We start from the raw sequence: 70,887 nt of genomic DNA, 5'->3' as shown, positions 1-70,887 counted from the left end.
AAAGAGGGCCCCATTCGAAGTGCTCACCCCAAGGCCCAGGATCACAACTTTCGTTGCCCCAACACCTTCTCGCAACACCAAAGCAGTCCCCTGGGATTATCAATCTGGTGAAAGAGACAAAGGGAAAGGAAGAGTAGTCGTGGAAGCCGTTGCCACGAATAACTAGGTCTGGACGGTGCTATGCCCCCGAAGAGATAGCACGAGGGGCGTCAAGCAAGGAAAATGGCCCGAAGAAGGCCGTTACAGAAGCTGAAGTCGAAGAATTCTGGAGAAAAATGCCAACGAAGGAGTATTCTGTTGTAGAACAATTGAAGAAAACGCCAGCTCAGATTTCCTTATTCGCATTATTGATGAGTTCTGAAGCTCATAGGAGCGCTCTAGTGAAAATACTGAACGAAGCCTACGTTCCGGCCGAGACTTCCAGTGAGAAATTATCGGCTATGGTAGGGGAGATCCTTGAGGCCCACCGGGTCTCTTTTCATAACGACGAGTTGCCACCTGAAGGTTTGGGGCATAACAAAGCATTGAACATCACCATCAAATGCAGGGATAAGTTCATCTCCAAAGTATTGGTCGACGGAGGCTCTGCTGTGAATATATGTCCTGTTGCCACTCTACGAGCATTAGGGATAGACGTCGGGAAACTCCGTGACAGTCAAGTCAGTGTCAAAGGATTTGACGGAGCCCAAAGAGATGTTGTTGGAGAGATCGATTTGTTTCTGGAGATTGGGCCTGTGGAGTTCATTGTGAAGTTCCAAGTGATGGACATATCTACTTGTTACAACCTGCTGATCGGGAGACCATGGATCCACATGGCTGGCGCGATTCCTTCCACTTTGCATCAGAGCCTGAAGTTTGTGTGGAATCACCAAGAAATAGTGATCCACGGAGAAGGCAACAATTCTTTATACCCGGGATGTTCAATTCCTCCTATTCAAAGTATGGAAAGGCTAGACGGATCGGTTTTTCATATTAAGGAGAATGTGTGCACTGCTCAAGCGAAAAGAATGGAATTGCCACAAGTACTTATGATGGTGGCGTGGGAGATGCTGAAGAATGGCTTCCGACCCGGTCAAGGCCTTGGTCCGAACTTGAATGGAATTGTGGAACCAATTCAACTGCCCGGTCATAAGCATACTTTCGGTCTCGGATATGAGCCCACCCCCGAAGAGATTGCTTCGGCTAGTCTCAAAAGAAGAAGTGACATTCCCTTGCCAAAGCCTGTTCCTTGCCTGAATCAGTCATTTCTTAAGGCTTCCGCTGCCCAAGCACCAGAGGAAACGCTTGAAGACAAACTCCTGGAAAGTTTTAAACACTTATTCATCACCGAAGAAGAAACTGAATGCAGTATGGTTTCGGATGGGTATTCTGAAGACCCGACTATCCGGGATGCAGAGCCAGGATGTCGTTTGAACAATTGGATTTGTAACCCGCCCCCGTTTCTCCGGGAGTCTTGGTAGACTAATTGTATTCAGCATTTGATGAAACAGACACGATTTGAAATTGAGGCCTGAATCGTGTCTATGCTTTTGTTATTTTTGCCTCTAAACTTTGAAGTTCAAATGCAATTTTCAAGCCATGCTTTTATTTATATTTCTTCCATCTTTGCTTAATTAATTTTCTTTTATTTTTCAGCAATCGAATTAACAAATCTGCCAATACTGTGAATGTGACACATAATGAAACAAGCAAGCCCATAGGAAATGCCGAGCAAGATTCTGAAGAAGATGAAGGGGATATGCAACCCGAGGGATTAACTAAGGATTTCGAGTATTTTGAAAATAAGCCGAAACCAAATTTGGATGAAACGGAAATTATAAATTTGAGTAATTCAAAAATCATTATGGAAGTGAGAATCAGTGTCCATTTGACCCCGTCGCAGAGAGAAGAATTGATCAAACTCCTGAAGGAATATATAGATGTGTTCGCTTGGTCTTACGATGATATGCCCGGATTGAGCACTGACATTGTTTCGCATAAGTTGTCTCTTGATCCATCCTGTCCTCCGATAAAGCAAAAGAAAAGAAACATTAAATCAGACTTGAGCTTAAAAATCAAGGAAGAGATCTCCAAGCAGTTTGATGCCAAGGTCATTCGAACTACGATGTACCCCACTTGGCTAGCCAATATCGTTCCCGTGCCAAAGAAGGATGGCAAGGTTAGGGTATGCGTAGATTATCGGGATCTCAACAGAGCCAGTCCGAAAGATGACTTTCCCCTTCCAAATATCCATATGCTCATTGATAATTATGCAAAGCATGAGTTGCAGTCTTTCGTTGACTGCTACGCGGGATATCACCAAATCCTGATGGACGAGGAAGATGCAGAGAAAACAGCATTCATCACACCTTGGGGGGTGTATTATTATCGGGTGATGCCTTTCGGGCTCAAAAACGCAGGGGCCACGTACATGAGAGCCATGACCACCATCTTCCATGATATGATCCATAAAGAGATTGAAGTCTATGTGGATGATATCATCATCAAGTCGCGAAAGAGCTCAGACCATCTGACGGATTTGAGAAAGTTCTTCGACAGGTTGAGGCGATACAATCTGAAGTTGAACCCCGCAAAATGTGCATTCGGTGTTCCTGCAGGGAAGTTGTTGGGTTTTATTGTGAGCAGAAGGGGCATAGAGTTAGACCCCTCGAAGATAAAGGCCATTCAGGAGTTGCCTGCCCCAAAGAGTCGGAAAGATGTGATGAGTTTCCTCGGGCGTCTCAACTACATCAATCGATTTATAGCGCAATCAACGGTGATATGCGAACCAATAATTAAGTTATTGAGGAAGGACGCTCCTACCAAATGGACTGAAGATTGCCAAAGAGCCTTTGACAAAATCAAAGAATATTTATCTAGCCCACCTGTTTTGGTGCCTCCAGAAGCTGGAAGACCTTTGCTATTGTATTTGTCCGTATCGGAGAACGCGTTTGGATGTGTATTAGGTCAACATGACAAAACAGGAAGGAAAGAGCGAGCAATATATTACTTGAGCAAAAAGTTCACACCTTACGAGGCACGGTATACGTTATTGGAACGCACCTGTTGTGCTTTGACTTGGGTTGCACAGAAGTTGAGACATTATTTGTCTGCATATACTACTTACCTCATCTCAAGGATGGACCCACTCAAGTACATCTTCCAGAAGCCTATGCCTACGGGGAAGCTAGCTAAGTGGCAAATGTTGTTGAGCGAGTTTGATATTGTGTACGTTACTCAAAAGGCTGTCAAAGGGCAGGCGATAGCTGATCATCTTGCAGAAAATCCTGTGGGCGAGGAATACATACCCCTTAAAACCTATTTCCCGGATGAAGAAGTGTTGTTCATCGGGGAAGATATCGCAGAAGAGTACCCAGGGTGGAGACTGTTTTTCGATGGGGCGGCAAATGCTAAAGGGGTCGGCATTGGAGCAGTTTTGATTTCAGAGTCAGGACAGCACTATCCCATTTCAGCCAAAATCTAGTTCCCGTGTACCAATAATATGGCAGAATATGAGGCTTGTATTCTTGGCCTCAGAATGGCCGCTGATATGCATATACAGGAACTTTTGGTTATAGGAGATTCAGACTTACTGGTTCATCAAGTGCGAGGCGAATGGACCACTAAGAACGGGAAAATACTGCCATACTTGCATTGCGTGAAAGATTTTTGTAAGAGATTCATCAGGGTGGAATTCAAACACGTTCCAAGGACACAGAACGAGTTCGCTGATGCTTTGGCCACTCTGTCCTCTATGATTCAGCACCCGGACAAGAATCGCATAGATCCTATCAAGATAAATGTGCACGATCAACAGGCATATTGCTTCTATGTGGACGAAGAGCCTGATGGAGAACCTTGGTACTATGACATTAACAAATATCTTAAGACAGGAGACTATCCGGAAGGCATAACCAGTGTTCAGAAGAAAACGTTTCAGAGATTAGCAAACCATTTCTTCCTAAGTGGAGAAATCCTGTATAGGAGGACTCCGGATTTAGGATTATTAAGATGTGTTGATGCTAAAGAAGCGGCTCGGTTGATTGAAGAAGTGCATGGCGGTACATGTGGGCCTCATATGAATGGCTTTAATCTGGCCAAGAAAATCCTTCGCGCAGGCTATTTCTGGATGACTATGGAATCAGATTGTATCCGTTTTGTGCAGAAATGTCATCGATGTCAGATTCATGGTGATTTGATTCGGGTTCCGCCAAATGAATTAAATGTGACAAGTTCTCCGTGGCCTTTCGCAGCTTGGGGTATGGATGTCATTGGTCCTATCGAGCCAGCCGCGTCGAATGGACACAGGTTCATTTTGGTAGCCATTGATTATTTCACAAAGTGGGTGGAAGCATCTTCGCACAAGTCGGTAACAAAGAAAGTGGTAGCAGATTTCGTTCGGAGCAACATTATTTGCCGATTCGGAATCCCAGAGTCAATTATAACAGATAATGGAGCTAATCTTAACAGTGATCTAATGCGGGAGATTTGCGAGACATTTAAGATTACTCATCGCAATTCCACTCCTTATCGCCCTCAGATGAATGGGGCAGTCGAAGCAGCGAACAAAAACATCAAAAGAATACTGAGGAAGATGATCGATAATTACAGGCATTGGCACGAAAAACTGCCGTTAGCTCTCCTCGGTTATCGCACTACTGTGAGAACTTCAACGGGGGCAGCACCTTATCTTTTGGTCTATGGGACAGAGGCGGTGTTACCTGCTGAGGTAGAAATACCATCTTTGAGAATCATCCAAGAAGCTGAGTTAAGTGACGCTAAGTGGATGCAGAATCGATACGAACAATTGATGCTCATTGACGGAAAGAGATTGAATGCCGTTTGTCATGGACAGCTTTATCAGAACAGAATGGCCAAAGCTTTGAACAAGAAGGTAAGACCGAGGCAATTCAAAACAGGGCAATTGGTACTGAAACGCATATTCCCATGTCAAGATGAAGCCAAAGGAAAATTTGCACCTAACTGGCAGGGACCTTATATGGTTCATCGGGTATTGACTGGAGGAGCATTAATCCTAGCAGAAATGGATGGCGAAATTTGGCCGAAAGCTATCAATGCAGATGCCGTCAAGAGATATTATATTTAGAAACCTTCTTTTATTTGCATGAAATATTCTTCAACACTTTTCCATGTAATAGCACTACTCTCCCGTAGCGGGACGCATGACAAACCTATATCGGGTTAGGTCTTTAAGATAGAATTTCTCTCAAATTTTATTTTTTCTTGTATTATGAACTACGCCTGACCTGATTCCCATGGGGGATACGTAGGCGGCCCGCATAGGCCTCGGTCACATTCTCACAAAACCTCAATATCCTTTTTGTATTTTGAACTACGCTCGACCTGATTCCCCTAGTGGGATACGTAGGCAGCCTATGTAGGCTCGGTCTCGCCATTTTGAAAAGATCAACATCCCTTGCACCAGAAACTGGGACAATTTTTTTTAAAAAGGGATCACCGTAAGACAACATCGACAGACTCGGGAGAATATTGTTCGACAGAGTCTTCGGGCAGAAGAAAACTTCGGAAAAGGGGCATTCGCTTTGTTTCACAATGTGTCACAGTTCCGAGTTCAGCAAAATTATTTATCACCATACATATAGTTTACTATGTCTATTTTTTTTCGAAATAATGTGATTCTAATCAGACTGTTTACTAGTCGGCCAAGACTTAAAATGAGCGGAGGTTACAAGTTCATACGAAGCTGGAGGCACGAAGCGCAAGAGCCAGATCCCCAAGTCAACGCGAATCAACCCCCTCCCCAAACTTACAAATTTTCTTTGGATGCAGGTTGCCAAGTTGCAGGAGCGAAATAGGCACGACCTTGAAATGATGGCGCGTCAGACGGTTTGAGCATTCCTCTATCAATTATGTCTTCAAATATAAATAACTTTCGGCGATCACCATAAGCTAATCTTGCAAATTATTTTTCATCAAATATATATCAACGCACAAATATTTTGTATTGCTTTCGAATACATTGCTTTTATTTTTTGCCACTGCGTGTGCTTACAGCCGCATTGCACTGCACCTGCATTAATCACCGTTTTTCATATGATGCATGGGCTGCGCACCGCCCTTCGCATCGCTTTCATATTTACTGGGCCATGCACCGCCCTTTTAAATTTCAGCATAAGGCCATGCACCGCCTTTCATATGATGCATGAGCTGCGCACCGCTCTTCGCATCGCTTTCACATATTTACTGGGCCATGCACCGCCCTTTTAAATTTCTGCATAAGGCCATGCACCGCCTTTCATATGATGCATGGGCTGCGCACCGCCCTTTGCATCGCTTTCATATTTACTGGGCCATGCACCGCCCTTTTAAATTTCTGCATAAGGCCATGCACCGCCTTTCATATGATGCATGGGCTGCGCACCGCCCTTTGCATCGCTTTCATATTTACTGGGCCATGCACCGCCCTTTTAAATTTCAGCATAAGGCCATGCACCGCCTTTCATATGATGCATGAGCTGCGCACCGCCCTTTGCGTCGCTTTCATATATTTACTGGGCCATGCACCGCCCTTTTAAATTTCTGCATAAGGCCATGCACCGCCTTTCATATGATGCATGGGCTGCGCACCGCCCTTTGCATCGTTTTCATATTTACTGGGCCATGCACCGCCCTTTTAAATTTCTGCATAAGGCCATGCACCGCCTTTCATATGATGCATGAGCTGCGCACCGCTCTTCGCATCGTTTTCATATTTACTGGGCCATGCACCGCCCTTTTAAATTTCTGCATAAGGCCATGCACCGCCTTTCATATGATGCATGAGCTGCGCACCGCTCTTCGCATCGCTTTCACATATTTACTGGGCCATGCACCGCCCTTTTAAATTTCTGCATAAGGCCATGCACCGCCTTTCATATGATGCATGGGCTGCGCACCGCCCTTTGCATCGCTTTCATATTTACTGGGCCATGCACCGCCCTTTTAAATTTCAGCATAAGGCCATGCACCGCCTTTCATATGATGCATGAGCTGCGCACCGCTCTTCGCATCGCTTTCACATATTTACTGGGCCATGCACCGCCCTTTTAAATTTCTGCATAAGGCCATGCACCGCCTTTCATATGATGCATGGGCTGCGCACCGCCCTTCGCATCGCTTTCATATTTACTGGGCCATGCACCGCCCTTTTAAATTTCTGCCTAAGGCCATGCACCGCCTTTCATATGATGCATGAGCTGCGCACCGCTCTTCGCATCGCTTTTATATTGCCTGGGCCATGCACCGCCCTTTTAAATTTCTGCATAAGGCCATGCACCGCCTTTCATATGATGCATGAGCTGCGCACCGCTCTTCGCATCGCTTTCATATTGCCTGGGCCATGCACCGCCCTTTTAAATTTCAGCATAAAGCCTTGCACAGCCTTTCATATGATGCATGGGCTGCGCACCGCCCTTCGCATCGCTTTCATACATTACATGGGCCATGCACCGCCCTTTTAAATTTCAGCATGGGCTGCGCACCGCCCTTTGCATCGCTTTCATCTATTATATGGGCCATGCACCGCCCTTTGTAAATTTCTGCATGGGCTGCGCACCGCCCTTAGCACCGCCTTTCATACATTATATGGGCCATGCACCGCCCTTTCAAATTAAAGCATAAGGACATTGCACCGCATTTGCGTCGCTATATTTCAATATTTATTCTTACTGACTATTTTCAGCTAGTTTTTAGTTTCGCAGGAGCTTTAGCGCAACGTGGAACTATTTCTTCGGCAGCGAACTGGGGCAATACGTTGGGAAGGACAAGCAGACTTCTCGACAAGGGTCAAAGATCTACCTCGAACACTCGGCTCCAAATTCGAATTTCCCGTTCACATTCCAGCACAATCAATTTTCAGGGTTCTATCACGATACCCAGTGTCATCATAATTCGACACTGGGACAATATTTTTTGCAAAGATTCACATCAAATCGTGAGTTGCCAGTCATAGGTGTCGTAGTCTTCCCAGAACTACACACGGCCTGATTCTCGTGCAACCCGAGATATGTAGGCGATTCAGAGACCAGAGTTCGGCCGTAATTTTCTTTACCCTTAGTCCTCCACAATCCTTTAGCCGGGACAAAATAGGCTACTAAGTCAACGTCTTTGCCCGAAAATTCTTTCATCATTACCAGGCAAAGAGGGACAAGTTGTTGACACCCAATTTTGTCCCGCCTCTCCCCCGAAATACCTATTTATACCTCTAGTATTTTGAGAAATTAAAAAATATGCATTTTAATTTTACTGTAATTATTAGTCTTTTATTAACGCCCCGTTTTATTATTCCACTGCAGTTATTATTATTATTATTATTATTATTATTATTATTATTCTTAAAATTATCATTTATTACTAATTGTCATTAATTATTATTATTCTTGTTATTTCCATTATCATTATTATTATTATTATTGATTACTAATCATTGTTATGAGCGTTATCTTTGTTATTAATTATTAATCATCATTATCATCGTTATGATTAATTATTATCATTGCTTTATCAATAATTGTTATTTATTATTATTATTATCATCATTATTATTTCTTATCCTTATTATCATTATTGTTTTATTATTACCACTATTATTGTTATTATTATTAATTTATTATTATCAATAATTGTTATTTATTATTATTAATTATTATCATCTTTATTATTATTATTAATTATTATCATTATTCTTATTGTTATTTTTTGTTATTAATTATCAATATTTGTTATCTACTATTATTATTATATATATTATTATTTTTTATCACCATTATCATCAGCATTATCATTATTACCATTATCATTATTGTTATCATTATTAGCAGTATTACTACCGCTATTTATTTGCTGCTATTATTTAGTATTATTGAAACTTGCATTTCTCAACGTTCTACCAACTTCCGCATACACATCGCATTTATTTCGCACATTTAAATGATAGCGTTTGTTATTAAATATTATTGCACGGTCATTGCAACATCATATAATTTTATTATCCGGATCTTTTATAATTACATATTTCCGTATTAGGTGATATTCTGGCACCCTTAATACATCGTTAATTAAAATGGGTCTCTTATTTCAAATTTAGAAGCCAAACTATTTCTTGCACTCGGTCCGTATTTTGATTTATCGGACCCCGAATCAAAGTCCAATTAGCTCCTAAATATTTTGGGCTAGCCCATATTTTTTATCTCAAATTTTAGACCAGCCCATGTTTTTAATTCCCTAGCCCATTCTCTTAATACCCGGTCCAAAAAATCAACCCAGTCCATAAATGAACCGGGTCCAACCCGCATCAGCTTCAACATAAGGGAAACCCTAGGGTTTCCCTTCATTCTCCGCCGCTTCCTCCTTCTCCCTTTCCCTTCATTCTCCGCCGCTTCCTCCTTCTCCCTTTCCCGCCCCTATCCGCCGCTCCTCTCTCTCCTTCCCTTTCTTCCTTCTTCTCCGCTCCCCACCATGCCCTGTCCCCCACTTAGCCCTGTTCCCCGCTCTTCTCTCTCTCCCGCTCCTCCCTTTTTCTTCAACACAAAAAAAAAGAGCAAAACCCTATAAAGAGGGGCGAGTTGAATCATTTGAGGACAGGTTGGGAAAGCCCCCCAAAAGAGATATACAGATCTTGAACCCCGAAATTTCTTGAAAAGAACAAGTTTTTTTTTTTCCATTGGCGAAATCCCCTGCAAAGTGCATTTTTTTAGCTGTCATAATATTACCTAATATCGATTAGAAAATACCGAACATTTTGATTGATTCTCTGTTGGCCGTTTCGAATCTGAGAAGACATCGACTTAGGATTCGGTGGTGTTTCGAGGTAAGATCGAAACCCCGCACCCATTTCGCTGCACACGAAATAGGTCAGTCGTCTTATTTCTTTTTTCATATATATATTTGTACGAAATTTGGCTGAAGTTGTGTTTTAATGTGTGTTGTGGATGCGCTGTTTATTTATGTTAATTGCTTTCGTGTTTCGACGTTACGAGATTAAGTACATAGTAGAACCCAGTTGATCATCGATTCAAATCGACATCCTATGTTCATTTCTTTCTGTTAAAATTTACCCTTCTGTTTTCACGAAGAAAAAGTAAATTTCTTTCCTCGTGTTTTAAAGTCCAACATTCCTGTGTGTTTATAAGAGCAATAGTCTAGATTTTAATTGGTTAAGGTTATATGTAATAAGTTAATTAGGTTATGTACGATTTGTTTCATTCTCGGCATGCATTTGATTCAGCCAAATTATGTTCAGTTTATAACATATGCTTATCTTGGTTTAGTTTGATGATGTGAATCATCTACAGGGCAGTCAACTTTAACAATATTATGTATAACTTTGTATCGATTTCAAATCCTTGATAAGTGGCTCGGCTTAAAAAAAACATGATGCTTAGCTTAATCTTGAATTTGATTTATGTGGAAGGGTGAAAGGTTGCGCCAATAGATTTTCCTGAAACCTGAATATTGCGTACGATCAGCATTGTCCATCTTATTAAAATGTGTTCATGCGGTTTGGTATTGAGATTAAACTATTACTGCGTGTCTCCCGATTCGAGCTAAAACTCTCTAAATTTCCTTTCGCGTGACTTTACATGTTAAAATACGTGATAAGATGTCTTTTCCAGTGGAAATAGTATAGGTATGGTGTGTGATCTTGAGAGTAAATGTTCGAGATGTTTAAATAAGATCACTGTCAAGATGGTTTGTAAGGATCTGTCATTGCATAAGGATGTCTCTCAGATATTTAGATGGCTGGGATCTTATCTTTATTTGTCTCAATGTAGTTGAGAGTTTGTTTAACTCAAGTTAGAGGTCTGGTATTAGGTCTGATTGTTTGACACCTGCATTTTGGCATCATATGGGGACTGTCTGAAATAATTGGAATAAGATTATATTCTAGTTTTCAAACCACAGATTCTGGGTTGGCCTAAATATATGCAAAGGTTTGATTATTGCTGAATTGAATGAAGAATACATACTAGTTATTGAATTATATATTAAGAGGTTGGGAAACAATTCATTATGCTATGTAGACCCCCTTGTAGGAATAATAAAATACAAGATATAGGAAATGAAACCTAATCTTTCTATACACATATAAGACATGCAAGCTTGAGCTTCTGGAAACAGTAATCTCATTTTTCCTCTCACACATCCCTGAAGATCTCACTGTAACAGTTTTTCTTTATTTTCCTTGAAAGTGATTGTAAAGCTATTTGTTGCCTACATAGGAGGAATCCCGACATATCCTATGAGCTAAAAAAAATTTCAGCAAACTGTTTCAACTTGGTGGGAAATTTGTTCTTTATTTGAATTGATGTGGGTGTGCAGAGGAGGTGTTTTAGCTAGAAGATGTCTTCCTTAACTAAAAGGATTTGAAATAGCGGTCTTATTTATGCTCACATTGAGGATATTGAAATACAGTCTATTAACAAACTAAGTATGAAAGGTGATTTTGGTTAAATGCTTGACTCATCTACACCTAGAGCAGTTCCATTTGTGATATCTGTATCCTAAATAAAAATCAGAATCCGTTATCAACATATAGTTATAGCAGAATGCATTAGTTAGGTGTACGAATGATTTTGAGATCTGTTGCAATCTTCTTTATGCCTATTGTTAATGCGTGTATTTAGAAGTCTAACATTCATGTGTGTTTATATTGCTTTATTTAATAGTTACGTACGTTTCTAATCCTTATTACATTTCTCTTTACATGTACACATCCGAGCAAATGGAGTCTCGATTCGGGATTCATTTTCCTCCGCATTCGGTTGGGCTAGAAGCCCAACATGGCTTCCTCTCGTGTCCAGTTGACCCATAAAAAAAAATATACTTTCTGGGCCAAGGCCCAATAGCAAACAGATAACAGCAGCAGCCCCGTAGCCATTCAAATGAAATTTTGGACTGAAGTCCAACAACAATCCGATCATAGCAGCTTTGAAAATGGGCTGAGCTCACTTAAATTATCTCTGACTCTATTTATTTCGCGCATATTAATTTGTATTATTCAACTAACTCTCTGTTTGTTCCGTTTTATTAGTTTAGATAAATCCTAGTCAATTAGTAGGTTTAGTTAGTAATGGGTAGTTAGTTTAGGGAAAAGAACTAAAATATTTTGCAAATATCTTTTAAGGTTATCTAAATTATGCATACGTTTAGCCGAATATAGTTAATAACATAATTTTGGTTTATACTTCTAAAATGCAAGGTCAATTAATATCTCATTGTTTAATTGTTTCAAATATTTTATGAAAGCGTTGCACAAAAAATCGCAGTTTCGTCCACTCATATGCAAGTCATCTTTTGCAAGTTTCTTTTTTTTATTGTTATTTTAAAATAGCCTTATTATTTAAAACCTTAGCAACATTTATAAATTTTATTTGAAATTTTCCTGTTATGCAAATTATCATATTTTTCCTACAAATTTCATTCTAAAAGGTATCTCATTTAAAACTTTAGCGATATTTATAAATTTTATAGCATTGGAAGTCCCCTTTGATGCAAATTATTATATTGATCTATAAGTTTATTAGCATGTTTATTTAGAGCCTTACCAACATTTATAAACTTTTATTTCGAATAGCATTTTAAAACCTCCTCCTATACAAATTATTAGTCCTATTTTTATAGCCTTATTATTTGAAGTCTCTATAAATCTTATTATAAATAGCATTTAAAATATTCTTTCACACAAATTATCATATCTTTCTGCAAGCCTTATCTTTTAAAAGGGATAACACTATTATGCTCATTTGAAGTTTAAACAGCATTTATAAGTCTTAGCATTTCCTTTTAGGAAAGTTATTATATTTCTCTACAAACTATTTCAAGCGGCGTTATTATACTTTCCTTGGAAACCTTAGTAATATGTGCAAGCTATTTTTCTCAAAATTCAAATACTATATTCAAATCTGGATTAATTAACCTAAGTTTGGTCGGATAACCGTAAGTTAACGGATTCTAAAGGATGCCTAATCCCTTCCCTTTAGGATAATATAGAACCCTTACCTAGAATCATCCTGGTTAAGCAGACTATTAACGGAGGTTTAGGTTTAACTTTACCTTAGTTAGTATCTAGGTGTCCTAATTCACCGTTAAATTAATTAGGTGGCGACTCCTTAAAACAAAGCAATATAGGAATCTCCAATATGTTGTACTCCGCTTCAACCCGGGTTAAATGGGGTATAACAGGTAGTCGTTGTTTCGATCTATATTCTATTGCCCTTTGTTTCTTGCTACTATATGTGGTTTCTTGTACTTCGATTATCTTATTTATCTGTGGTAGCTACTGTTCCCTTTTTTTCAGACTGCTTTATTCTGACTTATTCGCTTTCTTTAGTTTCATTTGCATTCTGCTTTGAACTGCTTGTGCTTCTCTAACTTTTCTCGTTGTGATTTCTCTTGAGCCGAGGGTCTTTCGGAAACAGCCTCCCTGTCTTCCGAGATAGGGGTATGGTCTGCGTACACTTTACCCTCTCCAAACCTCACATTATGGGATTTCACTGGGTATGTTGTTGTTGTTGTTTAATGCCACCAATTTAAGAGCAGATGAAACAAAGTTAGGCAGAACATGTAATCTATCAAAATGAAAGCAACAATATGATTGTTTACGTGGCATCAAACAATCTAAGACACAATGGAATTGGTTATGAGTATGTGAAGTACCTGGCAGCCCACGAGTCAGAAGCAGATGAAGAAAAGCAAATCTCTAAAATTTTGCTTCGAATTTTTAAGGGTATTTTCGCCCGGGGTTAATTTTTCTACACCAATAAATAGTCCATAAACACATTTTTGAGGGGACTTTTGACCGAGGAGGCATTGGAGGCGCGTAGAAGAGGATTTGACGGCCGAATTCGTTACTTTCCATCACGATTCAATTCAATACGGAAGTTTGGATTAATTGTCGGTTGTAATGTTTTCTACTTCTATATCTTCTATGTTCTTTTATTCTATAATGGAGTAGTTTCTTATGGGTTTTGATAGACATGATGTAATGATTGACGTTTTTAGATTCGATTCATGTTTTATTGCTTGAATTCGTTAACACGGGTTTTGAATTAAATTGCAGAGTTATTTACTATTTTATTTAATCGAAAGAGGAATAGTTTGGTGAATATCTTTGCATTATTTTGTTTGGTTTTAATTGGTGGTTCTTCTAAGTAATCGAAAGAGCTTCTTAAATTATTGGTTGAACCAAGAGACGAAAATATTCGAGAGACATTTTCCTTGAGACTGAACCCTTAACGTTTTCTTGCATATGTTCACATGCTTTTCATCAGTCTTGAATTCATGGATAGTAGTTTTATTTGATTATTGAGATATTTTTGGATGCTTTAATCGGAAGAGAAAGTGTTTTATGAATTATCTTAATATAAATTGATTTAGCTCATGATTGAATGCTTTTATCGAGTAATCGGAAGACACTCTTGAATAATTTATCTTGGGTTATTAGCTGACGATATTCGTGAGAAGTCGTCTGAAGATCTAATTTTTGAACATTCTCAAGGCTTGCATTAGTTTAATTTGTGAAATCTGTATAAATAATTGGAAGATGTTTATCAGATTCTATAGTAAACTAATTACTTATTGAATTCAAGAGACTCAATAAAATTTAGAGGAGAATGATAAAACGAATCGAAGCTAATTGCTAAAATCTTGCATCTATCTTGTCTACTACCGTTACTTCTCATATTAATAGTAACCTTTGATTTCATTGTCAATTGTCTTTAATTACGTTGTAGTCGATAATCGTGGTTTATAACCACAACAAACTCAACTTTTTATTTCCTGAATAATACCGAGCAAGGTTCCATTTGAGTAATTATTTGTACCAATTCCTGTGGAGACAATCTTAAACTATACTATCTTTGACTAGCGAAGCGCTTAATTTATATTGTGTTTTGCGCTTCCGATACCGCTTCTATCTCTCTCTCTCTCTCTTTTCATCGACATCCACGCGCATTACAGATCATTTTATATACAATTTTTTTGAACAAACAAACAAACAAACCCTAGCAATCAAAATCTCTCCCCCCACCACCCCCCCCCCCCCCCCAAAAAAAAACTGACGAATTTTACACTATAAACATATATAACTTAGACCTAAATATGATAATTGATTAAACTAGATTCTCTGCACGTTCGTTGCACGTGGATTTCAATTTTAATATAACTTTGTTTAAAAGACTCTTGACTCATTTTAAAAAAAATTAGAATATATATTCTCAAATTTGAGTTTTTCAATTTTATTAATTTGGGCACGTTCCATAAAGAGAAAAATATTTTGATGAAATTTTATGTAAAAGATTATATACACCATGACTCGATATACACGTGCAATGTGTGTGCCAAAAACTACCACTACTATATAACTTAAATATGTATAATAAAACCAAAGCAAATACATATACCAAGTACAGATAAGCACCGTAACTAGGCAGAATGACACACAGTATCAGAATATGATTGTAGAATAATTCCACAAATTATGATCTGTTTTAGTCGAACCACAAGACTACCACTCAAAATAATTTAATTAATATAAAACCAATCAATAAAAACAAAAATAATGGTGCTCTTGTAATATAACAAAAATCAAAAGAAAATTTAGATTCAATAAAACTCCAAAGATTCCATCTTCTTTTCCTTCAAGAAAATTTTGAAGTTAGAAAAGTTGTACCAGTCGCTTTTATACCCTTAGGGGTCGTTTGGTTCAAAAACAAATTATGCTGGGATAAGTTTTACTGGGATTAATTACATTGGGATAAGTTATGCTGGGATTAGTTATTCTGGAGTTATTTTTTATTGACTGTTTGGTATGTTGGACTAAAAGTATTATACATTGGATAATTTCTAAAAAGAAGATGTTTCTTCCTTATCCCGGGATAACTTATCCTGGGATAATTTATTCCACCCTCTGGCAGGTATAAGTTACCCAACACTATTTTTACTCTCGGGGTAACTTATCTGATGATTACTAACCAAACAAGGGATAAGGAATTGCTAAATTCTTATCTCAGGACTATTTATGCTTATCCTTCGTACCAAACGACCCCTTATTATTTTATGGTAGCAATGTGTATAACTGATTTTTGCATATTAAATACAATAAGATTAGCAATGTTTCTATTTACATGAACATGGATATAATTGGCTTAGAAGCCCATGAATTACATATACATGACTTGTAACATGGTATATAAGTATGATTTAACACAACCATGGATATATACATACATACATATATACATACATATACATATATATATATACAACATGGAAACATGTAGGATTTTCATGGGATTGATCGTAATAGTTAATAGCTTGCATTTAAGAACCCATGGAATGCAATGTATGAGTTTTCATGGATTACAGACAGATTCTTAATAACCAAAATGGAATATTAAAAACACAATAACGAACTATTAATACAAACATGGTATATCATGGTACATGTACTTAGGGTTATCATGAACACGTCTAGAACCCTAGTTTTGGTGAACTTTCGTATAATCATGGAAGAACATGACGCGGGGAAGAACAATGATATTCCCACATATAGATAGAAACCCTACATACATGTAACACTCCAAAACTTGTATAAAAGTATGAACTTTGAGAAGAAGTCCAAAAGCCTCAGTCTTGAATCCCTGTGATGGGTTTTCTTGAAAACCCTAGGTTAGGAATAAGGGATTCTTATTTAGAAATCATGGATATAGGTTAGAATTCACTTGAAAGGCTTGGAATAGACTTACCATAGTGTACTTTAATGGTGTGTGGGGGGGGGGGGGGGAGGGGAGAAGAACTTCATTCTAAGGCTTGATAGTATGAAAAATGGGATTAAAAACTGAACCCACGTATTTATATTTTTGCTGAGTTGGGAAATGTACGGGCACCATGGACGGCTCGTACATTTTGGTCGTACTTGGATGTCACATTCCAGTGACTATGGTTTTTCGCATGAAGGGTACGGGCTAAAAGTACGTCCCGTACAATAATGTACGTCCCTGTACAACAATGTACGACCCGTACAACTAGGCCGTACCTCGATTGACAAATTCTAGCGACTTCAACTTTCCCTCCGTGAGGTACATCTTAAAAGTACGTCCCGTACAATTTGACGTAAGGCTTCTTTTTACCGTCTGAGGCAAATTTTCAATCTCAACACCTTCCGTCTTGGTTTCTAAGGCTCTGAATCATGAATATAACTTAGTTTAAATGTACGAGCTGTTACGCAGGACATCACACAACTTCATCTGATTAAGGATATAACCTTAGATAGGAAGGTATGGAGGTCAGGATTAAGGTATAAGACTAGGAGGAAACTGTGCGTTTATCCTTTTAGTAATAGTCTTTAGTTATCGCATAGTTTCTTATTCTTGATGTGTACTATTATATGTCGTTGCATTGTTTGAATCTGGCTACTTTGTCGCTACAAATTAATTAGGACCCCAAAATGAATACTGGACACCAAATAAAGAAAAACAAAAAGCGATTCTGCTATCTCTTGTTAAACCTGTCACGGTAGTGTTAATCTCTTCGTTGTTTCTTCTTTAACATAAGTCATACCGCAAGACAGAAAAGAAAAAAAGAAGATAAGTTTATCCAAATTAGTCTAAATTAACAATTGTAATTTGAAAAAGACCAAATTGTTTTGGAGTAAACTTTGGGGACTTAAATAACATCCACTTTCTAGTGATTTTCCTTTTTACAACTCACCTCCTTACCATAAAAATACATCCGAATTTGCTTAATAATCCCCCCACTTCTTCCCTCAACTCGAAATTAAGTCCCAAAATAGAGAAGTAGAAAAGAATACTCATAAAAAAAAACTAGGTAGTGGATAGAGAAAAGACAATTCATATCGCTTCTATCTCTCTCTAATAAAAGTACTAAGTACCGTTTTAAACTCTTCTTTAATTTGACAATTGAAGAGGACCAAATTGTTTTGTAATAAACTTTGGGACTTAAATAATACCCACTTTCTAGTGATTTTCCTTTTTTCGAACTCACTTCTTTACGGTTAAAAAACATCCAAATTTTGATTAATAGCCCCCCCCCCCCCCCCCCCCCCTTTCTCTCATCAATTCTAAATAAACACCTAAACTACAAAAAAAATACTCATAAACAGACAGTTGATACTGCTTCTCTCTCTCCCTAAAACTAATCTTTTCATTGACATTCACATGCATTACAAAACGTTTATGTACAATTTTTTTAGCATCAAAATCTCCCAAAAAAGTTTATCTAATTTTACAACTGAAAAGGACCAAATCGTCTTGTAGTAAATTTTGGGGACTTAAACAACACCCACTCTCTAGTGATTTTCCTTTTTCCAACTCAAATCCTTACCATAAAAATACATGCAAAATTTGCTTGACAGACCCCTCAATTCTCTCCTCAGCTCTAAATAAACTCCCAAACTATAAAGAAAATACTCATATACAGACAATTGATACCGCTTCTCTCTCTCTCTAAAAGTACTACTTTCACATTCACGCGCATTACAGATCGCTTTTTGTACAATTTATGTAATTTGACAATTTAAAAAGACCAAATTATTTTGTAGTAAACTATAGGGACTTAAATAACACCCACTTTCTACTATTCTAGTGATTTTCCTTTCTCCGACTCACCTTCTTACCATATAAGGAAACATACAAATTTGCTGAATGAGTCCCCTACTTCTTCCCTCAACTCGAAATCAAGTTCCAAAATAAAAATACTTACAAAAATAAAAATAATAAAATAAAGTAGTAGATAGAAAAAAGACAATTGATACCTTTTCTCTCTCTCTCTAAAATTACTATCCTTTGATCACATGCACGGGCATCACAAATCCTATTTTGTACAACTTATCTAATTTGACAATTTAAAAGGACCAAATTATTTTATACAGTAAACTTTAGGGACTTAAATAACACCCACTTCCTACTGTTCTAGTGATTTTCCTTTCTCCAACTCACCTACTTACCATATAAGGAAACATACAAAATTTACTTGATAGGTCCCCCACTTCTCACCTTACTCAAAATTAAGTCCCAAACTACCAAAAAAAAAAAAAAAATACTCATTAAAAACAAAATTAGGTAAGCAGATATTACAAAAAAAAAAAAACCACCCAATACCGCTTCTATCTATCTTTTCATCGACTTTCACGCGCATCACAGATCGATTTATATACAGTTTTTTCGAACGAACAAACAAACAAACCCTAGCAATCAAAAAAAATAAAATTCTCCTTTCTTTCATTTTTATACAAATTTTCAGTTAATTAAACTTCGATCGAGCTTTTTTTTGAACCTTTTTATACGATTTGAGGTTGTTGTTTTTGAATGATCTAGGGTTTTAATGAAGTGACGCATCAAAATCTACAAAAAAAAAGGTATCTTTTTGTTCAATTTTTTAATTATTTAAATTAATTACTTAATAAAAATTTGATCGAGTTTTGTTTTGTTGCATTTTGAGCTTTTTTTTTTTTGGATGATTAGGGTTTTGATGAAGAGAATATAAGTGAAGCATCAAAATCTCCAAAAAAAGGTATTTTTTATTTCGATTTTTTCAATTATTGAAATTAATTATTTAATAAAAGTTTGATCGAGCTTTGTTTTGTTGTGTTTCTGAACTTTTTTGTTGTTGTTGTTGTTGTTGTTGGTATGATTAGGGTTTTGATGAAGAAGAAAGCATAAATAAGTGATGTGCAATTATTCGGATATCGGATCAATTTATATGGGTAAAAAAGAATGCGGGAGTTGCGTAGTGGGGTTATACGTCGTGGTAGCGGTGTTCCAGTAGTAGTGGATGATAAAAAAACCGCGACGAAAAAGCGTGTTGGTGGTGGTAGGAATTGTTATATAAAGACTCGTGCAGCGAAGGCGAAAGCATTAGCAGAAGAAGAAAAGGTTGTTAGAGTAGAAGAGGAGGAGGAGGAGGAAGAAGAGGTTGAGGTTAAGGAAAAAGAAGTTGAGGTTAAGGAAGGAGAAGAGATGGGTGATGAGAGTGGTGGTTTGAGTGCTAATAATAAAGGGACTGCTCAAGAAGATGAGAGTACTCCCCTTTTCCCTGATCAGGTCGGTGATCATAGTATAACTTGTGTTAATATGAAGTATTTATATCCATTATGGTCTATGCTAAATTGTGATACATGATCATTGATTATCTACTTTAAATAATTGTGATGTTGTGGCTTTGTTGTTTGAAGCAAGTGATGTGTTGCTTGCTAGGTGTTTTAGGTGTTTCAAGTTTTTTTTTTTTTTTTTTTTTTTTGTTGGTGTTTTGAACCATAAAAATGATGTATTCCTATGTTAGGTTCCGGCCATTTATGGAAAAAAGTAAAATTGGTACTTTGTTGACCTTGCTGTCTATTGTCGACCAGGTCGGTGATCATCAATTTTTGCTGGGAAGTTAGTTTGGTACAACAAATTTGCATGCCTAGTTCTTATATGCGATTGTCTTCTTTTATTTTTTTTTGAATTTGATGTTGCAGCTTATTGTGTGAAGCAAGTGATGTGTTGCTTGACAGATATTTCAAGGGATTTTGTGTGTTGAACCATATAAATGACGTATTTGATTTTTCCTATATTAATTTCCGACCATTTTTTGGAAAAAGTAAAATTGGTACCTTGTTGAGCTTGAGTGGATTGTTCTTGATTGCATTGATGCTATTAGTCCTACTTACATACATGTTTTCATATGTTTTAGCATTACTATCTTTATTTAGTCACTAGATATATGGATGGGGGATGAGAGTGGTGGATTGAGTGCTAACAATAAAGGGACTGCACAGGTAGATGAGAGCACCTCTCTTTTCCCTGAGCAGATCGGCGATCATCAATTTATATATCTGAATCCCAAAAAATGCTAGTTGGGGTTGATTATATGAAGTATTTATATCAATTATGGTCTATGATTGCATCACTTCATTCAAATATATGTATTATACAATAAATTAGCATGCCTAGTTCTTATACGCGATCATCTACTTCAAAATTAAATATCTTTGATGTTATGGCCTGTTGTTTGAAGCAAGTGATGTGTTGTTTGCTAGGTGTTCTAGGTGTTTGAAGGGATTTTTTTATGTTTTGAACCATACAAATGATGTATTTCTCTGTTAAATTCAGACTATTTTTTGGAAAAAAATAAATTTGGTACCTTGTTGATCTTGAGTGGATTGTTATAATTGCATCGATGTCATTAGTATGTTTTAGCAATGCTATCTATGTTTGGTCACTACATAAATTTTCCTATTTGGTCGGTCGGCTCGTGAAATAAATAGGAGAATACTAGCATCCAAGCCCTAGAATTTCTCAATTCTAACGCAAGGTACTTACTAGATCGAATGTAATTATACAATTACAGCTGCATTTAGTAGGTGGAAATAGCTTGATCCAGCCTTAGGATGCCCATGGCCCTTCTAAGTGATTCTCATCCTCACCGCGACCTTCGTTAGCTGAAAAAACCTGATGACATGTGTGAAATTTAACTGCTAAATATTGAGCTCTAGTGGTGTTCTAAATATTTTTCAAATTTTTGGTTTAAATGTTGGAATTTTACTCATTTTTTGGTTTCTGCATGATTTTTTTTCCCCAGGTGCAAGTAGGAGGATCACCAGTTTATAAGGTTGAAAGGAAGTTAGGTAAAGGTGGTTTTGGACAGGTGTTTTTGGGTCGCCGTCTTACTGGTGGAAGTGAACGTGCTAGTAATGGTCCCTTGGCTCTGGAGGTAACGCGGCTGCTTACGAAACCTATACCCCCCCCCCCCCCTCCCTTTTTCCTTGTTGACAAGGCTGATTTACATCAAGTTTTAGCATCTTCTGGATACAATTGTTAATGAATCTCATTGTACCTGATAAAAGAAAACCCCGTTGACTTTCTGTTATGGCTCTAGGTTGCACTGAAGTTTGAGCATCGAAATAGCAAAGGCTGTAGCTATGGCCCTCCATATGAGTGGCAAGTTTACAAGTAAGGATTGATATCTTTTGAAGTTACTGTGTAGACTTATATTGAAAGAAGATTTGCAGGACTGAACGTTTTTTTTTTTGTTCAGTACCCTTGGAGGCAGCCATGGAGTGCCAAGAGTGCATTATAAAGGAAGGGCCGGAGACTATTATGTCATGGTATGTTTACTGAGGCAGATTTGCGTTACTTACAGTAATTATGGAGGATAAAGAAATTGGGTTGTGGATATTTATTATTAGGAGAAACATCAACATTGTGAGTTGGGACAGTGATTGTGACCTATTTAGCATTCTAATTTCAGCCTTCATAGAGAATTAAATTAAATATAATATGCATGCAGCGTGTTGTATTTCTGTTTTATCCGCTCCAGCTCCCCCGAATAGTCCGATTTTTCATCCACCTAAAAGATCTACTTTAATTCCCGTTGCAAAAATAGATAGTTTTGTATCCAACTGTATGAAGGCAGGCACAGATCTATGAATAGGAGACATTGCAAGTTGTAAGAGGGTCTCATATCTGCTCTTTAATAAGCTAACAATTAGCTCTAATGTACAATGGACGTCTTTATTTTTTTGTTTATTTATTTAGCCAGTCCCTCTTTCAATTGATTGATTGAGTGAGACTGATTTGGCAGTTGTTTACTTTCTTTTCGGGATGAGAGCCTTTTGAGGGGACTGATTTTGTTTTGCTATGATTCTAGCCCTAGACCTCAAAAACTGTCTTTGACACTAGTCCCCAAGCTTTGGTCTAGTGGTAAGAGCGCAACTTGTGATGTGTGAGTTAGGCACACATCACAGACTCGAACCTTGCTGCACACAAAAGCCTACCTTTTAAGTGGAGAATGGTGGAGGGGTGGGCCATTATCCAACCGTGCACCACTGGTCCTTGGGGATTTCTCGACTATAAAAAAAGATATCATTTTCCTTCAAATATTTTGTCCGTTGTATATATAGTGTCACTTTGTCTATCCTGTACATTTGAAGCTTATTCTCTTAATTGTGTAATAAAGATTCTGCTAGTATTTTCTTGCTGTTGAAGATAGTTTGGAAGAAAAAAGATCTGGTTGTTGAAATGGGATAAAATTTTTGAGACATACCCAAAATGTTAGTGGGATAATATTTATGGGCGGAGGAGTTACAAGGAAAGTGGTTGTTCATGATTAGGACCTCTTTTCAATGTACTGGTCTATGTTTTCTCAATTAGTGAATGCTGTTTTATCTATTAAATGAGTATTATGTACAGTTATGCATATTGACCTTATTATCATCTATGCAGGTTATGGACATGCTAGGGCCTAGCTTATGGGATGTATGGAATTCCTCTGGACAATCGTAAGTAGCTAATGCTCGTATAGATCATACTTGTTGAATAAAGTTTTTTTTTTTTTAAATTGTCAGACCCTCCAGGAAGTGGTTGTATTCACATTCTTTCAGTAATTAATGCTTATTATGATATATTGATAACCGAGATACCATCATTCAATAAGTCACCAATTAGCCTTGAAATGACAGAGAAGATCAGACCCTCCCAGAAGGGTTGTATTCACATTCTTTCAGTAATTAATGCTTATTATGATATATTGATAACCGAGATACCATCATTCAATAAGTCACCAATTAGCCTTGAAATGACAGAGAAGATCAGCTGGCCCCTCATCAAGGATGACATGCACAAATCGAGAAATGGTCCTAATTAAGTCGCCACTTGTTTGACATGAATTACCTAGTAATGCCAATATCAAACTTACACTGGGCCTTAATATCCATCCTCATACACTGGTGCTTTTTTCTTGATAAAGATCAGCTCATAGTGGTGTATATAATAGATTCTGATTTTCCGAGGTCTATTTCTAAGAAAAAGAAAGAATATCCTCGACAAACTTATTCAGTTTTGAATTGTGATAATTAATGTATGTATGTATGTATGTCAGTTAAATGTTCGAGCTCTGCTCATAAATCCCTACTTTTGCAGAATGTCTGCAGAAATGGTGGCTTGTATTGCAGTTGAGTCTTTGTCTATTTTGGAAAAGCTGCATGCAAAAGGGTATGAATGCACACTTTCCTTTTTCTTTTCCTTTTCCTTTTGGCGATAAGTAAGGGCATGAACGCTCCCCTTGCAATCATTTTGGTTCTTTCTGTTTGCTGAAATTTTGAACTATTTTTAATTGGAGATCATTGCACTGTTTTTCTTGACACCAGTTACGTGCACGGAGATGTAAAGCCAGAAAACTTTTTACTTGGCCAGCCATCAACACCGCAAGAGAAGAAATTGTTTCTAGTTGACTTGGGACTGGGTAAGAGAGCTTAGTGTAGGTTTCTGTGTCTGTTGTTTTGATAATCCTTTTTCCTGATTATTTTATCTACCAAGTACAGCCACAAAGTGGAGAGACACTTCAAAAGGGCAGCATGTCGGATATGATCAGCGACCTGACACATTCAGGTGTGTTGATGTTCTGCTATCTTCTGCCATAGTTTTCTTACATATTACCCAGTATTAACTCCTGTCTATCAATTTCAGAGGGACTGTTCGGTATGCAAGTGCGCATGCTCACTTAGGAAGGACTGCCAGTAGAAGAGATGATCTGGAATCACTTGCATACACGTTAATTTTTCTTCACCGAGGGAGGCTTCCATGGCAGGGCTATCAGGTACTGTATCTGCTTTACCTGCTTCTCTCCAGTCTTTACACTGCATACAGTTTGTTCAGTCATTTAACTGCCCCCGCATCCTCTTCTTACAAGTTTATCTTTTGAGTTACAGGGTGATAACAAATCATTTCTAGTCTGCAAAAAAAAGATGGCAACATCTCCGGAGATGCTGTGTTGCTTCTGCCCTGCACCTTTTAGAGAATTTCTTGATACAGTAATTAACATGAAATTTGATGAAGAACCAAAATATTCAAAGTTAATCTCTCTATTTGGAAGCTTGCTTGGAGCTGATCCTGCTATAAGGCCAATCAACACAGACGGTGCCCAAAAGGTAAGCACTCTAAATTTTATATAAGCTGCTGTTTGTAAGAATTATGTCTTAGTGATATATGGGCTCATTACAGATTATTCAAGTTGGGCAAAAGCGTGGGAGACTGACTTTAAACGAGGAAGAAGAGCAGCCTCAGAAGAAGATTCGGATGGGAGTTCCTGCGACACAATGGATTTCAATATACAATGCCAGAAAGCCAATGAAACAGAGGTAGGTATTTCATGTCACATGATTTGTCTCTTATTTGTAAGGCATTTGATAATGGAGCACAAAGTTGTTCAATTTCGAATAGTAGAGGGTCTAATTTGACCCTTTTCTCTTTAAAAAAACATTCTAGTGATCGGTATTGCATTGGTGTGAAGTCATAGGATCACCTGTTTGCTGTAGTAAAACACCCAAAGTAGTAGGTTCAGTGCTTCCTATAATTTAGGATCACTTTGTTACTACTTACTAGTATCAATCCATCAAAAAGTTGCGTGTCTCGACTTCTAGAAATGTGTAAAGCTTGAAACTTCAGTTGTTTCTTGGTGCTCAATCTTTTCCCTTACAGGCAGTTTCTGGTGGATTTAAGATGTTGAGTATGCTCGTTGTTTCGTTGCTCTCGTCTTTTTAAAGCTTCTATTCAGCTTTTGATATCTTGTTTTGTAGCTCCACTCTTTGTTAGGTTGCAAAGAACTCTTCTCTCTTCATTCATAAGATTCGGGGAAAATTGGGGAATTTTTAATTAACTTAACAATGTTGATTTCCTATTGTCATTGTGGAGGAACTTGATAATCTTGCGCTTCGTCTATTCAGCATAGAAAGTAGAGAAGCTGCTTTTGCTGCTTATAATAAGAAACTTACCCCTAGCAGAGATTCGTAAATCGCTGAAGTACCATATTCCAGGGAGTTTTCAACTTCTTGGGCTTCGGGAGCAGAGGAATTTTGTGCTTCTTTTGATAATTCATTTTGAACTCCTTGTAGGCTAGATGTGGTAGTAGCAGAAAGAAATATCTTCCAAACTTGGTACCTTAGTCAATTCTCATTGACCTATTTTATAAGAAGGATACATGGAGTGTCCTTTATCTTCTGATGGCATAATCACTAAATATTCTTCAGGATGATCTTTTTGATGTTAGTCTATGCTCCATGGTATCAGGATATGATTCTTTCCTATTCAATCCATAATGTTGACGGGATAAAAAATCTTTTGTACCCCAACTTCCCCTACTACTAACATCATTACTCTTTTAGGTACCACTATAATGTAGCAGACACAAGATTGGCACAGCATGTGGAGAAAGGGTCTGTGGATGGTTTGTCTATAAGTTGTGTAGCATCCTGTTCTAGCTTATGGGCTATTATCATGGATGCTGGAACGAACTTCACCAGCCAAGTTTATGAGCTGTCGCCTTTCTTCTTACACAAGGTAATTAGAATTTCCATGTAGTCTTCAGGTGGTGCGCGGCTATTTAACTTCAGATGTAATTATCTAATCTTTCTAATGCATATTTATAGGAGTGGATTATGGAGCAATGGGAGAAGAACTATTATATTAGTTCTCTTGCTGGTGCCACCAATGGAAGCTCTTTAGTAGTAATGTCAAAAGGTGGGTTTTCTTTAACATGCTGTAGGTTAATTCTTTGTGTTTGTTTTGATCTTTTACCCCACCTTTAGAGAATACAGCCAGTTATCTTTTATTGCCTTACATTTTAAAATTGGTAATTTGTTATAAAATTAACTTGATTACTTATTAGAAAAAAAGTTGGTAATTTTGGTGACTGATACAGACATAGTTGTGTCTGACATAGTATTCTTACATGCCAGAAATGTGCTGAAGACGAGTTATGGTATTGTGCCCTGTGGGAATCACATTAGTGTTTGGTCTTTTTCCCTATGCAAAGGGAAATGCAGACTATTATGCCAGCTTTGAGCTTTTAGGTTGCTGCTCTAGGTCCTGAACTTTCTTTATCTTTGTATATAACAGTTATGGCATCTTCTGCAGGAACACAGTTCACTCAACAGTCTTATAAAGTCAGTGAGTCATTTCCCTTTAAGTGGATAAGCAAGAAATGGAAGGAAGGGTTCCACGTGACCTCCATGGCAACGGCTGGCTCTAGGTGGGCTGTTGTTATGTCACGCAATTCAGGCTTCAGTGACCAGGTTGTTTGTCCCTCTCTCTTTAACACACACACACACACACACATTATCTAACATGGTGTTAGTGTTTTATGCTATCCTGATTCCTTCTGCCCTGTTCCCCCTACCACTATTGTCGTTATGATAACCTTGAAAAATTATCAGATAAGTTCCCCCATGAAGTGTAGGCTTGAGGATCTAAAAGGGTAGTTGCAGTAAGATTTTTCTATAAGGAAATGAGAAAAGGTCCATTCCTCGTTGTTGCCGTTCGTTTGTAATTTTTTTTACTTAATAAAAGTCTTTTGAAAAAATGTAGTCCGTTTGTGTTGCATCTTGATTAAGCTAGTTCCTGTTTATGTGTTGTGACTTGTGAACGAAGTGTTCGCATGGGAATCAAGTAACAGAAATGTTTAAAATGTTCCATTTCTTGATACAATAGACCCTTGTGGTCCGGCCCTTCTTCAGACCCCGCACATAGCGGGAGCTTAGTGCACCGGGCTGCCTTTTTTATATGAAGATTTAACTGCCTCCCTCCCAAGGGCTTTGGTTTAGTGGTTGGTACGAGCGTAGCCTGTGACGTGTGTGTTAGGCACACGTCGTGTGTTCGAACCGTTTGCAGACAAAATCCTGGTATTTAAGCGTAGAAGAATAGAGGGGTGGGCAGTTCCCGAGTTTCGAATTTCATGCCACTGACCCCGGAGATTTCTTGGTTATAAAAGAAATGAAGATATAACTTTTAAGTTTATCCTCTCCACTAATTGGTTGGTGTACTTTCCCTGCTACAGAAATATAGTATTTCTTTATTTTGAAAAAACTATGTTATATAAGACATTTAGAGAGAGTTAGGCAGCATACATTTTTGTTAATATATTAGGCAATCTTGATATCAACTCTGCACTTATGAGGTTCTCACTCATCTCAAATTGGGTATTTGGGTGTCATAATTGGTGTTGAACTATCAGTAGTTTCACTATCTTTTAGATCTTTTTTTGATGAATAATATCAATTAAATGCTTGGTAGCAACACCTTTTCATCTTATCTATTATGCGGAGAGAATATTAAAAAGCTATTGTTGCGAAAAAAGAAAAAAAAATCACAACTGAAATACTATTCACAAGAAAAGAAGAGAAGGTGGTGCACCACTGGCAAACAACAACGACGACATGCCCAATGGGGGTAGAGAGGCCCACTGGCAAAGAGAAGGTAATTTTTTGTTTGAAGATGACTTCCAAGTTACTCTTGGGAGTTGACTCTAGAACCTAAAGAGCCAATTTTAAAGATATATACATTTTCTTCTCCGGTAACCCCGACAAAGGAAAGTTAAGCTGTTAATGAGTAACAGTAGCTATCGTGCTCAGTCAACTTGAATGTGAATGCAGCTATTATTAGTTTCTCTTACTGTACTATTTTGTAGAAAACTTTGATCACATCTGCTAAGACGTCCTACCGCCTAAAGTAGTGCTAGCTTTAGTAACGTGGAGATTTTTAATGCTTAATAGGTGGTAGAGCTCGATTTCCTTTATCCCAGTGAAGGCATTCACAAGCGGTGGGATAATGGTTATCGTATTACGGCAACAGCTGCTACGGCAGACCAAGCTGCCCTTATCCTGAGTGTACCTCGCCGAAGACCTGGTGACGAGACTCAAGAAACTCTGCGAACATCCCAGTTTCCCAGCACACATGTCAAGGTAATATTTGTGAATTTGTTATTTCTACTTTGCCTAAAGTGTTGATGAGCTAACTTAGAAAAGAGTAAGCATTACTTGCCGGGTAAAGCTATGTTTGCTGATTGACTGATTCTACCAGTATTATGTCAGTTATGTAGGTTTGTGATACCGATAGAATGAACTTTCAGGAAATTTACCTCGTATATTTTATAAAATTCTCTTGAACCTTCATCCATGCCTCGTGATAATATGTACTAGTATGTCTTGATATATTCCTAATGTAACACCATCAACTTTAAGTCTTGGTCCCAACCAGTTGATATCTCCTATAATAGATCTTTTGCTTTCGTTATGTTTTGTTAGTAGCTAAGTCCGTAGTTTAAAAGTATATAATTAGGACAAAGATACTGTACTGTTATCGTTTTATTATGAACGAGTTATTGACTTGTGGTCCAACTTTCATTTTCTGTGCAGGAAAAATGGGGAAAGAATCTGTATCTTTCTTGTCTTTGCTATGGACGCACTGTATCTTAAAAAAAATTGTGACCAAATTGTTGTAAACCTGGCAAAGGGATCTTATCCCCAACTTCTCTTTTTCTTTGTTTCATTTTGTTAAATGTAAATGGGATGGTAAAGTTAGATGCCTTAGAATGTTATGCATATGAAACTTTTAATTATGTCTTAATTATGTGTGTTATAGCTGCTCTGTGTAGCTGTTTTGTGCTATGATGTTTTTTACACCTTACTAGTACAGGAAGAAAAGTTTTTGCTGCAAAATTAGTCATTGTTAAATTTTGCAGCAAAATTATTTGTACTAGTATTGCAGGATTTTTATTTTTTGTTATCTCGCCTATTGATTATTTTGTCAAAGGATCTTTAGTCCTATGAAAACCGGATTTTTGCTTGTGGAACTTTTCTCTGCCTCTTGGCTAAATCAAAATCTTAATATCTGATACATTGGTCATCCATAATTCAACTTTTTTTTAGAGGGAAATGAAGAATTGCATTCGTTTGAGAAAAGGAATTAGCCATAACAATGTAACAATAGAAGTAACAAAATCATTGTGCTATATCTACCATAGTTATTGAAGTTTTGGGATAATTCCTTGAGTTAAGGGAACTTTTAAGAAGTCATATAGGCCAATCAAGCATATGAAAGCGTTCCTTAAGTTGACTAATTTCTCTTCCCAAAAGGGTAATATCAAGTAGATAAACAAAATGGATTCCAATATACGTCTTTTATCGTTAAAGCAAATAGTACTAAAAGAATATTAGTAGTGCCTTTAAATTAAACTAAATGAAGAACAATATTAAGAAAGATATAACATTTCTTCTTTACTTTCAACTAGAAGCATTCGCATATAACAACATTTCTCTATAATAGCCACGTTTTTTCGGAACTAATTTTTCATGTTATATTTTACTTCTTTATAACAGCATTTTACCTATAATAACAATATCCAAATTTATAATAGTATGCTCTTTGTAAAATTACCCCCATATAACAACAATTTTTTTTTTGGTAAATAATGATTAATCATCTTTATAAAATTAGTATCTATGATTACCAATAATAATTATAGAGATATTGACCAAATATTTGATCCTTTAATACATTATTTATGACAAAAAATATCACATGAATATATATATTTTCATCATTAAGGGGTCGTTTGGTATGATGGGTAAGCAAAAATAGTCTTGGGATAAAAATTTAGTACCGTCTTGTTTCACGTTTAGTTGGGATAAAATCGCGCGATAAGTTATCCCGGAATTGTAGTGTTTTTTAATCCTACATAGAGGGTGGGATAACAATCCCGGGATAATTAATTCAAGGATTAGTTATCCCGGGATAACTTGTTCCCCAACCAAACGAGCCCTAAAAGATTTTCCTTCATTATACAAAGTATGATTACGCTTAGAATTTGACAATTAAAAATGAACATTGAATTTTATGCATATTTTTTGCCTATAACGACGAAATATTATTTAAATGTCAATGCTGTTATAGATGTATAACAAACAAAAAATTTCGAATCCAACGATGCTGTTATAGAGAGGTTTGACTGTACAACCAAATATATTTCCAATACATCATACGCTGACACAGAGTGTCATAAACATATCATTCCAAAGCAGTGGAAATGTAGGAGTTTGGGGTTGGGGTTAGGTTGGGGGGTGGGTGAGCCATAACCTAGCTCAAAGGCTGAGCGGGAGTCGCGGGCAATCAAGCCAACGCCTTCCCTTTGTGGAGAGGGAAGGGGAGGAAGACTACAATATTAGATACGGGTTCAGACGAATCCAATAACTTTTGCTTAGATTTCTAAATTAAAAAGGTAATATATTCTTTTTGGGAGAAATTGAAAAAATAAAGTATTACAAATAAATTAGGACAAAGTTAATTACCAATAAAAACATATCGAGTGAAATCCCACTAGGTAAGGTCTGGGGAGGATACAGTATACACAGACCTTACTCCTATCTTGAGAGTTAGGAAGGCTATTTTCAGTAGACTCTCGACACGAGGACAAGTAATTCAGGACAAAGTTAATTACCATAAAAAGAATTTGGGACAAAGGGAGTAAAATTATTAGAGAGTTGATACTTGATAGTAACTTAGCTGGAGAAATGTTTTGAGAGTTGGGGGTGCCAGAAGTCATCTATCTAAACATTAGGGGGACAAAACATAATAAAACAAACTTTGAATATTCATATTCCAGAGTTTCAGACAGAAATTAGAGGCTAAGGTTTATCCATGTTGGTTCCCTCTCTTTCATTCATATAAAAAACAAACAAAATCTCAACTTTTTTACTTACTTACAGTAATAGAATTGTTTATGTAGAAGTTGAGAGATAGAAAGAAAGAACAAAGAGAGAGATGGCTTCACACCTCTCATTTCCCACTCCTTCAGCTCTATGGGGCTCATACTTAAACTCCAAATCTTCTTCTTTATATCAATGTAAGTTGATACACAGTTAGTTTTTTGGTCATTTTTATTGTATTTGTTGGTTGGTTTTTGGGTCAAATTTTGTAGTTTCCATGACCCTGCTGATAAAGTTGTATAGAAACCAAAAGGCCAGCACCAAAATGCTGATAAAGTTGTAGTTACAACTCTTACAAGCATATAAGAAAATTTGGTTGAAAGTTTTTTTTTTTTCTTACACCTGTAATCTGTATACATATTAAATCTCAAAGTGGGACTTTAGTTTTTATTGTTTTGGACTAGTGAAGGTAAATTTAGTTAAAAGATTGTATTTTTCCTATACCGTTTTGAAATTTTTGTTGTACTCTTCTTGGGATGTTTCTTTTTTGTTGGTTTTGGTTCAAATTTTGTAGTTTTCTTGACCATACTTTGCATATAGATGAAATCTCAAAGTGGGGTTTTAGTTTTTATTATTTTGGATTGGTTGGAGGTCATTTTTGGTTAAAAGTTTGTATTTTTCGTAGACCCTTTTGAGTTCTTGATGTGGAACTTCAGGTGTTCTTTTTAGAAGTTTAAGATGATACATAGTTGAAATGCAATTGGGATACATTTATTTGTTTTTTTTTTTTTTTGACTGGTTAAGGTCATTCTTGATTGTTCCTCCTGATTGGGGTTTTTTTTTTTTTTTATTGAAAGTTGGTATTTTTAAAGACCTTTTTTTTAGCTTCAAACTTTCAGATATCATTTGAAAAATCTGAACTTTTTTACTTACTGTAATAGAGTGTATATGTAGAAAGTTGAGAGATAGAAAGAAAAAGATAAAGAGAGAGATGGTTTCCCACCTCTCATTTCCCACTACTTCAGCTCTATGGGACTCATACTTAAACTCCAAATCTTCTTCTTTATATCAATGTAAGTTGATACATAGCTGGATTTTTGGTCATTTTTTATTGTACTTTAAATCTTGGGATTTTTTTTTTTGGTTGGCTTTTAGTTTAAATTTTGTAGTTTTCATGACCCTAAGTATACATATGAAATCTCATAATGGAACTTTAGTTTTTATTGTTTTGGAATGGTGAAGATAAATTTGGTTGAAAGTTTGTATTTTTCCTAGACCCCTTTGGTTTTTGGTTCAAAATATTAGTTTTCTTGACCATACTTTGCATAGAGATGAAATTTCAAAGTGGAGTTTTAGTTTTTATTGTTTTGGATTGGTTATGGTCATTTTGGTTGAAAGTTTGTATTTTCCTAGACCCTTTTGAGTTTTTGATGTTGTTGAACTCCAGGTGTTTATCCAAGCAGTTTAAATTATACTCAGTTGAAATGCAATTGGGATATACGTGTTTGCTTGTTTTTTTTTTTTTTTTGGACTGGTTAAGGTCATTCTTGATTGTTCCTCCTGATTGGGGTTGTTTTTTGTCGAAAGTTGGTGCTTTTGAAGACGTTTTTGGTACTTCTTTTAGCTTCTAAATTTCAAATATCATCCTAAAAATCTCAACTTCCTAAAAATCTCAACTTCGTTACTTACTGTAAGAGAGTGTATATGTAGAGTTTGAGATGGCTTCCCACCTCTCATTTCACACTTCTTCAGCTATATGGGGGTCATACTTAAACTCCAAATCTTCTTCTTTATATCAATGTAAGTTTATACATAGCTGGATTTTTGGTGTGGATTAGTTAAGGTCAATTTTTATTGTACTCTACTTGGGATGTTTTTTCTTTGTTGGTGTTTGGTTCAAATTTTGTAGTTTTCTTGATCCTACTTCTGTAGACAGATAAAATCTCAAAGTGGAACTTTAGTTTTTACTGTTTTGGATTGGTGAAGGTAAATTTGGTTGAAAGTTTGTATATTTCTTAGACCCTTTTGAATTTTTGATGTGGAACTCCAGGTGTTCTTCCAAGCAGTTTAAGTTGATATACAGTTGAAAAATGCAATTGGGGTGTATTATTTGTTGCCTTTCTTAGACTGGTTAAAGTCATTCTTGGTTGTTCCTTCTCATTGGGGTTGTTGTTTTGCTTAAAATTAGTAGCTTTGATGACCCCTTTTGAATTTTTCGTGTGAAAAAAATGTTGGTACTTGGGAGTAATATTTGTTTTTTCTGTAAATGGTAGTAAATTTGAAGAAGAGGGTAGATTTTCGTGTGAGCTGCAGCTCAGAGGATGAGAGTTGTGCTTCAGTTTCTTCTGAGCATTCACATGAGCCTGTGGAGGTAAAGGTTTGTAACTTCTTACTACTTCTTGACGGGATGCTAATATTTTGAATTATTGGATCACTGATGATGATACTAAATGAGCTTAAACGAAGAAGTGGGGGATTCATATACCCGACCCGGACTTGTATGGGACTGAGGCTTAGTTGTTGTTGTTTTATTGATGATTGTGGAAATTCTGCTTTTTCTTTTTGTAAATTTATGTCTTATTCCTCCATTAATGGGAAAACTTCAGAATATGTATTTGGATGATATACATGTCACTATTGTTCAATTTTTTTTTTTTAATTACATAGTGGGGTAGGGGATTACAATATGGGGATTCAAACCTTCACCAACAAGGTGAAAGCTCAGGTAGCCAACCAACTGAGCTACTTGATCCCTACACTGTTGTTCAACTTTATAATCAATTACAACAGAAATTTTAAGGTCTTTAATAATTAATTTTATCATGGACACGTGAATTTTCCTGTAAGTAGTTGGAGTCCATGTTGCTAGGACTCTTCAAAAATGCTGGCACACTCGTGTCAGTTCCTCCAAAAATGCACTAGTTTTGCAGGATTATCATTATGAAAAAACAGAATGCTTATCATTAAAAAAATTAAAAATGTTTGAGAAAAGTATAGCAAGGAAAAACATTGTTTGACACTCCAAATAGTATTAAATACTATAAAATTGACATTGTACTGTTTTGTCTCAAACTAGGAACTATATGTTCATAGTGATGCTACAAGTACCATCTGATTATATTTATTGATTCGAGTGCTGTTGCTTTTCGGAACAGAAACCTCAAACGTCAGTCTCACGGAGATTGTGTCTGACTTGCCTATGCTCGACGGCAGCTCTGATAACTGCTTCTGGAAACCCGACTTCTGAACAGAAAGCAATTGCCTTAGATGGAAATGAAAGTCCTGGCTGTAGGAATTGTGGGGGTAGTGGCGCTATAATTTGTAAGTGTATATTGTTTCCCGTTTTGCTTGCTTCATCCTACCAATCCTATTACATTTAGTAACAAGATGTTATGGGAGAACTTTTCTTATGCTTCTCCATGACTAGAAAATTAGATTTTCATATTATAATCCCAAAATAATTTAAACTGAAACCACTATAACCAAATCTAATACCCTTATAAAAAAATAGGATCCAGTATATCTGTTTGTGCTAAAATCTTTGAAATATAACAGAAAGGCACCGCATAGTTAACAAAAGTAACTACTCGCTCCGTTTCAACATAAGTGTCCACTTAGCCCTTTTCACACCCCTTAGGAAAGTACTAACTCTTAGAAAAAAATAAGTATTTTGACTAAACTACCCTTAATTAATAAGACTCTTGAGTCTTGCCTATTTATTGCCTTAAGTATATAGGGGCACATTTGAAAAAATAAAGTTAATTCCTTCTTGATTATGTAAGTGGACACTTATTTTGAACCGGAGGGTGTAACATGTAACTCAATATGTAATGACTTGGCGAAAGTTTTGAAGTTTTTATGGTGAGTCAGTAGTACTTTATCGCCGAGTATTTGAGGTTCTAATGTTTTATCCAAAAAGTTCTGCTTTTGAAGTGTTGAAGATGGAAACAAGAACCTCAAGGAACTTTTCTTTTCGAAGTTATCCTAAATAAACTTGAGAAGCGTTGCCCCTAGGGAACAACCACCTAAACAACATACCTAAACAAACTGTTTTTAAATGAAACACTATGTTATCTAACTAACCAAAGGACGAAACATGTCTTTTCTATCAAGGACAATAGAATCAAAGAATTTTATATCCCAATTTAAATAAAGCACCATGTTATCTATGTAGTGTATGCATAACTTATGTTAGTGCTCTATTCTACTTTAAGATGGTCATTTGTTTTTTATTTAGGTGATATGTGTGGTGGTACAGGAAAATGGAAAGCTCTAAACAGAAAACGAGCTAAAGATGTTTACGAGTTCACTGAATGCCCCAATTGTTATGGTATGTTGTTAGTATATCTAACTTCTACATCTTGAAGCTGTTCCTATTTATCTGTGCATATATTTCTGGCTTGCTGAGAAATAAGTTCCTCTAAATAGTCCCTGCACAAAACCAAAATTTAAATATTGTTAGATGCAGGGTTCTCTTTATTGAATCACAAAACAAGAATGGCTCCATTTGCACCTTGAAATACTCCAACCCAACGTGCCATCAATAGTCCTTTTAATGGACAGTCTTTTCCGTTACTTGATAATCGTTTGCATTATGATCTTTGCTTTCAGAATGATTCCGTTTATTTTATCTTGAATACTAACGTAATGACATTTTTCTTATCGGCTATGCAGGACGAGGGAAACTAGTATGTCCTGTTTGCTTGGGAACTGGTCTACCTAATAATAAAGGTCTTCTTAGGCGGCCAGATGCACGGAAGTTACTTGACAAGATGTATAATGGGAGACTGTTGCCAAACTCATAGGTTAACTCAACAATTATATCCTAACTCATTTCTGGTCTCATGAATTCTGTTTTATCACCTTTTGCTATACAACTTTCAACGCCATTTTACATCCCAAGCAGGTTTATGAAATCCTTCTTTTTCAGCGTATTTTTTCTAATGTTTTTCTTCGCCACCTTTCCTATTCCGCAGGTTGAAAGCTGTACTCAAACCAGAAGGACAATGACAACAGATGAAAGAAATTATGGATGTCACAACTCTCGTGTTGTCGCACATATAGGGTGTACGTGTTAGATCTCTAGGTGAACTCTTGTTCTAACTCCCCCAACTTATCTTGATACTGGAGCAGTATTCCCGGACTTTCATCTTATTCCTCCCTTTCATCGCCCCCGACACCATTCTTGAAAGAAATGGAAAGTACTTTCTGCCACATGATAGAGTTAGCATAGCAACTATTTTGGAATATTGCGAGAGAAGCATTAGTTTGGTAATCAATTTGCATATTGTCTTCGTATCTCAAAACAACAGAGAATGAAAGAAGAGAAAAGATAGGCTGTTCTGTACTTTGGGATGTATAATTTCTTTGTATGAAAAATTGTCACTTCTTTTTCATTTAAAGTTGAGAGTTTGTATCATCTATATTTTATTTTAAAAATTGTTGCGCTGTATGGTCATTTTGTTTGAGCATTTTAAAGTAGAAGATTGGTAACTTCATAAAAAATGAAAATAAAAAGGAATAAACTTGAAAAATAAGTATCTGAATTACCAAGAATGAGACCAAAAAATCCCAACTCCATAGGCCATTGGTGCAACAAAAGTGTACTGTAAAAATATCTACTTAATTAAACAAAACACTACTATTTGGATTTTATCTCATGGCCATTGGTGCATCTTGGATTCACAAAAGTTGAATGTCTGATATGTTGAACATCAAATGTTACTATGAAATTCTTTTTGATAATGGGTGGCAGTGAGACTCGATCCATGACCTCTGTTTGCTCTGATATTTTGAACGTCAGATGTCACTCCGGATTAACTCTTCCCTTCCTTGTGAGTTCAGTCGATAATGTTAAGCTTCCTCTTTTGGAAACGAATTGTGTAGTCCGGGTTTTGTGTGTTTCATTATTACTGATCAGTTTTGTTCTCTTTGATGATCACCTGATCTATGAGATAAATTTCTTATGATAAGTGTTTCATAAATATGGAAAGTATGACGAACAACTGCCACTGCTTATCCTAATAGGTGAATATCTTTTAGAGAAATCATCTCCAAAATATCAAACAACAAAACTAAGAGCTGAGAACTTGTGGATTGTTGGTGATTTTTTTTCCCTTTGTGGAGCAGACCTTAAAGAAACTAATATGATCGTAAAATAAGAAGAGTTTCAATTTTTTCGAATGAACAGTTTGAAGACCTATTGATTCTACGGAAAAGGGCCAAAATTACCCCTGAACTTTGAGAAATAGCTCATCCATACCCTTCGTTATACTTTGGGGCCAATTATACCCTTACCCCTATGGGGTCAATTATACCTTTATGTCTAACGGCTGCCACGTGGCATCATCCCAGGCTTTCAAAATTATTTTTCCCCTCAAATAATTTTTTACCCACTAAAATAACCCAACACGACCCGATTTTTTTTCTTTTTCCAGCCAAACTAATACGGACCCAACATTATTTTTCCCTCATCTATTTCCCTTCAAAATTATCTGTTAAATGAATGTTATACCCCGTACATTTATACGACGAATTATCCGCAAGCAAATCGACTCAAGTTAAAAGCGGAATTATTTTCGGACATGAAATAAGAGCTTTTAATTTTCAACTTTGATTATCACAAAAATTGCTTATAAATTTTATTTAGCATAAAAATATTAATATTGGAGATTAGGAATTAATTTAATTATCGAAAGTGGGCCCCACGACACGTGGCGAGATTTGGTTGGCCTTGAATAAAGATGGACACATGTCATGAAAATTGACACATGTCCACTTTGTAAAGATTATATAAATGAGCATAAGTGGATGACAACACTACAATTAATCTTGCAAATTAGGTTTTAGAGAGAGGGGCTCTCAAGCCTAGAGAGAGAGAGAGAGAGAGGGGTTCGGGCACTGTTCACGGCGACTGTTCACAGCGGCGCCACTGTTCACGGCGGCGCCACTGTTCACGGGCACTGTTCACGGCCAGCCCATTTTTGCCCCCTTCTACACAATTAATTGGAGAGATTTGAAGATCAAGAGGAGGAAAAAGATGGAGCTCATGGTAGCCATGACAACTCACGGCCATGGCTTTCTTGAAGACATTTCATGGTGAAAAATTAGAGCTTGTCTCTAAGGTAAGATTTAATTCTTTTCTACATGTTTTGGAGGTAGTTTAGACTTGTATAGTTTGGTAGATGTGTGTTGAATACAAACGGGTTATGTATGTTGATGTTGAATTATAAATTGAGCCGTGTAAGGGGGGTGTTTTGAGTAAGAATGAGGAATTGATTTTAGTAGCATTATGTAGGAATTAAATGGTTAAATTTAAAGTTGTGTTATGGACATATTGTTATCCTTGCTAAATTGAAAGGATTGAGGGTATGATTATGTTCATATGATTATTGTTGTTGTTATCATGGGTTATGTGATGAGAATGAAGGAAATTAATGGTTAGAAACTTTATAGAGATCGTGTGGATGTGTGAAGAGGAGTGTGGCCGTGAGCCATAGTAATGAAAGAGAATGGTGAATTAAAATTTATTTAGCTTGTTAGAGGTGTCGTTGTGACATTGATGACGTAGATAAAGGGTTAACGAGTTGAGTTGGTGTTGAAATTGGTTGTATGTTGTTATGAGAAATTATGTGATTTTTATATAATTTTTATGCAATTATGAAAGTAAGATGCTAAATGTGAACTATGGTTGTTATTAATGAATTTGGAAGAAAACAATGCGATTTGGTAGTTTCGTTGCAATTGTAGAAGTTTCGAATGGAATATGGAAATGGGCGGAATGGTTTGAATCCTTGGATATTGTTTAAAATGTTATTGAAATATGTTTGGGTAATCTTGAGTTAGTTAATGAATATGGAAAAATGTTGATATTAGTTGGGTGGTGTGTATTTAGAATGGAAGAGTTACATTATGTGGAAAGGAAGGGAAAATTTTTGGATTGTTGGAAATGTTGTATGAATTGCTTAGAATGTCTTTAAGTATTGTTGGTATGGATTCGGGTTAGTATTTAAATATATAAGCATCGATGTTGGCTTGAAGGTAAGTCGTCGAGCTGAATTTATGAAAGTTGTTGAATGATGTAAAAGAGAGTTACTATTATTATTTTGCCTTTCGAATTGGTTATCAATGTTACTAGGTTGGTTATTGTGGTTGTTGTTGTTGATTTTGAGCGAGATAATTCTCGGGATGGCCTATTTACAGGGGAAGTGCTGTCGAATTTTCTGTAGAATTTAATGATTAGTTTGGAATGAATGGCTTAAGTGCCCTTAGCTAATGATTGGTATTCGTTGGCGTAATTGTAGAACTTGGGGAGCCCGAGGCGTAGATTTAGATTGGCTATCTTGGAAGTGCGTTCGAGGTATGTAAAGCTATCCCTTTTCTTCTTTTGGCATGTCCTAGGTGTACTAGGATCGGATTCGAGCCTCGGAAAATATTCTGCTCATCGGAATCCGCATTTGAAAATATCCCTCTTTCATTCAATAGAATTGAACCCTTTTTGTATGCTTTCTTGAAAATTATGCAAACCTTCCCCAAACTTTATGAAAAGTTATAAAATGTCCGTAGAACCTTCGTAGGTGACCCCATAAGCCTAAAATGCGTAATTTGAGCCCACCGCCTTGCTTGTCCCAAGGTGGGACCACTAGTCCCGGTTTTACCCTTATTGTACTTAAGGCTCGTTTTCGAGCAGTTTTTGGAAAGAAATGTTCTGACTACTCTTTTAACTACTAAACAAAAAAAAATTGTTTTAAATAATTCATTAAGTCTTATAAATTGTTTTGGCACTCGGAACGACTTCAGAAATGTTATGCTTCTGTAATTCAGTATGACATCCGAAACTCACTTATTATGATCCCGTCTGACTTCATTGAATTGGTTTGTCATTGATATGCCTCATCGAGTCTCTGAAAATATTTATGATATTTTAACTGCATTTAGTTTCTCACTACTCCACTCGTGGATGCCCCAATGTTTCCCACACTGAGCCCGGGCCAGGATATGTTGTCAAGCGTATTCCTCTGCATTGTTCGCCGTGCCTCGATGGTGAGGGGGCAGGTATACGTGTACATGGGTTGTGGAGTATGCTGTGCCATGTACACTATTTTGATATGATATGATATGATCCGATATGGCCATTTGACATGACATGCTATGTTATGGGGTTATCCCCTATTCTGATCCTTATGTGTTGTGGCACCAGCGTCGGGAGGGTGACCACGTTCTGTCTACCGAGTCCCTTGGCGGGGGCCGGACATGATATGGCATATGTTTCTGTACACATTTCTTATGTTTTGAAATATGCATTTGGTATTCTGGATTTTTGCATTCCTTTCTGTTCGTTCTGTTTCCGGTTATGATTTTGGTTTCTCTACTTCAGGCTTTACATATTCAGTATATATTTCGTACTGACCCCCTTTCTTCGGGGGCTGCGTTTTCATGCCGCGCAGGTACATACGACAGGTTCGCTGATCCGCCCGCTTAGGATCTTATTCTGCTATTCTGAGGCGCTCTCTTATCCGGAGCCTATATTTTTGGTACAGTCTCCTGCTATTGTATAAATGTACGTCACTCAGGGGTACGACGGGGCCCTGTCCCGTCATATGATTCTGTCGGTCTGTTTAGAGGTCTGTGGACATGTTTGTGGGTTGGGGGTCTTCCTGTATGAATGCGTGTATATGTTGTGTTTGGGCGATCCCATTCGCCGCGGCGGCCGGTCTGCATATGTTTAAATGTTGCTTTGTTGGCCCTGTGTGGCCTTTGTTGGTATTTTCTGTGCGTAGGGTATATTGGATAGTCCGTAAAACAAAGGAAACTCTGCCGAAATTTTTCTGGAAATTATCTAAATTTAAAATATAGTCTTGTCGGCTTATGCTATATACTGGAATACGGTTAATAAAATCTGAGATAGCATTTGATAGATGTGTCTGGGTGCCCAGATCGGGCACTAGTCACGGCCTACGGGGTTGGGTCGTGACAATGAATAAACTGGAATAGAGTGGTTAACAAAACAATCTGTTAAATGCTTGTTTTGGTTGGTTGGCTACTCATGCTGCCTGCATAACTCAAGATAAATTGCAAAAGATAGGCTGCATTATATGCAGTAAATGGCTACACAGCGACTGCAGCACCAAATATATATGTTGCCATCAGCAAGTTTCTTTTTCCTTTGATAAGGTAAAACCATCAACAAGTTTCTTAATTGACATAGAAGGTAGAGATGACATATGAGCCTGTTTGGATGGACTTATGCCTTTAAGCTGAAAACAGCTTATAAGTCAAAAAAAATAAGTTGGGGTTGTCCAACTTATTTTTTTTGGCTTATAAGTTGTTTGCTTTAGATAAGCTAAGTCAAATGGACTCAATTATTTTTTTGAGCTTATTTTAAGTACAAAAATACTTTAAGCTGGTCAGCCAAACACTCAAAAAAGCTAAAAACAGCTTATAAGCCAATCCAAACGGGCTCATAATAATAGAAGAAAAGAGTGGAATAATAGATGAGGGGAAAATAATTTTGAAGGGAAATAAATTAGGGGAAAATAATGTTGGGTCCGTATTAGTTTGGCTGGAAAAAAAAAATTCGGGTCGGGTTGGGTTATTTTAGTGGGTAAAAAATTATTTTGAAGGCCTGGGATGATGCCACGTGGCAGCCGTTAGACATAAGGGTATAATTGACCCCACAGTATAACGGTAAGGGTATAATTGGCCCCAAAGTATAACGAAGGGTATGGATGAACTATTTCTTAAAGTTCAGGGGTAATTTTGGCCCTTTTCCGTTGATTCTAATAACTGATTGCAGAGTTGATCATTCAGACCTTTTCTTATTAGGTGTAATCCGTTGGACATAGATCCAATTTTTCACTTTTTTGGATTCCTTGGAATTTCTTTTTTCTGTTCCGTTGTTCAACAACCAACTAAAGTGCTCTATACTTCTTCACTACTCGTACAGTTTCGGTGGAAGAAATTCAATATCTCTTTCTTTTTTAGGGCCCCCTATTTTATCTCCGAACAAGTCCTTTATGGATATGGAGTCAGGAGTAGATATGTAGCTTATTCTGCGCCCAAAAAGTCTATCTGTACAAACAATCTAGGCCTATATTCGCAGTTTTCCTGGGATTGATAAGGCGAAATGAGGCCACCCTAGCCCATTAAGTGCTCTTTCGTTTTCGTCTAGGCTTAAATGGTGGTTGAACCGTTCAAGTTGATAATCCACTTATCAAATTAATATGAACTGTTTTGTAATTTGTGTACCCTTTTTATTTTTATTTTTATACTTTATCATCTTACCGTAAGAATAGCCATTTGCCGAGGTGCAAATTGGAAAAAGCGTGAACAACAAAAGAGCCTTGTGACCATGGAATTTAATGCAAAATGAATTATGAAAAACAAAAAATAGCCTTCCAAATCTAGTCCAGCTCTCCAGAATATTTCAACATTCTTCCTTATAGCTATCGTCTTTCCAAGTAATGAGTGACAATGATAAAAATGTAATATGTCTGTCTCACGGGTAAATATATTTTATGAGACATTTCATAGGAAAAATATGTCAAGAGAAAGACCACTAAAGGATGAGGTGCAGCGGATGAAGCTGCTCCTCCCTTATCCAGAGGTCTGGGTTCGAGCCTGGGTATAGAAAAATCCTTGGTAGGGAGCCCTTCCCCACAAATGAGGCCATACGCGGCGCAAATCTGGATATAGTCGAGCTCCAACGCAGATACCGAACACCGGGCGGGAAATAAAAAAAAAATATGTCAAGAGAAAGAGACAACGGATGAGAGCAAAAGAACAAGGCATAAACGAAGTGCTAACTATACATTTAATAGCTGAGCCAAAATTTTCACTAAAAGAGTCCAAATACAAAAAAATAAGAACTTAAGGGGACTCAACATATACATAAAGAAGTTTATTTTACCTATCTAAACAGTTAATTTTCAAGCAAATGGGTGTCAATTGACATATTTTTCCTAGCACACATACAAGAAGCACAATGCAAGCTAACTCTCAAAATCGCATAAAATTAATATATATGCCTATCTTTCAACAACTATTGCAGGACATAATGAAAGCCATGGATATGTGGAATATCGGTATAGTAATTGCAAATTACAATTAGTGTTGCCTCTGCCCATTTTAATGCCATTAAAACTTAAAAGTACTGATAGTTTTTGGTTCATAGTCAGAGAACCAGCAACACAACAGCCATGCTACTGGAACTACCAAAAAGAGAGTTCCAACAGCACGTTAGATTCCTAGTTGTGAACAGAAAATACTTCAGCAAATGGAGGGCTGCCATAGTGCCAAAAGGTTTCAGTACATATATCAATACAACAAAAGATATGGAAAGCGAACAAGACAAAGATATGAGTATAAGAAACTAGAAAAGTAACAGCCTATCATTAACCTGTTTGCGGTATAAAGATTGAAAGAAACATCCATGGCATGGCATATGATCAAGAGAGCAAACACAAATGATGAGCCCAAAACTATAGCTACCAAGAAAAGTAGATTACATCATTAACATGTATTCTTGGCACGCAAACACAATATTTCCAATATTGTTAGCGCAATTTAAAATACTCAAACTTAGGGAAATTTTCAGGGGCGCTAAAGCTACAATCTTCTCGGTTGATGCACTGTCACTTCCCTGGCCTTGGAGATCCAATTGGAAGAGAAATCTCCATCTAAGATAATGGGTTTAGTCGGATTGCAGCCAATGATGCTTGCTTAACTTAGTGTAATTTGCAAAAGAGGGATTATAATATTAGCAATCGGATGTTTTTTTCCAGAGAATGAAGCAGAAGAAGAAGAAGAAGATATATATAGATCACCATCTCCTGCATTGTTAGCTGACCAAACAAACCCGAGACATGTTTATAAATCTATCTCGATTGGCTTGGGTAGTGCCAAAGTCAGTAAAGTAGTTACTTTGCTGTTGGCCTGAACGGAAGCTGGCTAAATATTGCAGAAGCATGTGGTATACCATCTCATCTTGCTCTTTTTCTTTTTGGGTTTTGGCTCGAAAGGAATAAAAGGTGCTTCGATGGAAAAGAGATACGCTCAGACAAGCTGAAATTGAAATGCTTGTTTTTTGGCTTTCTATGAAACATGTCAAGTATACATGTCATGGACAGTTTGTTAGATTTCCTCAGTTCCCTGCATCTCGTGATTGGGTTTTTGCTTGTTCATGTTTGCACCCACTTGATGCAGCTTCTCATCAATCGATTGCTTTACTTATCAAAACGAATAAAAATACTGGGATATTTCAAGAAAGAAACAATACATCTATGTTTCAGTAGCATATAACAGATACATTTCCAAACACTTTCACCAACTTTGACAAAATCATGGGCAAATAGTGGCTGCAAACACTTTCTAGTATACATATCAAAGAAACCCAAAATGCAAATGGATGTTGATGTCAACTAGAATTGAAGGTTTCAGCTAAAAGACAAATAGTAAACTCCAAGTAGGAAGACAGAAGAGAGTAGGAAGATCAAAGAACTAGGAAAGCATTAGCCAATCGGCCCAATCCTACTTTTAAGATTAGCAAACTGTAAAAGAAAGAAATGCTGACAATGCATATTATCTCTGTTCATAGAAGTGGTCTCTAGGATTATAACTACTAAGTCCTTCTCCTACAACATAGAAATTTGGCAGATAATATAATGCTCATAATCACCAGATAGTTGCAAAAACAACACAAGGTCTGGAATTATGATAAGCCCAAAAAATCTACGTAGTAGTAGTCAAGACACTAGATTTACAGCCTCTATACAAAAGAGTTTTAATACCCAAGATCATAAGAAGTTTCCCCTCACTCCGAGCTCCTTCAAGAAACTTTGACCTTCCAATAAATTAAAGGAGGTCTCCAGTGTCAGCCTGAAACCTGCAAAACCATGTCAAATTGCAAAAAATTGATAAGATTTTAAAACAAGAACTAGCTGCATTATGTTTAAGAAGATTAGCACCTAAACTTTATCCAAATACTTACAGGACTGGAGGAGTTGGAAAATAATGTGAGCTAAAAAATCTTTTGTAGGTTGATGTCTGTGTCATATATAATTTATCAACTCAAAAGATTGCCTCAGCTTTTACATTGTCACGCATTTAGCAAAAACCTCAACACAGCCACAGAGTAATCAGCCAGACATAGCTAAAGGCTACAAGTAGACTAGGAGATATTTGAACTTGCCTGTTCCTTTATCATGCGCAGCCTCTTTGCTTTCATTTTTGACATGTACATCATCAATACACTGATGCGCAAGGGAGATAGAATCTGCAGTCCTCTTTTAGTTTTGCCTTTAAGAACTTTCCTCCCACCTTTAGGCTCCCTCTTGCGAAAATTGGACGACTCTTCATAGGTGTCTCCAGCAAAACAATTTGTCCGCTACCAAGTAACATAAGGCTCACTTTGTAAGTATTAACATAAAGTGCATAGTGATAAGGTAAATGGTTAGCATTATGAATGCCAACTTTCTTCATTTTTTCAGCCGCATGATCATATGAAACCAAGAGCCCATTGTCCGCTCTCCAAAAAATTTCACCATTTTTCCTTGAAGCTATTGGCTTCTCCAAGAAATGAGCAACCAGACGTTGACGACCACCATGAAGCATCGAGAATAATTCATCAACAACACCAACGTCGAATGTAACGTGGCTTAAACTGATGCTGACCTGTTTCACCCATGATTGTGGGTCACCATACTCTTTCATCCTCCAAATATCAATTGTTTTGTCATCGTTACACAAACGATCAGCCAAACAAAGTGACTCCTCAGACACAAAAAGGGAGAACCAATCCTCAAAAAACAAAAACTTCTCAACTAAACTACCCGGTACCATCATCTCCCAGAACGTATCGTCCTGCATATCAAACAGAACAATCATCATATTACTAGACTCTCCTTTTTTCCGTTTAGTGGCAACCCAATGACAAGCCCCATTCACATAGACTCCTGGTATCTTCTCATAAAAGTGAAAAGACGGAGCAACACGAGTAATGTCTTGCCAAACACCGGTGCTTAACTTATAAAGCTCAACATGAGGTGGTACCTTATCAGTATTAGAACCAGTGTGTACTATCCTTACCACCTTGTAGTCATTACTAACAGGATCAAACCCAAATCCTAGTGTATGATCAAATGGACCATGAGTATCATATGTAAATATTGGTTCAGGTAGTTTTACTGACTTTCTAATGGATGGATTCCAAATATAGAAAAGATTCCTATAACCCCACAAGTCATCTGAAAGACACAAAAGCCCATTACAACTACCTACAATATTTAAAGTAACTTTCACATTCAAATGGAAAATCAAACTGAACATACTGATCAAAACTTTCATTGTCATAAAATAAACCACACATTTCTTTTACTGGTTCTTTAGAGCAATGTCTGACTAACAAGTAATCTTCTTGGTTGTTGAAGTGTATGGAAATGAAATTAGTACTAGTAATAAGAGAATACCATGACTTGCATACACTTGTACACTGAATGATGAACTTGATGTGTAGTTTTAAAAAGATTTCAATCAGCACTTCTTGTGGCAAATATTCAGACATTTTGATTTTCTTTTGAACAGCTGAAAAAACACCAAATCTTGATACTTTGTTTTTGTTCTCTACAAAACCCTTCTTAAACCCTTTATAGGCATATATTTTTTTAACCCCCTAAAACTTTTTTTAATTCATATGTGGTACATTGGGATTGAAGAAAATAAAATTCAAAAACAACTCTAATTTTCATTCACAGCCAAACATTACTCTAATTTCAAAATATCATTCTTCACTTTGAAAATAAAAGCTACTTTTTTTAAATACTCAAAATTTTCATAGCCAAACGGCCCTAAGTTGGCCAAAAGTGAGTACTTTTGGTCTTAGTCAATATTTAACAACGCAATAGGGTCGGATCTAGAGGACAGGAGGGTGTTTATCCAAACTCTCTCGATAAAATATTACATTGTATATATAAGGTAATTTTTTATGTACATAAATAGATTTTGAATCCCATGAACACAAGACAATAGGTTAGCTTAGTAGTTTAGGGGGTTCAAAATTAGATTTCAAGTTCAAATCTCAGGCATTATAGACACCAAAAAAAGATACTTAATAAAGTAGCAGAATCTACGCTTTATCTTTTCACCATTTCTGTTAAATCTAACAACCAAACTTTTTAGAGACGGGAATTTATATTTAAGAGACCATTTTGAACCTACCCCAAACACAGGATTATTTTGTCATATTCTAACGTTTTTGAAAGCGGAATTCAGAAAAAGAGAAAATAAGCAAGACTTTTTTTTAATTAAATGGAGCAAAAATTATAACTCCCACAAAGAAATTGCACTCATGAATCTTTTTGTTCCTCTATTCCTTTTTATGCACTTATCTACTTGTAGTGAGATTATTTGAAGAAGTAGATATAAAATAGAACTGTGATTTTTTTTAATTATTGAAATGCCATTGCAGTTCGATTGGATATAGTTAGTCATTACTCTTTTCATAAGCTTATAAAGTTCACTATGATAAGTTATTCTTGTCAAGTAAATTTTACTTGATCATGTAAATATTTCATATACCATCATACACTATCTAAGCGCCGAAACTTTAAACTCCAAAATAAACAATGCGTTTTTCCAATTACAACAAGCTACAACACACTGCCTATTAAACATTTGGAGTTCTACAAGTGTTTATTAGACAGTTTGGACTCACTCTTAACATATAACAAGACACTGCTTACAAGTACAAACTATAATTTGTGCAGATTAAGTGGAGGGGGTTGAGTAGCTACTATGGACTTAGAAGCATGCGTTAAGATGGAGACAATTCGAAGGAGAAGCATCATAGGATCATAGCCAAAACCATCTTTGCTTCTAATATGAAGAAATTTTGTCTAATGCATATTCTGGGACCTCAGGTAAATGGGAAAAGTGAGACTTGACCCTTTGTTGCACTTGAGACCCCTTCCCTAAGTCTCTCCGATTTGAACTTCTTTGCATCTTCGCCCCATATCTAGGTGCCCATCAATTATATATAGCATGAAAATAGACCGCCTGTGCTGGCGGAATGTAACAGGTACCTGGTGAAATAGTTGAAGTGCTATACAGCATGAAACGAGACTTAACATCAAGAAAGCATGGACATAGAGTTGACTTGCCTAGGGACAACATGGCTATATCTAGTCCGATATCAAACATTAGAATTAAAACGCAATTCTTGTCTAATTTATGCACCACCTAATAGCAACAACAACCAGAAAATCCATGGCTGAGTAATTGAACTAGCTAACGAGAATACTTACAACTTTTACATGATTCAGTCCATCAAAATCTGGTTTCTGACTTAGTCCTAGTCTTATGAATCCTGTTTTATTTACCTTTGTGCTATACAATGTTCCATGCCATTTTACATTCCAAGCGGGTTTCTGATTTATATAACTTTTTTTTGCTATATAATCTTGTTCTTTGTGTTGCCTTTCTTATTCATCAGGTTCAAAGCTGTACTTAAACCAGAAGGACAATGATAATTAGATTAAGGATTATAATCCCAAAGACTATAATCTCAATGAACTCTTATTCTAACTCCCCAACTTATCTTGATACTGAGTAGTAATTCGTACATGATAGAGTTAGCACAGCAACTGTTTTTGGAATTTGGGAATATTGCAAGGAGAAGCATTAATGTGGTGACCAATTTGCATACTGTCGTCTTCATATCTCGAAGTAATAGAGAATGAAAGAAGAGAAAAACGAAGCTGTTTTGTACTATGGAATGTACAATTTCTTGTTATGAAAAATCGTTCCTTCTTTTTCGTTTGAACTTTGAGAGTTTATACCATCTATATTTTTTTTTAAATTGTTGTGTTATGCTAGTATTGTCACTTTGTTTGAATATTTTAAGGGAGAAGATTGGTAACTTCACAAAGAATTGAAAATAAAAAGGAATAAACTTGAAAACAAAGATCTAATTACTAAGAATGAGAAAAAATCACAACTCCACAGGCCATTGGTGCAACAGAAGTGTTTGCCGTAAAAATATCTACTTAATTAAACAAAACACTATTATTTACAGCTTTTACTACATTGTTATTCCTTCACTGACTTGCTAAAATAAAGTATAATCACTATTTTCCTCCTTCTCACTTGGCTTCTGCTAGTCTTGAGCGAATTGTGTCAGGATTTGATATCTTGTTAACACTGCAAAATAAGAATAATTGCAATCTTTTAGATTTGACTACATAATATACCAAGCATCAAAAGTAGGTATATCAGTTAGGCCTAACTTAACCCCAAAAGTTAGCTCACAAAGGGAGAGTTGGCCAAGTTCATATAAGGAGACCATCAGCCCATTCCCCAAACAACGTGGGATACTAATTCACTCTAACACGCTTGCACCTCCCAGGCTGTCAATTGGAACGTGAACAATATAACCTGGGGCCCAAACAAGGATGGACCTGACTCTAATACCACATGAAAATATGACCTTTGGGCCTAATTCAACCTTAAAAGTTAGCTCACGAGGAGAGAATCGCCCAAAATCCATATAAGGAGACGACCAGCCCATTCCCCAGCCAACATGGGACTCTAACCCACTCTAACAAAGAGAAATGATCAAGAAGCCGGCAGCATAAATCTCCTTAACCATTGCTATGGACAAAGCAAACAAATGATTGCAATTTGGAAATGGTAACTTACGATAAGAGGAGAGTTCCACTAAATGCTTGTTTCTCATAAATCCATTCGGGAGCCAATTCTTGCAGTAATATGAGTTGGTGTTCAACTTCACCTGTATTAATGAAACATCAAGATTCAGAAAGAAGCTCCAATGAATCTCAATGGACTACAGGCTTCTAAAAATTGTCAGCCAGGCTTGCTTACTTTTATCGGTAATCTCCAAATGGCTTGAAATTACTCTGTGCATGAGCTCCTCTTTCGTCATGACAGAACGTTTAATAGATTGAAACAGGAAATAAATCATGTCAAAGAGGCGAGGCAAACAAGCAATCATCTGTTTGCGCCTTTTTGCCTGGGATATGGCTGGACTTCGCTTCGCTAGTGCTTGACTCTCTTTTTCTTCGATCTGTGGAATCATGGAAGTTAACTTCTTGTTGGGGAAAACAGAAAGTTGAGCATATCACCCAATAATCTCATGATTCACAATGACAAACATAAAGCCATGGAATACACTCATGGAAGTAGATAATTCGGAATTATATAGAGAATAGCTCAACTAATTTGAGGAATGAAAATTTCAAGTACTCCGATGGAGTTGGTCAAAAAAAATTTGTCAAGAAAGATTAACATGCAAGTGTGTCTTTTCTTACCGATTGCAGAAGATTCTCAGGAAGAATGTCAAGAATATCATCATCAGTTGAGAACCTTCCACTCTCACAGACTTGATCAGCAGTGCTTGCACTCTTCACGGGAGTGTCAAAGAATAACGACCTTTTAGTCGAAGGGCGTCTAGCTAGTTTTATTGGTGATTCAGCTGGATCATCATCTGGACTCATGTGACATCTCTTAGGAGGTTCAAGCATAGGGGTTGCTGGAACAGACATAGCACCATCTTCACCCTTTTTCGCTTCCATCATATGAGGTGCAGGCTGTTGACATGATGGTGAACTAGCCGAAATAATCCCTCCTGCTGTGTAGTTCATATTACTACTTTGTTCTAAGGAGAATTTAGGAGCATCAGCACATGATACTGTTTTCTTCTTAGTGGAACTTTTAACTTTGAGAGGCACTGAAGCTGGAGTTATGGACACGAGCCCAACTCTATCTACTTCCTTGGCATCTTTTCCTCCAGTATTAGATGCCTGATTAGAAAAGCATCTCCGAAAAGATGCAGACAGGTGAGATGCAGCTATTGACTGCAGAGGAAACGCACCATTAGGTGCCTCACTGGTTAAGGACGAGCTAGAAGGTCCCGATGAGTTGGTCACTGCTTGCTTAGATGGAGTGAATGAGCCTGGAAGCATTTCCTCAGGAATGTCATCACCCTGAAATGCAGAAATAGTATTTATTTACCAACAATGCATGCAAAGAAAAAGTGTCGTCATGAAAATAACATCAGCATCTAATCATCTTCCTTTCACTTTTCTTTAGAGAGATACTGGGGGCAATAGGATTCAGGTAGAAACATTTTATTCTACTTTAACAAGGTCTTAGCTGACGACATGGTGGTCATATATGTAAAAGTGTCTGTGCTTGTCATTTCAATGCTGAAACTGAGCAAGTGGTGGTCTTCATTGTAGAAAACATGGTATAACTTCACTCTGTTTCCCTAATGTTGAGCTTTTCCTTACATACATAAAAGCAGCCACCTAACTACTCTGTATCTTAATGAAATTACATGGTATGAAGAACCTACAAAGTGCGAGGCATTTTCTACAAAATCTAATTGTTAGAAACATATGCATCACTTATCGAAGAATGTGCCTTAAGACCAAAGACCTTAGCTCAAAATCTTGACTTCTACAAAGGAAACTTCTGCTATGCTGTTAAAGTGTTTATATTTCTCTCAATAAGTCGAGCAGTTATTTGCAAATGAAGCATCAGAGCATAGGGAAAAAAACTTTGGGATGTCTTACAGAAAATTTACAGCTTGGCATAACAAGAAAGACAATTATGAGCTAAGCAGGACAGATAACAACATCTCAGAACATATTAGTCTTTCCAAATAACATGAATTCAAGCCAATAAACCTCAATACTACATCAGCTATATTATGGGCAAATCGTTCAATTCAAATAAATTAAAACAGCAGAAAAATCGCTTACCTCAGGGTGAGACTTGAAGAAATCCAAGAGCCGAGAGCGGAATACTTTCCTCAATAGAACACTACTACTATTAGATTTCCACTTCTCACTACTATCAACTGCATTTGCATTTAAAGTGATGTAAAGATCCGGCTTCATGCAGCAACTGCGCTCATCATGCTTGAGGATCTTCTTTATCTCAATGGCTTCAGGTAAAATAAACTTCAGCTGAGCTAAATGGCTATAAGAAAACCTCCTATAAATTTGAAAAAAACAAAAGAGTTAGCAACCCTGTTGGTCTTGTGACCACCATCAACGAAAATGCTTGAACATCTTTAAATCATCATACTTATCAGTCAAACTCTCTATTTTGGCACCAATATTAGTGAAAGTTGTTGCAGTTCCCTTCAAATGCAGCAGCCGAATTGAACTATCCATGCTGTTGAAGAACTTTTCCAACATCTCATACCTATAAACAATTATGCAAACATACATTTTAAGAATCACAGAAGAAAACTCAGCTAAGTCGCTAACTTTCTCATCACTTTAAGCAAATTAACAAATAAGACTTTATTACTTTCAGAAGCTAATGATTTTGGAAAAAAGGATAGATATATTCAGAAGCTAATATTTTGAAACAGCTATGCCCTCCATCCCAATTTATGTGGCGGCATTAGTCAAACGAGTTTTTCTTTGACCGCAACTTTTTCATATGCCTTTTAACTATTTTAAATTGTTAATTATTGTGATTTATAGTATACCTTTTACTAGGACTTGTTTGGCCATGAGAATTATTCACTTTTTTCCGGAATTTTTTCACTTTTTTCCGGAATTTTTTCACTTTTTTCCGGAATTTTTTCACTTTTTTCCGGAATTTTTTCACTTTTTTCCGGAATCAGCGTTTGGTCATGAAAATTCCAAATACAACTTGAAGTTGTATTTGGAATTTGAAAAACACCAAAAAACTTGTTTTTACTTTTTTCACTTTTAATACATTCAAACAACTAAATATTTTTTGCAAAAACTATAACCAAACACAACTCCATCTTCAACTCCAACTCCAAAATACCAAATAAAGTGAAAAACATTTGGTTTTCATGGCCAAACGCCTACTTAGTTTTCAAATATGTAAACCTTTATCTCAAAAAGGTCAAAATTAAGAAGCCCCACTCTCGATCCGTACTATGACACATAAATTGGAACAGAAGGACTACGAGATAGACAACAATCTTGAGTTCTCCCCTAATTTTCTGTTGCTTATGGCTTTTTTCAAAAGTCACCTGTACTATATGTTAACCAAAATTTACTCCTTTGTTAAAAAAAAATAAAAAATAGTGAAACTATCACTATTTGAAAAATCAAACAATTTAAACTTTTACTAGAACGTTTTCAAACATTCAAAATTCTAATTTATAGTACTTTTACATAATTTTTACATAAGAATTATATTTTCAAAAATAAATCAAAAACTCCATATATGAACACACACTGAAAATTACCCTCTTTGAATGGAGGGAGTATTATGACTTTGAGATAGATAAAATTTTAACTTGTAAAAATTATCATTCAAATCTAAATATCTTATTACTTCTTAAAACAATAAATTTATTCAAATTAAATCTCACTCTAAATTTAATCAAATCAACCGCAAAAACAAAAACACTTGCAACAAACACTATTTAAACATATTCAACTGAGGATCTTCTCAAAGAGGCACAAATGTATAAGCCAGCAATTAGCAAAGACTCTGTTAGTCCCAATTTATGTGTCACGGTTGGAATTTCCAGAGTCAACCGAGTTTTTCTTTGACCAGATTTTTTTACACGACTTTTAAATATTTTAAATTATTAATTATTGTGATTTATAAGACTTTTTACGTAGTTTCCAAATATAAAAAAAAATCATTTGAAAGATTTAAAGCTTTTGATGTCCAAATATAAAAGTCTAAATCTCAAAATTATAACTGTGCCACATAAATTAGGACATAAGGATTAATGAGAATGAAGAGTACAAGTGTGTAAAAGGTGTTTATACACAAAATATGAGCTAAATCGGGTAAACAAACTCAAAAGAATGTGCTACGTAGCGTAAATATCTTCAAAAAATAGACATAGAGTGTAATTTTCCCTACAATGAATCATCAAAAACAATAACAATACAATACAATACAATACAATACCAGTACATTATGAAATGAAAGAGTACGGAAAACCACTCACTTTTCCGGCAGCTTTACCGAATTAACATTTTTCTTCCGATCAAACGACGGCGATTCACATACCGATGGAGATTTCGCTTCATCGGAGCTTAATACTGGGTCAGACATGTCAATTCGGGTCGGGTCGGGTTTTCGGAGCTTCTGAGCGGCTTCTCTAACGTCTTTCAAGGAGAATAGTAGTGACCGTGGGATGGGATTTGGTGGGATAGGCTTCTCTGGTGTTTTTGTGCTCCATTGATCCGACGGTGAAGGTTGATTTGCTGGTGAGGGTTTGTGATCGGACGGTGGAGATTTGGTGAACTCCATTTTTTTTGAGGTAGAAAATTGAAACGCAAATGGATGATGAAGAAAATATATAGTTAGTTTTTTCGCGCGAAAAAACTTGTTTTTCGCGCGGGAATGTTGAGGTGGATGGTGACGTGTCTCGCATGCCAGGTCAGATTTGGCGCCAAGTTTCTCATGGGCTGGGCCAATAGCGCTAATGCTTGCTGGTATTATTTGGAATTTAGGCCCACTAATTACATGGTCCATGATCCCTGAAAACAATAGGTAGTTAGTGCAATTTGCAGGATTGGCCTTCGCTGGGGGTGGTCTTTAATTTTTATCCCTCAAAAAAATTCGCAAGGTAGAGTTTGGATTCGAAAGACAGATTTTTGGACTAAAATTCAAAATTCTGCTTTACGAAAATTCCTTCTTTTTTTTAATGAGCTGGGGTTCGAACCCAGAACCTTGAGGTATTCAGTGAAGGACAAAATTAAAGACCATCAATTTGAAGGATAAAAATTAAAGACCGCCCCAAATGAGGACAATCAGCGCAAAATAAAAAGAAATAGTTACCCCTTCTTTCTTTCATGTCCCTAAAACTATTTACTGAAATGCCCTCAAAATTATAATATCATCATGGTATATAAATATATTGAGATAGTATCATGGAGGAACGATTTTGAGCGAAGGGGTACTAGAGTAAATATTTCCGGCTGATTGGGTAAGAAGCAAAATTAATTTAGGAGAGGACATGGGCAAGTAAATATTTTACATTTTAGGTCTATTTTGTGTTGTTTTCCCCGTGATTAAATCCTAACTAATCCCAAAATTTGGCTACAAATCCTAAAGAATCATAATTCATCTAAAAATTCATACGAATTTCAAACTAATGACAAAACTTATCTTATCGCAAATTTAGATAGCTTACATAAATTTGTGGTAAAATTATGATGGATCGCCAGAATTATGATTACAAATCCTGACTGGTCATATTTACCTGTTGTATACAAAATTTACCTGTTATATACAAAATTTACCAAATATATTTGTACTTCAATATTTCAAATCAACTCCAAATGACTAAATTTAATATACAACTTTCTAATTTCAATCTCAATAATTTTTAATTATCTGATTCAACGGATAAAGTTAGTTGCCTAATATTTGTATGGTAGGAAAATACAATTATTTAATAAATTAATCGCTAGAATACTATTTTTTTCTCAAGTTAGAAATTTGATCTCTTTTTCTTTTTTTACCCCAAGAATTGGAACACCTTATCTGATGAAGTGCTTCTAGTACAATTTAGGAGCTCTCCACAAACTGCCACATATATACAAATGGCAAACAAAGCAATAGACACCTAGCAAATAATGGCCAAGAGTCTCCCATTCATCATTGCACCATTTTCCCAACCTTACTTATAATAATAATTTTAAGAAAGAAAAAAGAGCTCCCGAAAAATATCAATAACAAAGGACATAAAACAAAAAAAAATCCCATTTTAGACTATTGGATTTATCATTCAAATTTGTCAAGATGAGTAATAATAACAAAATCCACAAAGGGGATATTCAAAAATCAGCATCAACAGATGAAGAAGGTCAATTGGAGTTGTACTCACCAAAGTATGCTGTTAAAGTGAATATTACTGTGGAAGAAGGTGACTCTAATCAAAGCAAAAACATGGTAAGCTTACTCTTTTCTTTTTTTCCTTTAAAAACATTATTTGAACTCTAGGATTTTTCTATTGTACGTTTATGGTACTATGTCTTGTTCAAATTTATTATTACGAGTAGACTTTTACTAATATTCATTAATGGTGTAAAACAATATTACACTATCATTTTCCCCTGTTGTAATTGATGACAAAACTAGAATTTTTCAGGAGATTACAAAATATAAAGAAATAAACACATAAAGAAGTTAAGGATATTTAACATCTATTACTTGCACATTAACGAATTTGATGACCTTGTACACAGTGGCGGAGCCACACTATGCCGAGCGTGTTCATCCGAACCTCCTCGGCGGAAAAAACACTATTTTTATAAGGTTAAAATTATTTTTTATGTATATATAGTAGATGTTGAACCCCTTAGGCTTCTTCGTATGTTTACTTTTTTATATTTTGAACCCCTCAGCGAAAATCCTGGTTCCGCCACTGCTTGTAGGTGTAATTTTCTGAAAAATGGGTGAGGATCCTTGCACCCCTTAGTTGTAATAAATAATTTATCCTATTTTCAAGATTATAGATGCACAAAGTCAAGCTGAAATTCTCTTCTTCGGAAAATCTGCAGGAAAATTTCATTGTGTGAAAAGGTGAATATAATTTTTTTTGTATACATATAAATTATTGAATTGTTTCCTCGTATGAAAATTATACTGTGTAAAAGGGTAAATAAGTTCTTTTGTATATATATATATACATACACACACTGTTGAATTCCATGATATATATGTTCATATGTTATCTTAGGTGTGACATTTTTAACTACTTATGAAAAAAAGAGAAATAATCTTTATTTTTCAGATGTTTTGCTGTACTTTCCTAATTGTTATATATATAAATATACACACACACTGTTGAATTCCATGATATATATGTTCATATGTTATCTTAGGTGTGACATTTTTAACTACTTATGAAAAAAAGAGAAATAATCTTTATTTTTCAGATGTTTTGCTGTACTTTCCTAATTGTTGAAATTTGTAATGGTAAGGAAGATGACTAGCAAAATGTACAAAGGACCTGTTCCTAAATCAGCATCAACAGACAAGGAAGGTCAATTGGAGCTTTACTCACCAGAATATGCACTAAAAGTGAATAATTCAAAGGTAAGGATTATAACAAATTAAAGAAGGATTATAACAAATTAAAGTGAAAAGCTTGTTTCCTGTTTACAAATATCAAGTTTGATGGTTTCTTCTTTTATTCACATTTATAGATCTCTCTTTCATTTCAATAATAGTAGAATAGATTGTGGATTATATTTTACTATTCTTCGCAATTACTCCACTATCCTAATTTATGTGATATTCTTTGCTTATCCAGAGTTATTTTGACTAATCTTCGAGGTTTAAATTGAATTAGCTCAATTCAATGTTTTATAAGTAAAATTTAGATATCAAAAAATTATACGAAAAATACTACTCCCTCTGTTTTAATTTATGTGAACCCTTTACTATTTCGGGAGTCTACGAGGTGGTTCTTTGACCACCTTTTCCTTACATTTTTTCTAAGTTATTTGAATTATAAATTATCATGACTTATAGTATTTTTAATGTAGTTTCTAAATATATAAATTTTATTTTTACAAATTTGAAAAATCTATGTCAAAATTTAAGGTCAAAGTTATAAAATTTGACCCTCATACTCCGAAAAGGTTTACATAAATTGAAACGAAAGAAGTATACGTCGTCAATACTTCTCATCTCGATATGATCACAAAATTACATAGTCTCACGGAGGAGTATATATTTTCAAGAAACTCTTTTCAATGGATGCGTGCAGTTAATCTAATTAATGTGAACTGTTTCAGATAGAAAATGGTATATGGGGAATTTTGTAAGTGTTTGGTTAGGTAAAACAATTCTACACATCTTGTTACTTATAATACAAAGGGTCAAGCCTGGAGCTATATGACACTATGATGGACTAAGAATGATTTAAAGTTTAAAACTTATATACACTCCATGCAAGTATATGATGATGGAATAATGATAAGGATTTTTACTTAACACAATGTCAAAAAAATTATACTTGGCGTCTGTTAATCTAATTTAGCTAGTTATTTACCTTGTTTAATTCAACCCAGCTACTTATTATAGTCACTACAAAAAGATAGAAATATTTGCTCGTCTGAAACATTATTATTTCTTATTTCGTAGTGAATTAATATGTCTTCTAGGAAACGTCCGTAGGAAATTCCTTTTTTAGTTGAGTTTTCTTTCAACATTAGCATTATTGATTAAATAATAAGGATCTAATTTATCATGGATATATCGTCAGTGTAAATTTATTTACATAATACCTTTTACTATTTTGGTATTTTTCAAGTTAATCACATGCACGTGACTTGTAGTTATTTTGAAATCAGTTATATGTTGCAATCGGTCATTTGTACTTATTCTTAATTAGAACCTATTTGTTCCTACAGGTTGCAAAGTTAGCAATGTAGTTATTTTTAGCATTATTTTTTTAGTGGTATTTGGTTGTGCTGACTCAGCGATGAATTTATAATGTTTAAATTTTAATCCCCCTCATTCGACCTGTGTTAAGTTTTTCTTTTAATTTTTTTTATTTAAATTTGAGCAGGTTAAGGATGAAGGGGAGAAAAAGGAGATGAAGTACAACCAAGAAGGTGAAGAAAAAGAAAAGGGAACAGCAGCTAAGGGTGGTCCACTGGCTACACCTTTGCCAGTCAGGCTCACTTCTAGAATTTAGCAATTTTATGTTTCTTTTGGATAAAGAGGAGAAAGGAATGATAAACAATAAATTGTAGAATGCAAGTTTTTTTGAGTCTTTTCTTGCTTGATGCATGGTTTTGTATACAAAGAAAGGATGGAAAATAAATGCAATTCATTTCTCTACTCAGTACTCCGACTCATATTATGTGACTTTGGCTATTGGGAGTTTAGGCTGACCTTGTCTATCAGCATTTAGGCAAAAGGGGGAAAAAAAAAAAAAAAGGCAACTCAGGGTTTAAAGTCAGTTAAGCCAATAGCATATCTAGCAAAAGCTTCAATAACACTAGCTACATCAGCAGATCATTGATTAGCATACCTCCTCTGAATAGTCTACGTGGATCCTAGTTTCTATTAATTATGGGTTGTACTTATCATGTTCTTTCAAAGTTTGAAGGTAGGGTTATACCTCAAGAGATATAATGTATGGTGAAATTTATTTGTGTTTATCTAGGGTAATAGAAAAGGATGGTACTCCAAAGGATATAATGTATGGTGAAATCTATTTGTGTTTATCTAGGGTAATAGAAAAGGATGGTACTCCAAAGGATATAATGTAGGCCATCACTACGATGTAATGTATATAGTGTAGGTTATCAGTACATCTCGAAATGTATATAATGTCTGTCATCATGGCTCGAATTCAGTCCGTGTTCATGTAGGAATCAAGGAACCAAGAAGGTTGCACCCCTCAACTATTATGGCTCGAATCTGTGATTTAATAGAGTATACGGAGATAATATTACTGTATCTTCTCTAAAGCTCTTTTTCATTTTTGTACTCGGCTAAACTTTTAATCTTGGAAAGATTTATGTATTAGCGACTTGTCTATCAGGGTTTAAGTTAGGTTAAGATATACTGAAACTATTATATTATCAGGTGTACATACCTTAATCCAATTCAAATTTGAATTAGCTGGGAATACAGTGGACAACATGTAGTTCAATAACTGCAAATACAAGTAATAGTAAACTGAGAGGTCCAATGACCTTCACCTTTGACATATATCATAATGCCACATTTCTATTTTCGTAATGATAAAAACTCTAAATGCAACAAAATAAAGTCCCAAAATTTTCAAATGAAGCTAATGTAAAGGTTGAGCGTCTTTTGGCTCAACATTTTAGCATCTAGGGCTGCTTCTCTAACTCGAAATGCCTTACTATGACGGTAAACACCAATACCTTTCACACTGAAATTAAGGTCAAGTTCTTTATATATCTCTTCAACAATCCACAGTCCTGGATCATCAGAATATACATATTTATACCACTAGTTAAAATGTTTGTCAAAAGCAACGATCCGAACCCCGAATCTAAAGTAATTGCAACTCTCCTCCGTTTATCCACGTCTCTCATAGTTGGTCTGTACTCTTATCCGGGCATAACGTAAACCATGAAGCTAAGGCTCAGTATTTGGCAGCCTGCTGAGGACAGAATGCTCTGGTTTGTGTTCACATTCAAAATCAAGATGCACGAATGCTCGTTCAACTTCGGGGAGTTTCTCGAGCTTTATTTGTAGAGTTTCTCCAATGGTATGTGCTTCTTTCAAAGGCAAATCTTCCGGGAGTTCAATATCAACCTATGTTAAGAGAAGCAGATAAGTTTCAGAATCATCGACTAAAATGCTTCTCTTTTAGTCTATGTTGCTTGGACTTCCAAAAATGTTGCCGTTCCCAAGTTAGATCATCTAAAAATACACTATTTTTGGAAAATTCGTCACACAACCGTCGACATTTTTTAAGAGTCAGAGCATCATAGCTTTAGTCACACATCCATTATGGTGGGGAAACGATCATTATGATATTAGAGATAATGAGGAGACTGACCTCTACAAAGTACAAGACACCAAATGTGTACGCCCGAACTGTATCAATGCGCTTCACTTGAGGGTGTCTTATAACAAGATATGTTAACTTTTGTAAATATTCAGGCGGGGCTGACTGTCCCACCAATGACACTACATGAAGAACGTCGTTCAGGTTAGTATTAGACATAACAATCACGAGGACACAAAGCTAACATCAAAGGATTCCTCGGTGCATAATAATAATATTTTGACAATGTATATTATCGAACTCAATCGAGAACATATATTACCAAGCATAACGAATTTTTTTAAAAACACTCAGTTCTCACTGGATCAGGCTACCGATGCAACTACAGTTCTGCAGTGCTCATTATCACGGTTCGCTTCTTTCTTCATGAAAGTAACCGTTCATTGATTTGATCGGGAAAAACTCTACGAACAAGATGTATACAAAAAGTAGATAATTCTAAACAAAATATTGCTTCTCTACCATGAGATGATGTTCCTTATGAGTAGCCTGTTGGGAAGCCATAAGTGTTTATTTTAGAGAATTAGAGATGTTTGGTCAGCTTTTAAGAATAAAAAGTAAGTGATTTTGAGTAATAACAAAAGTTGTTTTCCATAAGCCGAAAAAATAGATTTTCCCTAGAAGCACTTCTGGAACCTTCGCCAAGCACAAATTGTTGTTCTACTATTGCAAAAGTGCTTTTCAATTGATTATCCAGACTGCTATTCTCCAAAAATACTTTTTCGAAAAACACTTCTCAAAATAAGTAGATTTTGGAAGTTTGGCAAGGCAGGCTAGATATCTTGGAAATTTGCGTGACAAAAGGCAGTAGATTCTAGCCCTCAAATTGTTTCTCTTTGTTGACTCTCGCCATTAACTACCTAATATCCGTTATCATTGAAAAAGTATCACTTCAAAACAAAAATGAGACGATACCTGCGTTTTCTAAAACAGTTCCTGACCAATTGGTGATGGTATAAAATGCAAGAATAAGAGCACCAATAGGATCAATCCACCAGTAGAACTTATCACCAAGTACAGCTGCTATCAATCCGACTACATTAGTAACCACGTCAAAATAGTGATCCTGACGAAATTATCTTCAAGTTAGGTGCCTAGACAATCAGGATAAGGATGCCAAAAACAGAACGCAAAGATACTGCACAAACCTTTGCATAGGCACGAACAATGTTGTTTCCTGAGCTTCTGCAATATAGCCAAAGGAGAAGTTTTACCACTGTGGCTGTTATCATGATAGCATACAGCCAGACAAGCTGATCCGACGTCATCTTTTCAGGAGAGTTATTTTCAACTAGTTTTTCTACAGCCTGAATCAACACCTGAAAGCCTAAAAAGCAAAAAACGTGAGCATTGTACCAGAGAGTTCTAACTGATATGTTCCTAAACATAAAGGAGACCCCTAATCCAAGTATAATTGCATAAGGGGTGCAAGGTGAAGATGGAACTCCTGATTAGCTTATGCATGGTGCGGAAGAGGAAGGTGTCACTTACTGTACTACTATCGGCCATACAATGATGGCATTCTGGATCTCATTGGTGAGTCTTGGCAGGGTTAGTGTTTAAAGAAGAAAACCTTATTGTAGGTTATCTTTTATTTAAGTAGTATCAATTTAAAAAATAAACGAATGTTAGATTTGCTAACTGAATTGATCCTACTGTGTCTAGGTCAGGGTTACCCTTTAGGAAAGCTAGTTAGCTTTGTATTGGTTCCCATCTTACTAAAGGGGGCTCTTTAGTAGAATATCGATGAAAATTGTTTGAAATTTTGGCACCCCCAACAAAACGACTCAATAGATTCTATTGCAAATAGGATGAAATGGTTAGCATTTGAAAGGAGATCACCTACCAAGTGTAGCCATAACAGCGGCAAAGATAATGATTCCTACTGGCTGCACTCGCAACTTCCCTATAGGATATTTGTAGATGTTGATATCTTTCATTGAAAGGTGACTGAGCCATAGTATGCCACCAGCCATGAGATCAAGTAAGGAATCCAATGTAGATGCGGCAATAGCTAGGGAACCACTCTTCACGGTGGCATAAATCTGCAAAGTGAAAGATAGTTACTACTGCCATTATAGAAAAATGCAGAAAACGACACTACTATATCATTGATGTCGAAGGTGCAAGATGTGTAACTAGAGCCATTATATGAATCGGCATAGTCACCATCTTTGTTAAACCGTGGTGTCGAGGCCAGCTTGGACATACTCGACTAATTTCATGGGGTACTTGCTACCTCCCACTAGCATAGGAACAGGGTAACTCTGTCGTCTGTCCATCAAGGCTGGACAGATGGAAGAAATCACCTAGTGTGTGGCTTTCTTATATGATCTAAGTTACATCAATGTGTTAGAGAATATGATGTTAAGTAAAACACCAATGCTAAGTGAAAACATATTTCAGATAAGTAATGCCTTGCTCTGAAGAGTTTGGGTCTTTTAACAAGAGCTTGTCCGGTGAAATGATGCTAGCCAAACTCAAAGTTGTGAAGCCATAGTTGAAATTATATACTCTTGCTATCGCAGATTCATCGACTGTCAAAATGTAAGGACAGAAGCATATGCACCACAAAGAAAAACGGTCAATTCATAGAGGTTTCTCATTCTCGGATCCTGAGTTCAAGTAAGCATGTAATCGTTTTTACCTTAAGAGCTAGTAATAAAACGTTTGCATAATTGGAGATCTTCATTGCCATCTCATGCTGATATTGTTCTTCAAGATTCTCATCATCAATGCAATCAGATGCCACGATGGAATCAACTTCTTCAAATGACTTCAACGTCTCAAATTGTTTTTCATAGTAATCCATTTCTCCTATGGTCAAAAAGGTGTTCAAAAGATGAAAAAGTTAATGAGTAATACAACAAAGAAAGTGAAATTGCGGTTGAGGGTTACTACTTGCTTGGATATAGATGGGCAGCAGTTTGATATCCTTTTAAATCCTTCAAAGTTGAATGAGTTTAATGTACAAAAAATAACCAAACAATCGTATCAAGCAGCTGTTGTTGGAACCAAAAACCAATATTAGCCTAGGATCAGCACCTTCCAAAAAATTTCATCTCATTTTCTCTGACCCGGAATATAATTTTTCCTCACCTTTTGACATAAACCGGTAAACAACACTACAATTTCAGCCACACTGATGACAAGCATCCTTATTCGTGCTAATTTGAATGCACCGTGTATCAGAAGCTCCGTATAAAACATTTTATTCCTAGGCTTGATCTCTGATTATGTATGGAAGGATCTCATTCATCCTTTCACACACTTGTGGTTAACGAGCTATAAGCATTAGTGGCATTATATTGATTGATAAACCAATCAATTAGCTACGTATGATACAAAGTGGTCGGAATGGTTTATATGAATGTCAAAACAAGATATGGATTATCAAAATGCACACTCAACTATTAGCACAAACAATTAAGACCTGCAAATCCTTTTATCAAAAAATTGCTACCAAGATAACCAAAAAAAAAAAAAAAGGACCCTCCTTCACATATAGAACACATGTATACCTTATGCTACTACATAAATTTGAAATATGCTTGAATTAGTAGCTAAGACAGCAGGTTCCACACATATACATGTATGCTACTTCATATACTCAAAACATGACATAGAGGAAAAAACAAAAGAAAAACTAATCCCTCAGTAACAAAAGTTTGGCACTTCATTTATATAAAGAAACATTTACTAACATTTCAAAATTGTATTCTTTCAACATTTGCTAACAACAACCTATGTTGCTCGGACTCGGGTGCGGGTGTCGGATACGGGTATGGATCTAGAGGTCGGACTCGGCATGATCTAAATTTTAAGATTCGTGGGTACGGATCCGGGTACGGATCCGGGTGCGGGGATTCGGCAAAAATAATTCAAAATTCTAATAATATAGCTACAAGAATATGCCTAGATTATGAGAGCTTTTTGTGGAAGCACCTACATGTAGTTTGTACCAGACATGTGATTTAATCTTCCATTCTACTAGGCGCTAGACTGCGTGCTCCGAGAAACTAGTTAAAATTTTCTACATAATATTGAAGGTATGCCATCTCATGTCTTTAAATCTCTACTTTTTGTTATCTTGAGAAATCATAATCTCAAAATTTTTCTTTAATTTGGTCATGAATTTCGGTCAAAGTATCCGATCTCTATTGACCGGATCCGACATGAATTCCGTACCCAAACCCGTGTCGTGTCGGACACGGGTACGGCGGCAAAAGTGAAGGGTCCGAGCAACATAGACAACAACGATGCCTTAGTCCCAAACAAGTTGGGGTCGGCTATATGTATCTAATCATTGTTCCATTTAAGCATAACTCACGTCATCATCACACCAAAAGTATCTAAATTTTACTTCAAAGTATGAAATAATCTAGTTCACTTTTAACTCCAGTAGTTACTAAAAATTGAATCTTGAATAGCAAAAAGACCCCAACAAATTAGAACAGAGGGACCTTTCTTTTTCTCAAATGTAACATTACACTATCAAAATTCATTTTATACATAAATTAGTAAAAATTGAATCTTGAAAAGCAAAAAGCACCAAACAACTCCTTAAGTTAGTAAAAATTGAATCTTGAAAAGCAAAAATGCACAAACAAATTAGAACAGAGGGACCTTCCTTTTTCTCAAATGTATCATTACACTATCAAAGTTCATTTTATACATAAATTAGTAAAAACTGAATCTTGAAAAGCAAAAAGCACCAAACACCTCCTTAAGTTATTAAAATTGAATCTTGAAAAGCAAAAATGCACAAACAAATTAGAACAGAGGGACCTTCCTTTTTCTCAAATGTAACATTACACTATCAAGTTCATTTTATACATAAATTAGTAAAAGTTGAATCTTGAAAAGCAAAAAGCACCAAACAACACCTTAAGTCAGTAAAAACTGAATCTTGAAAAGCAAAAAAGCACAAACAAATTAGAAAAAGCAACCCCTTTTCCTTTTTTTTTTTTTTTTTTTGTGGGTGGCGGGGGGAGGTGGGGGGGGGGGGGGTAATACCTTTAGATAAGCTAGAAGATTTTGATATATCAAGATTTGATGAAGATTCAACATCAACATTAACACAAGACATAACTTTTTTAGGCAATCTTGCCAAGAAATCACCCCTTAAAGATGTAACTGAATTTCTTCTACTTCCATTAAGGTTCCATCCATCTAACAATGGTGATTTTTGTTCATTCTTGATTTCCATTTTTTTTTTTTTTCAACACCAAAAATTTTCAAAGCTTTTTTTCTTCTTCAATTCTGTCAAAACTCATTGACATATATAGCTAACTTTTGTGTAGACTAGAGGCTAGACTTTTTGGTTTTGAATTATTGTAATTTGATTTTTAATAAATATTGCATGAATTTGTTTGGTGTTGAATAATAGTAACAAGATAAATCTTCTTAAGAAACTATTTTTTGATAAAAGACAAAAAAGTTACTCCTATTAATTGTTGTGACGGTTTTAGACAAAATAATTTTGTGCTTTCTAATTTTAGTAGGCGGTCGGCCACGAAAATCAAATGTTCACTTTATTTAGAATTTTGGAATTGGAGTTGAAAATGGAGTTATGTTTGGTTATAATTTTTGCAAAAAATATTTAGTTATTTGAATGTATTAAAAGTGAAAATAAAGTTTTAGTTGTTTTTTAAATTCCAATTGTATTTGAAATTTTTATGGTCAAACGCTGATTTTCAAATAAAGTGAAATAATTTTCTGAAAAAAAGTGAAAAATTCACATGGCCAAACAGGCCCTGGGAAGTGATTGTTTTTGGCAATTCACCTTTATACCCTTTTCAACTCTTTTTAGTTGGAACGAAGCTACTCTTTTTGTACTCATAATTCACGAATTCGAGCTTTGAGAATGGAGAACTCTCTCATACTAAGCGCTTTCATTTATAATAAAGGATGTTTCATGCCACTATGTAATTTTAACCTCGTTTAAATAAATTGTACAAAAATAATTTTCAGAGTAAAACTTGACCGCAAAAAGCCCCAAACAAATTAGAAGAGAGGGACCCTTCCTTTATCCAAATGCAACATAGGACTAAAAACACATATTTTAATCATTCAAAGATAAAATGTACTTCGTTAGATATCACAGGGATCAAATCAAAATTTATCACTAACAGAAAGATCAAAAATCCTATTATAACTATCATTTTACTACCTAAGTTAGTAAAAATTGAAAAGCAAAAAAGCACCAAACAACTCCTTTAAATTGAGTGAATTCCTCAAATGATCATTGAACTTATAGAAAAGCTCTACTAAAGTAACTTTTAATTTTTTTTTGGAAAATAAGGTCATCAAAATATGTCCTTGTTTTCAATAAAGTAAATTAATCCAATTTTAGACATAAAACCCCTTAACCCATATATAAATTATAAAACCCATTACCTAGGCACAATTTCTAGATACTCCAAAATTCTTGTTCAAGTTTTAATAATAAAATAGAAATATTCAAATAATATTTCACCCTATAAGAATAAAATACTATAATCGTTCAAACTTTAAGTATGCTATAAGCTGATTTTCTTTGTTATATCAACATCTTTTGAACTATTTTGATATTTTTTTATTGTTCAAAGTCGGAAGTTAAATATTTTACTAAATAGAAGTGCTTGGACATAATTGAAACACATGAGATGTTATATAAATCCATGATGCATGTAATTATTATTTTCGGTTTATATATATATATATATATAATTAGAACGAGATTGGTTTATTGGTAAAATATTTGGATAAATTTTCTCAAAAAAAAAACCGTGTTGGATAACGACGTCGCAAAAATGAAAACACTTTTACAATTAGTTGTATATATGCTTTCTAAAAATATAAAACGATTACATTAATTGTAATCCACTTATTTATAAAACTTAAATAAAATCAAAATATTACAAGTTCATCTTCAAGAAAATAAAAATACTAAATATTTTCTTTTATTATTGAAAATTTTATATATTAGGGAGAATAATTTACAATCAGTTAAAAAACCTATAGTTAAGCTTTGTGCTCAGTTCTATTACCATTCAACTGTATCCTCTTATTTTCTACTGAGATATAATTTTGTAATATTCTGAAATTTTTATTCGAATTAATATTTCACATTTTGAAAGTAAAATAGAAATATTCAAATGGGGTTTTATAATTTAAAAATGAGTTAAGGGTTTTTTATGTTAAAAAATAGATTGTTTTACTTTTTTGAAAATATGAACATAGTTTGATGACCTTATTATTTCAAAAAAATTAAAAATTACTTTAGAGAGATTTTCCTACAAATTTAATGATCATTTGTGAAATTGACTCCCTTTAAATTAGTAAAAGCTGAATCTTGAAAAGCTAAAAAGCACCCAACAAAATCTAACATAGGGACCCTTTTTTTTTCCCCTTCTAAAGGTAATAACATTACTTCCTACACAAAAGGACAAAAAACACATATTTCAACCAGAATTTACCAAATAAAAGAGTGACCAAGAATCTTTTATCTCAAAAGATGAAATTATAGTACATTTTAGCTCCTTTAATTTAGTTAAAATTGAATCTTGAAAAGCAAAAAGTATCAAACTAATTAGATCAGAGGGACCCTTTTTTTTTTCAAATGTAACATTACACTATTTTTTACTTAAGTCAGTAAAATTGAATCTTGAAAAGAAAAAAAACACCAAACAACTCCATAAGTTAGTAAAAATTGAATCTTGAAAAGTAAAAAAGCACAAACAAATTAGAAAAAGCAACCGCAATCTTGCCAAGAAATCACCCCTTAAAGATGTAAGTGAATTCCTTCTACTTTCACTAAGCTTCCATCCATCTAACAATGGTGATTTTTGTTCATTATTGATTTCTTGTCCCTCCATTTTTTTTTTTCAACACACAAAACTTCAAAGCTTTTTTTATTTCAATTCTATTAAAACCCATTGACATATATAGCTACGCTCTTGTGTAGGGGCCAGAGCTAATAAATATTGCATGATTTGTTTGGTGTTGAAAAATAGTTAGATAAATCTTCTAAGAAAAATATGAAAATATTTTTTGTTTATATTTTTGGATAAAAGACAAAAAAAGTTATTAAATGTTGTGACGCTTTTAGACAAAATAATTTTGTGCATTCTAATTTTAGTTGGGAACTCGTTTGTTTTTTAGTCCGGAACCAAAATGATCAAAAGAAAAAAAACGAAGTGAACCAAAGTATCCCAATAAAAAAAAGTGGTACCAAAGTACCTTTAACCGTAACGGCACGGTTAAGTCCAGTAGCGCAGTAATTTACTGCTTTAAAAAAAATTGTTTGAATAACGCACTAAATTAATGCGTTATGCAAGTCACATAAATTTTTTGTCCAATAGACTTAAGTAGTTATAAAAATAAGATAGAATTATAAAGAGAAAAAACATCATTTCCCCCCTGAACTTGGCAGGAAAACTTACTTTTGCAACTAAACTTAACTTCTAATTATATACCCCCCTAAAGAACATAGGTTTCAATTATTTTTCACCCTGAAAAAACCATACCTGTAACACCCCGTAAACTTGAACTAGGTGTGAATATGTAAAAATCTAGTGTTAAGATGATATTTTATCTATATAAATCCATTCTTGATGAATTCGGGTGGAGGATGGTCGTTTTGAAGTCAAACCAACTAGTGAAGTTCTTAAGGGCTCTTAAATTCGCCTAAGTTTTGGTAGGTCTGTCTTCTGGGAGATTTTCATGAAAATGTATTGCGAATTTGGAAAAACTTCCTTGATTAAAGTTGTAGATCTTTGAAATAGCTTTCCAACGGTAGGTCGCCCAGCCCAAAAGCTGCGTACAAAAATTTATGCCCGTTTTACTGAAGCCTGTCTTCGCTGAAAATTTTGTCTGTGCTAAGGTGAGGCGTTACGGACCGTAACACGTGTTACGGGCCGTAACATGAACCGTAACGTCTCAAAAATTTCCAGAAACTCTCTGGAAATTTCCACTAAGGGACGGTCCGTAACACGAAGGACGGTCCGTCCTTCAGAGGCGTCCTTTGGCCCGTTTTCACCAGAAAAATATAAATAAGACCCTTGTTTTGTTTATTCCTCCACTTCCTAAACAACCCTAAGGATGAAAATCATTCCCCCAAGTCTTCAAATCAAAGGTAAGGGAATCCTTAACATTACTAAATCATTCTAACATCAAACCCATGATTCTTAACATGATCTTTGTGACCAAAACCTAGGGTTTGCAACATAACTCTTCCTAAAGTGATTCAAGCTAGGGTTTGGGTGTTCTTCATTAAAAAAGTGAATTGTTAAACCTTGTTTAACAAACTAAGGTATGTCTCCCTTTTAAAAACCTTATTTTGGATGTATGTCTATTTTGGAAACCCTTTTGACTATGAAGGTAATTTGTATGTCTCTTTTGAAAATCCTTTTTGACTATGAAGGTGATTTGTATGTCTTTCTTTTATAAACCTTATTACGGATATATGTCTTTTTCTCGAAAGCTCTTTATTGAATAAAAAGGGTGAACTTTTCATACATAACCCTAATGATAAAAAGGGCAAATTCTCTTGAAAGATCGATTCTTTATAAAAGCATGTTTTGAATGATATGATGAATTAGTTTTACGCTCTTGAAATCTATTATAGGTTTGATTAATGGTTAATGTGTGTGAGGGGACAAACCCACATTAAACCTAGATTGTAACAAACCCTACATATGTATGTGATATTATGAATGTTTTCCTCTATAGGAGATGCTTAATAATGATGGTTAAGGGTTGGTAATGATATTCTCATTGATGAATTAGGACGTGGAATCTTTCGTAAAGAAGTTATACGTTTTCAAAACATTCTTTGAAATGATTTATCTTTACGATATGGCATAATAAACCTCAATGGTAAATGGTGATG

At 35.7% G+C, this 70,887-nt stretch overlaps 6 protein-coding genes and 1 long non-coding RNA gene across 12 annotated transcripts; 4 read left to right on the top strand and 3 right to left on the bottom strand.

The window, feature by feature from the left end:
• The first annotated feature begins 19,120 nt into the window (after positions 1–19,120).
• Positions 19,121–29,396, top strand: LOC132626034 (casein kinase 1-like protein HD16). The gene is made up of 18 exons (XM_060340748.1): positions 19,121–19,375; positions 19,482–19,530; positions 19,655–20,060; positions 21,580–21,711; positions 21,877–21,950; positions 22,036–22,105; positions 23,223–23,278; positions 23,919–23,990; positions 24,146–24,240; positions 24,320–24,386; positions 24,465–24,594; positions 24,707–24,925; positions 24,999–25,135; positions 26,159–26,333; positions 26,423–26,513; positions 26,910–27,067; positions 28,544–28,732; positions 29,186–29,396. The coding sequence occupies exons 3-18, from the start codon at positions 19,734–19,736 to the stop codon at positions 29,243–29,245; spliced, it is 2,052 nt and encodes a 683-aa protein (XP_060196731.1). The 5' UTR covers positions 19,121–19,375; positions 19,482–19,530; positions 19,655–19,733; the 3' UTR covers positions 29,246–29,396.
• A 2,066-nt stretch (positions 29,397–31,462) lies between these two features.
• On the top strand, positions 31,463–36,876 carry LOC132626033 (protein PHOTOSYSTEM I ASSEMBLY 2, chloroplastic). Of its 6 annotated transcripts, none has more exons than XM_060340745.1 (6): positions 31,463–31,671; positions 33,748–33,845; positions 34,630–34,795; positions 35,712–35,804; positions 36,149–36,279; positions 36,451–36,876. In XM_060340745.1, the coding sequence occupies exons 1-5, from the start codon at positions 31,590–31,592 to the stop codon at positions 36,277–36,279; spliced, it is 570 nt and encodes a 189-aa protein (XP_060196728.1). In that variant the 5' UTR covers positions 31,463–31,589; the 3' UTR covers positions 36,451–36,876. The 6 variants fall into 6 exon arrangements, with proteins under 6 accessions (XP_060196728.1, XP_060196725.1, XP_060196729.1 ...); XM_060340742.1 differs by having other exon boundaries at positions 31,465–31,671; positions 33,748–33,851; XM_060340746.1 differs by lacking the exon at positions 31,463–31,671 and adding an exon at positions 32,414–32,547.
• A 1,178-nt stretch (positions 36,877–38,054) lies between these two features.
• Positions 38,055–41,409, top strand: LOC132626032 (uncharacterized). The gene is made up of 3 exons (XR_009577063.1): positions 38,055–38,598; positions 39,778–39,833; positions 40,921–41,409. It is a non-coding gene; the product is annotated as an uncharacterized LOC132626032 (long non-coding RNA).
• Positions 41,410–45,715: 4,306 nt separating this feature from the next.
• Positions 45,716–46,816, bottom strand: LOC132628301 (F-box/kelch-repeat protein At3g06240-like). The gene has a single exon (XM_060344100.1). It carries the CDS (start codon positions 46,814–46,816, stop codon positions 45,716–45,718), a length of 1,101 nt encoding a protein of 366 aa, XP_060200083.1.
• Positions 46,817–49,398: 2,582 nt separating this feature from the next.
• On the bottom strand, positions 49,399–54,766 carry LOC132626031 (CDT1-like protein a, chloroplastic). Its single transcript, XM_060340741.1, has 7 exons — positions 54,447–54,766; positions 52,577–52,696; positions 52,249–52,483; positions 50,794–51,468; positions 50,348–50,549; positions 50,165–50,255; positions 49,399–49,666 (listed from the first exon to the last, which is right to left on the bottom strand). The coding sequence occupies exons 1-7, from the start codon at positions 54,749–54,751 to the stop codon at positions 49,609–49,611; spliced, it is 1,686 nt and encodes a 561-aa protein (XP_060196724.1). The 5' UTR covers positions 54,752–54,766; the 3' UTR covers positions 49,399–49,608.
• A 1,376-nt stretch (positions 54,767–56,142) lies between these two features.
• LOC132626030 (uncharacterized) lies at positions 56,143–59,274 on the top strand. Its single transcript, XM_060340739.1, has 3 exons — positions 56,143–56,398; positions 57,437–57,547; positions 59,028–59,274. Exons 1-3 carry the CDS (start codon positions 56,249–56,251, stop codon positions 59,154–59,156), a joined length of 390 nt encoding a protein of 129 aa, XP_060196722.1. The 5' UTR covers positions 56,143–56,248; the 3' UTR covers positions 59,157–59,274.
• A 990-nt stretch (positions 59,275–60,264) lies between these two features.
• On the bottom strand, positions 60,265–66,381 carry LOC132626029 (metal tolerance protein 4-like). The gene is made up of 7 exons (XM_060340738.1): positions 66,030–66,381; positions 63,661–63,830; positions 62,860–63,058; positions 62,162–62,340; positions 61,929–62,079; positions 61,005–61,135; positions 60,265–60,757 (listed from the first exon to the last, which is right to left on the bottom strand). Exons 1-7 carry the CDS (start codon positions 66,220–66,222, stop codon positions 60,578–60,580), a joined length of 1,203 nt encoding a protein of 400 aa, XP_060196721.1. The 5' UTR covers positions 66,223–66,381; the 3' UTR covers positions 60,265–60,577.
• Positions 66,382–70,887: the final 4,506 nt, after the last annotated feature.

Source organism: Lycium barbarum, chromosome 2 (assembly GCF_019175385.1).
Source record: "Lycium barbarum isolate Lr01 chromosome 2, ASM1917538v2, whole genome shotgun sequence".
Lineage (NCBI taxonomy): Eukaryota > Viridiplantae > Streptophyta > Magnoliopsida > Solanales > Solanaceae > Lycium > Lycium barbarum.
The sequence above is the reverse complement of the archived record's forward strand: the minus strand, read 5'-3'. Positions and strand labels throughout refer to the sequence as shown.

Excerpts from the sequence above, each read along its gene's own strand:
- LOC132626034 (XM_060340748.1), top strand. The coding sequence starts at position 19,734 with ATGCGGGAGTTGCGTAGTGGGGTTATACGTCGTGGTAGCGGTGTTCCA. Across the intron at positions 24,595-24,706 it reads TTCCATGGCAGGGCTATCAG|GGTGATAACAAATCATTTCT; the intron begins GTACTGTATCTG and ends TTTGAGTTACAG. Across the intron at positions 26,334-26,422 it reads CGCCTTTCTTCTTACACAAG|GAGTGGATTATGGAGCAATG; the intron begins GTAATTAGAATT and ends GCATATTTATAG.
- LOC132626033 (XM_060340742.1), top strand. The coding sequence starts at position 31,590 with ATGGCTTCACACCTCTCATTTCCCACTCCTTCAGCTCTATGGGGCTCA. Across the intron at positions 31,672-33,747 it reads ATCTTCTTCTTTATATCAAT|TAAATTTGAAGAAGAGGGTA; the intron begins GTAAGTTGATAC and ends TGTAAATGGTAG. Across the intron at positions 35,805-36,148 it reads TGAATGCCCCAATTGTTATG|GACGAGGGAAACTAGTATGT; the intron begins GTATGTTGTTAG and ends TCGGCTATGCAG.
- LOC132628301 (XM_060344100.1), bottom strand. The coding sequence starts at position 46,816 with ATGAAAGTTTTGATCAGTATGTTCAGTTTGATTTTCCATTTGAATGTG.
- LOC132626031 (XM_060340741.1), bottom strand. The coding sequence starts at position 54,751 with ATGGAGTTCACCAAATCTCCACCGTCCGATCACAAACCCTCACCAGCA. Across the intron at positions 52,697-54,446 it reads TCGGTAAAGCTGCCGGAAAA|GTATGAGATGTTGGAAAAGT; the intron begins GTGAGTGGTTTT and ends AATTGTTTATAG. Across the intron at positions 49,667-50,164 it reads AGTGGAACTCTCCTCTTATC|TGTTAACAAGATATCAAATC; the intron begins GTAAGTTACCAT and ends CTTATTTTGCAG.
- LOC132626030 (XM_060340739.1), top strand. The coding sequence starts at position 56,249 with ATGAGTAATAATAACAAAATCCACAAAGGGGATATTCAAAAATCAGCA. Across the intron at positions 56,399-57,436 it reads CTAATCAAAGCAAAAACATG|ATGACTAGCAAAATGTACAA; the intron begins GTAAGCTTACTC and ends ATGGTAAGGAAG. Across the intron at positions 57,548-59,027 it reads TAAAAGTGAATAATTCAAAG|GTTAAGGATGAAGGGGAGAA; the intron begins GTAAGGATTATA and ends AAATTTGAGCAG.
- LOC132626029 (XM_060340738.1), bottom strand. The coding sequence starts at position 66,222 with ATGGAAATCAAGAATGAACAAAAATCACCATTGTTAGATGGATGGAAC. Across the intron at positions 62,341-62,859 it reads CGCTGTTATGGCTACACTTG|GCTTTCAGGTGTTGATTCAG; the intron begins GTAGGTGATCTC and ends TTTGCTTTTTAG. Across the intron at positions 62,080-62,161 it reads TTGTTCGTGCCTATGCAAAG|GATCACTATTTTGACGTGGT; the intron begins GTTTGTGCAGTA and ends TAATTTCGTCAG.